Below are 59,160 nucleotides of genomic sequence, written 5' to 3'. Positions count from 1 at the left end.
CTATAAATATGCTAAATTTTCCATAACAGATATTCTTTATATGGAAGGTTAAGTTAATTTCCAAAACAATACCTAATTTATATTAAAAAAATAATTTTAAATACCAATCCAGCATCAGACTTGAGCATTACCATATTATATATTCTTGTCCGTACATTGAAAAAAAAATGAAAAAGGTTTCTGTAACCGTTGAGTTATATAAATATATTTAGAATATCCATTAAATATTATTATCTAACTAGATGGAAAATAAAAGTATTTATGTTCTCATATTCAAAGAATAGGTTTACAATATGAGTGTAAACTTAGATGAACAGAAAAGATTTTTCTTTTTTCTTATCTTTTTTTTTATCTGCTAGTAACGTCTAACGGTCTTTCTGCTACAGTGTCATTTGTCTCTGTCACTCAGATCTTTATGTACGGATGTATCAGATCCCTCTCCAAATTAGACGGCCATTTAATTTCTTCAGCTCGTATACGAATAGGGCTGCGAGGTGATTGGACCTGCCATCTTCCTTCATGTCACATCACCGGACTGAATTTTTTTTATTGATTTGGATTTGTGGGTGACTCTGTCTACCCCATTATCTGAGTCAGGACCTGAAATGTTGAATAGATCAGTTTGAAGGGTTTAATCAGCTTTTCTTTTTTGGGTCTGGTCTTATCAAGAATGGATAAGACCCGGGATCGTATAAATATAAAAAAGGGAGGGAAAATAATGGGATAGAAAAAATTATCCTAGGTTTCTTTTTATTATAGTTTTAAGAAAAAAATATATATATTAAAAAGTTATTGATTAATTTGTAAAATTAAAATGAATACAATAGCAAAAATTTAAAATAAAATGAGAATTTGTTTGCTTTATATAATTTATTAACTATTATACATTATAAAATAATATTTACGGAAATTTATAATTGTAATTTTATTAATAATGATGTTTGTATTAATTTTATATTATTTAATTTTATATTATAAGATAAATAATAACAAAAAGAATATTTTTAAAATGAAAAAATATTACATATAAAAAATATATATTTTAAAAAGATAACTATTGGATTTACCCATGTATTTAACTATTCAATTTAACGAAATGATATAAATAAATTTAAATAATTAATTTAGAATATATTAATAAATTTTTATAATTTAAAATAATTTATTAAATGCAAATATTTTAGAGCTTTTTTAACCATTATTTTAATTTTTAATAACATAAATACTTTGTTATAATATATTAGATAAGAAAGTTAATAATACAACTCATTGTTTTTAAAAAAGGCCTGGCCAGTTTGATTGTCAGGTGACATAGAGGGGCTATCTACAACACTTTTAGATTGGGCTCCAGATTTTCAATATTTTACCCTATAATTTTTTTTTTTTTTTTTTTTAAAAATAAATGAATTCGTGCAAAAAATTTTATGTAATTTCATTTTTTAAAAAAATAAAAAATTTATAAGGTAAAAAAAGTAAAATTTTCTATTTTAAATAAAAATATTAATAAAAAATTAAATTAAATTCTTATAAAATTTTTTATTATAAACAAAGGACTAACAAAATTTTTTATTATTAATTTTTATTTTAAAAAATTAATTATTTAGTTTTTATAGTATAATAAAATTTATTAATTGATGATTTTATTTTCTAACCTTTTAAAACTCTACTAATTAATATTTTTATTAATTTTTATTATTAAATATTATAAAAAAATTTTAAATACTCTTAATTTTGAGGGTATTAATTAGTTAAACATTCTAAAAATCTAAGTATTTAACTAATTAATTCTTTAAAACTATAAGAATTAAACAATAAAATATTTAACTAGTAAAATTAATAAAAAAATTAATTGATAAATTTTTTAAAAATTAATAATATTTTAATATATTTTTTAAAATAAAAAATTTAATTAATAAATTTTATCGTATAATAAAAATAAAATAATAATTTTTCTTAAATTTTAATATAAATTAAGAGAAAAATAAATGAAATGAAATGCTTAAAATATATTTCAATTATTTGATTTGACAGCATGCGACCCATCTTATTTATTTAGGGATACGCGGTATTCGGTTTAAACAGAAAAAATTAATTAAATCGAATCGATTTAAAAATTTAGTTTGATTTTTTATACATTTTAGTTCGGTTTGATTTTTAATTTTAGAAATTTCGGTTATTTCAGTTCAATTCGATTTTGATCAGAAAAAAATTGAAAAAATCAAACCGAACCGATTAGTGAAAATAATATATTTTTTCAATAATATAGAGAAATTAAATCATATTAAGATTAAAATATTTTAATTAAATTTTAAAATACTAAAAATAAAGTTTAAAAAAATAAAAAAAAAATTATTAAAAATCGAAACTGATTAAACCGAACCGAATCGTACTGAATCGGACCAATTTGATTCGATTCATTTTCTAATCAAAATCGATTCGATTCGATTTTTATAAACAATAAAATTTCAATTTTTAATTTATTCAGTTCGATTCGGTTTTGAACCGAACCGACCGAATACTCACCCTAACCTTATCACATTTAGACCCATATTTGAAACAAGAAGAATGGCCATATATAAACGCTACATAAACGTTTTATTTATTAAAATTGGATTTATATAAATTTATAATATAAATATATAAAATTTTATATAAATTTTACTATTATTTTCTTATATACCCTGTCCACAAATATAAGTACAAGTACAAAACCCAGGAACAACACATTTGCCTGAAGCTCCGCCTTCTTTACCAGGGTACTTTTGGATGCAAAGCTGATTGCATGTCGTTTCTGTGCAATTAGCCAGAGGTTCCGGCTTCACGCAAATGCGTTCTCCCATCATCTTACTTCCTGCATCACTCATCAAATTCTTGTTCAGAAAAAAAAAAAAAATTAAGCACTTGCCTTGTTATTATGAAAATTTTAAATAAATAATTTTACCTCTTAAAAATAGAAGAATTATGAGGACAACAGGAATTTGCAGGCTTTGGCTCCTCATCCTTTTCTTAATTTTCTTTTTCCTTTTGAAATATAATATGTGAATTTTGGATATGTTTTTGCTGTGTTTATATATTATTTGAAGCGAGATTTATTTCTATAGTTATGCTAAATTTTCCATAATAGATATTCTTGTATATGGAAGGTTAAATTAATTCAAAAAAATACCTAATATTGATATTTAAAAAATATCTTACAATCCAGCATCACCACTTATATGTGCTTGTCAATTTTAAAAAAATGAAAACGTTTCTTTAATTGTAGAGTTATACAAATATATTTTAGGTATTTCATTAAGGCTCCATTTGGAAAATATTTTTTTTAAAAAAAATTATGTTTCAATCTTTTGACATTTTGGCAATCGAAAATTTTAGTTAAAGAAATTTTTTTCTTAATTAAAAAAAAAATTAAGTTATTTTAAGAAAAATAACTTTTTCTTTTAAAAGAAAAAAAAGCCATCCTCTACACTTTAAAATTTTTATTAAAATATTTGTATGTAAATTTATTAATATATTTTATTTTTAAATTAAAATTAAATAATAAAAAATAAATTATTTTATTAAAAAATATTTTTCATGAAAAATATTTTCTAATATAAATTATTTTCTGTAAATAAATGAAACCTAAATATTTTTACCTCAATGGATGGAGAAAGTAAAGTATTTAATCCAATTAAAACTTGGACGACTTATAATATATGAATCAATTAAATTAACAATAAAAAAAAATTAAAGATGAAATTGTAATACATCCATTCATGTTTTTAGAGTAATTTATAATATAATTTCTAAAATTTAATAAAATTGATATCCTACAATAATCGTAATCATATACTGGTGCTCAAAGATAAAGTCACGTAATAAAATTTTAATTAGAGAATACTCATTCATCAAGACTCATTCTCAAGACTCATTCTCTGAACTACGGAGTGAGACTCCACGGAAAGTTATTATTAGAGAATATAATCCAGCAGATTTCCATTACGCTCATAATTATGGGATTTCGTATTAATTAGCTGAGACCAATAAGATTTTTGGGAGTTGCGATAATTAACTCTATATTTTTACAGTATAAAAGTTAATGATCTCACAGACTAATGTACGTATTTCTGACACAACTATTCTTGAGTTCTAAACAATTTCTTATATTAGCCATTTTCTTCAGTTTATTGACTTGAGCGTCAGAGTAGCTACCATAAGCGCCAACCACATCATTTTCTCTTCTTAGCGGCACAGTTTCTTTTCAACCACATCATTTAGTTCTGTCACTGGGAACATTCATTGAATTGTCTTTGTTCCTTTAGATTAAAACTGATCTCTTATATTTTTTTTTTTACTCTCTAGAATGGTTGACAATTCATGAGATGCTGTTAAAACTATTATCAACAAGAGCGTAATCATTTTCTCCACTCCTATTAGTGGACAAAACACTCCATCAATGGTCAATAAGGCTGATCTGAGTAACCTAAATAATGAGTAGATGGCTTCAATACATATAAAGGTTGTTGGCCACTCTCAAACAACTTGGGAGAATGCCTCATTTATGGCTCCTAGGGGAAGAAGGGAGGACGCCTCCATTGATATTCCAAGAACTCATACTGAAGCGATCCAAGCGTAGTTCAAAAGAAAGGCCAAACCGGAGAACGAAGAGTCTTTTCAATCATTCTTTGTTCTTTTCTTTTCTAATGCTATGTGAATTTTAGAAATTATTGTGGTGTTTCTATTTATAATTTAGGTGTTAGACTGAGATTTTTTTTCAATAATAATGCTAAATTGCAAACAATATACATTCTTGTATAAAATAATAAAATTTTAGATATTATTGACAATAATGTTATGAATCCATTTTTTCTTTATTAAAGATATCGAATTAAAAACTTGAATATAAAATACTTTTAAAATTTAGGAGAGAACGCTTTGCTCTCTTAATGAATCTGTTCGATATGAATTTAAATTAGCCAAGCTAATAAATTTCAGACACTAAATAATATACACCAAAAAATAATTTGTTTCAACAATGCCTAACATTGATAGTTAACCAACAAAAATTGTACACCAATTCCTCACCATAGTGATCAATTAATATTGCCATAATATAAATCTGATTTAATAATCACTTCAATTCGGGAAGGAAACTTGATGGTTTATTGGGAATTTGAATTCCAGGAATTACACGAGCACATTTTCTTTAACCAAACAGTAACTATCCATAGATGAACATGATCTTGAGTAGCAATTCTAATAAATTAAAATTATTTTAATTAATAAAAAATATTTTTAATCTCTCATTCCTCACTTTCTCTCGTTTGATTTTTTTCCATTTACAGCATAATTTTTCATTTCTTTCCTTCTTAATATTATCACCGATGATTAATTGATAAAAAATAAGCGAAACTGAATCATTTCTATTTTTAATTCAGTTCATTTAAATAATGATCTTTATATTTGAGAAATTACAATTTATAAAAATGTATTTCTCGTTTGGAATGCTTTTCTTACAATAAAAGAATTGAATTAAATTTATTTCCTGTTTGTCTATTATGGTCAATAGCATTTGGACATAATTCTGTGTTCATTATTTTATAATTCAGTCTATAAAATACTTCATAAATATGTGATCCTTTAAGTATATTGTAATTATGAGTTAAAATGTCTAATGTCAATATTTTCATTATATGGGGATCAGTTAATGAAATTGTAAAATTAGGAAAACAGTTTGAATAAATTGGTCCATTTGTTAAACTAGTTTCAAATAATCCTAACAAAGAGTCTTTGTAAGTCATATGTCTACAATCTCGTAAAGCCACATGCATACTTGTATTTAATCCTTCTACAGTTAATGGTTTAATAGCAATTTGTACTAATCCTATATGCATAAACCTGTATCCTTGATATATTTTAATATTGTCTTTTTACTTAATAGACTCATTGATTGATTTTCAGAGTATAATGGTACTACTTTCTCTTTGGTTTTAATAGCTCTAGCTGCTTTAAAATCTATTATTCTTTTCTTATATATACTAGATATTGGTGTTTTAGGTGGTTTCCAATTAGTTAATTGTTGATTATTCCAATTACTTTCTCTTGATAATATAGTTTTAGTATTATCTGTGTGAATATTTAAATCATTTATAAGTTCGTCATCTGGTTGTCTGGACCTAGAAGATCTAGTTCTTCTAAACATATTCATTGTAAAATCCTAGGGTTTTCACATACACTTCCTTCTCTACTCGTTCTGCAGGTCTTACCCCTTTTGCCTAACTTATGACTTTCGTGACACAGTTACAACCCTAAAATCTTAATTTGAATATGTTACAATAGCTAGATATAGGCTCTGATACCATTTTACGTTCCCAGGTATGATTCAAATTAACACAGACTATTTAACAGACTATACATACAACTTGTGCAAATTATTGATTTATATCATTTAATATGCAATTTATACACATGCATTTACTATTTTTATATTGTTTATCCATAATATGATTAATATTAAAAATTATTATTTCTTAATAATTGATCTAAATAGGCTATAATGCAATTAAATAAATCTAAAGTTCTTTGTGTTTCCCTACAATCACAAAAATTGTTATGGTTTGTTATATGTCATTCATACATATGAGTTCCTTGTCGTACTAAACAATGTCTAAAAATTTCTACTTCACCTTTATTTGTTAAATCGATTAAACTTAACTGTTCTAATGCAGATATGATAAATCTCATGGTGCTAATACTTTAATTAATATACTCATAAAAACAATATGCAATTATGTATTCTATTTCTGTTGAAATATAATATTTTAAAATATAACCATTGTCTAATTCAATAATATCAAATAAAACCATAAACATTATAAATTCAGATGAGCAACACACTTTCTGATGTGGAAGATCGGTATAAACCGCAACCACAGAGCATACTTATCATGAATGCAATTGATTTTTAATTGGTTAAGGTTCCTGCACTGTTAACCTGGATTCCCAGAATTAACTCAGATTGGTATACGTAGAGAGAGAGAATAGTTTGCCGTCAACACGGACTTACTTTGTAACAATTGTATATATTATTGAATACAAAATACAAATACAAAGGACTTACTGTGTAAATACAAAATACAACTTATACAATAACTGCTACGTCTTGGTTGTAGTAAACCATAGACTCCTTACAATTTGTTGAGAATAAAACGAAGCTAAGCATTGAATACATAAAGAGATTTGAGAGAGAATTTCTTGGTGAAATTTCGGTGTGTCCTTGAATGGTCTGGAGCTCTCCTTTTATAGGCCGCGGACGCCAAAATTTTCTTCAATGGAATTGAGCGGTCCGTTACTGTTTGGTAACTGTTTTTGTCGGCCACTTGTCTGCATGTTGCGTCATTGCTTACGTCATTGTTTTTGTCTTTGTCTGCCATTTGTCTGTAATGCGCCATGGGTCCCACCATTTATGTTTGTCGGTCATCTTGTCGGCTTTTGCTGTGTCTGTTTAGTGGGTCCTACATCTCTTGTGTAAAGAAATCATCATTGTCATCTGCTAAGTCTGCTGGGGATGGTGATACAGAAGAGCTTCTGGTTTCTTGTAATTCTTCAAGTAATTTTTCATATTCTTGTTCTGAGGTGCATGCTGCCATTTGGACCATAATTTGTTTTTTACGGGCTAAAAAGGTCTCTTGTTTGGTAATTGCAGATGGGTTTGGAATTTTGCAATATTGGGAGTAGTTTGTAAAAAATTGGTCTACTGCTTTTGGGCCACAGGCTTCTTGGTCAGTTTTAGCCCACCATTTGATTTTATATTTGCGGACTAATACAGGAACTTGAAAATTATCAAAGGTTTGATCCTTAATTTGGTATTCAATCATAAGGATCCATGGTATATGAAAGTAATGAGAATAGATAAGCCATTTTGGAGAACAAATGATAGGGTCTGGTAATTTATTGTTTTCAAAGAACTGAGTCTGTGCAAGCTTAATGTGGTCAGGAATAATGGTTTCAATGATTCCAAATTTATTCCACCATTGGTGAAACCAATATGGTATAGGATAGGTGAAAGTGTCAGATATATAGAAAAAGAATGAAATAGATAATTGGTCATTTTGCTTGAAAAAAGTTCTTTCCCAAGCTATCTGATAATCATAGTAATTATACTTAGCATTTTGTCCATTGGTCAAAGTAAAATCTTTGGTTCGATGGGGCTCTTGTCCCCATTCAATCAGAGTCCATACTTTTAAAAGTCTGACTTTGCAATATCTTAATTTGGTATGATTCTTTGGGTCATAGTTATTTTGAATGAGAATAGAATTGGTATGAACTAATAGGGCCTCATAATATGATTGAGATTTCTGAAAATTATCTGGGAGATAATAATGGGTTTTTGGGAAAATGGATTCACAAAGTTGGTAAATATTCAAATTGGGATTTTGGGCCCAATATTCTGGTTCTATTGTAATTACAAAATCTTCAGCATCTTTATATGTATATTGGGTTTGGACTACTTGGCTTAAATATGGTGAGCTTGCAGAAGCTATTGGACTTGGTGAAGCTGGTCTAGTTACTATTTGTTTGAAAGTGGATGGGGGAATTGGTTCGGCTTGTAAAGGGCTAAATTTATTTAATGAGGTAAAATATGGCCTTGGAGATCTGGGCCGAGGATAATTTGGTTGTGTAATTAAGGCACTAGAAATATGACCAATAGGTCTATTAATAATACTAGTAGTATTTGTATATAATGGTCTAGGAGCAGCAAGCTGTCCTGTGATATTTTGTCCAGATGTGAGACTTTGTATAGAGCTATGCCCTGAAGTAAATAGTTGCAATTTGGTCGAATTTGTTTTAGAAATATTGGTTTTGGATCTCAAAGAGATCTTTTCAACTTCCTTGCCTTTGTCTGTCATGGCCCTGCAAAAATTCTCTGGTTAAGAAATCAGCAATGGAATTATCAGTTCCTTTAATATGAATAATTTCAAAATAAAAAATAGATAAAAATGCTTGCCATCTTGCAAAAATATGTTTAGCTGCTAAATTTTTTACATCCTTTGTTAATACGTCTTTTGCAGCTTTACAATCAACCCGAATGGTAAATTTCTGATTTAAAAGATCACTTTGAAATTTGGTTACACATAAAACTATGGCTAAAATTTTCTTTTTTATTGTAGAATATTTTTCTTGAGTCGGATTCCAGACTCCTGAATAATATCTTATAATATGGTCTTTATTATTGATATTTTGTTTTAAAATGCCGCCATAACCGTGGTCAGAAGCATCTGTTTTTACAATTTTGGGAATGTTTGGATTACAGATGTTGAGACAGGGTAAAGTCTTCACATGTTTTTTGATTTCTTGTATTATTTTCGTATGTTCTTCTGTCCATGGTTTAGGATTCTTTTTCAATCTATTGTATAAAGGTTATACAAAGCACAAATATTTTCAAAATTTGACATGAAGTCAGGTTTCTGGCAAATTCAAATAGCTGAACAAGATAAATACAAAACTGCTTTTACAGTACCATTTGGACAATACGAATGAAATATTATACCTTTTGGACTCAAGAATGCACCAAGTGAGTTTCAAAAAATAATGAATGATATATTTAATCCATATGAATTTATAATTACATATATTGATAATGTCTTAATTTTTAGTCAAAATATAGATCAACATATTAGACATTTAAACATATTTTATAAAGCAGTAAAAAGGAATGGCTTAGTTTTATCAAAACCAAAAATGAAATTATTTCAAACAAAAATTAAATTCTTAGGACATGAAATATATCAGAATACCATAGTACCAATACAGAGAAGTATAGAGTTTGCCGACAAATTTCCAGACATCATTAAAGATAAAAACCAATTACAACGATTTTTAGGATCCTTAAATTATATTGCTGATTTCTTACCAAATTTAAGAATATTATGTAAACCTTTATACAATAGATTGAAAAAGAATCCTAAACCATGGACAGAAGAACATACGAAAATAATACAAGAAATCAAAAAACATGTGAAGACTTTACTCTGTCTCAACATCTGTAATCCAAACATTCCCAAAATTGTAGAAACAGATGCTTCTGACCACGGTTATGGCGGCATTTTAAAACAAAATATCAATAATAAAGACCATATTATAAGATATTATTCAGGAGTCTGGAATTCGACTCAAGAAAAATATTCTACAATAAAAAAGGAAATTTTAGCCATAGTTTTATGCGTAACCAAATTTCAAAGTGATCTTTTAAATCAGAAATTTACCATTCGGGTTGATTGTAAAGCTGCAAAAGACGTATTAACAAAGGATGTAAAAAATTTAGCAGCTAAACATATTTTTGCAAGATGGCAAGCATTTTTATCTATTTTTTATTTTGAAATTATTCATATTAAAGGAACTGATAATTCCATTGCTGATTTCTTAACCAGAGAATTTTTGCAGGGCCATGACAGACAAAGGCAAGGAAGTTGAAAATATCTCTTTGAGATCCAAAACCAATATTTCTAAAACAAATTCGACCAAATTGCAACTATTTACTTCAGGGCATAGCTCTATACAAAGTCTCACATCTGGACAAAATATCACAGGACAGCTTGCTGCTCCTAGACCATTATATACAAATACTATTAGTATTATTAATAGACCTATTGGTCATATTTCTAGTGCCTTAATTACACAACCAAATTATCCTCGGCCCAGATCTCCAAGGCCATATTTTACCTCATTAAATAAATTTAGCCCTTTACAAGCCGAACCAATTCCCCCATCCACTTTCAAACAAATAGTAACTAGACCAGCTTCACCAAGTCCAATAGCTTCTGCAAGCTCACCATATTTAAGCCAAGTAGTCCAAACCCAATATACATATAAAGATGCTGAAGACCTTGTAATTACAATAGAACCAGAATATTGGGCCCAAAATCCCAATTTGAATATTTACCAACTTTGTGAATCCATTTTCCCAAAAACCCATTATTATCTCTCAGATAATTTTCAGAAATCTCAATCATATTATGAGGCCCTATTAGTTCATACCAATTCTATTCTCATTCAAAATAACTATGACCCAAAGAATCATACCAAATTAAGATATTGCAAAGTCAGACTTTTAAAAGTATGGACTCTGACTGAATGGGGACAAGAGCCCCATCGAACCAAAGATTTTACTTTGACCAATGGACAAAATGCTAAGTATAATTACTATGATTATCAGATAGCTTGGGAAAGAACTTTTTTCAAGCAAAATGACCAATTATCTATTTCATTCTTTTTCTATATATCTGACACTTTCACCTATCCTATACCATATTGGTTTCACCAATGGTGGAATAAATTTGGAATCATTGAAACCATTATTCCTGACCACATTAAACTTGCACAGACTCAGTTCTTTGAAAACAATAAATTACCAGACCCTATCATTTGTTCTCCAAAATGGCTTATCTATTCTCATTACTTTCATATACCATGGATCCTTATGATTGAATACCAAATTAAGGATCAAACCTTTGATAATTTTCAAGTTCCTGTATTAGTCCGCAAATATAAAATCAAATGGTGGGCTAAAACTGACCAAGAAGCCTGTGGCCCAAAAGCAGTAGACCAATTTTTTACAAACTACCCCCAATATTGCAAAATTCCAAACCCATCTGCAATTTCCAAACAAGAGACCTTTTTAGCCCGTAAAAAACAAATTATGGTCCAAATGGCAGCATGCACCTCAGAACAAGAATATGAAAAATTACTTGAAGAATTACAAGAAACCAGAAGCTCTTCTGTATCACCATCCCCAGCAGACTTAGCAGATGACAATGATGATTTCTTTACACAAGAGATGTAGGACCCACTAAACAGACACAGCAAAAGCCGACAAGATGACCGACAAACATAAATGGTGGGACCTATTACAGACAAATGGCAGACAAAGACAAAAACAATGACGTAAGCAATGACGCAACATGCAGACAAGTGGCCGACAAAAACAGTTACCAAACAGTACCAAACAGTAACGGACCGCTCAATTCCATTGAAGAAAATTTTGGCGTCTGCGGCCTATAAAAGGAGAGCTCCAGACCATTCAAGGACACACCGAAATTTCACCAAGAAATTCTCTCTCAAATCTCTTTATGTATTCAATGCTTAGCTTCGTTTTATTCTCAACAAATTGTAAGGAGTCTATGGTTTACTACAACCAAGACGTAGCAGTTATTGTATAAGTTGTATTTTGTATTTACACAGTAAGTCCTTTGTATTTGTATTTTGTATTCAATAATATATACAATTGTTACAAAGTAAGTCCGTGTTGACGGCAAACTATTCTCTCTCTCTACGTATACTAATCTGAGTTAATTCTGGGAATCCAGGTTAACAGTGCAGGAACCTTAACCAATTAAAAATCAATTGCATTCATGATAAGTATGCTCTGTGGTTGCGGTTTATACCGATCTTCCACACAGAAAGTGTGTTGCTCATCTGAATTTATAATGTTTATGGTTTTATTTGATATTATTGAATTAGACAATGGTTATATTTTAAAATATTATATTTCAACAGAAATAGAATACATAATTGCATATTGTTTTTATGAGTATATTAATTAAAGTATTAGCACCATGAGATTTATCATATCTGCATTAGAACAGTTAAGTTTAATCGATTTAACAAATAAAGGTGAAGTAGAAATTTTTAGACATTGTTTAGTACGATAAGGAACTCATATGTATGAATGGCATATAACAAACCATAACAATTTTTGTGATTGTAGGGAAACACAAAGAACTTTAGATTTATTTAATTGCATTATAGCCTATTTAGATCAATTATTAAGAAATAATAATTTTTAATATTAATCATATTATGGATAAACAATATAAAAATAGTAAATGCATGTGTATAAATTGCATATTAAATGTTATAAATCATTAATTTGCACAAGTTGTATGTATAGTCTGTTAAATAGTCTGTGTTAATTTGAATCATACCTGGGAACGTAAAATGGTATCAGAGCCTATATCTAGCTATTGTAACATATTCAAATTAAGATTTTAGGGTTGTAACTGTGTCACGAAAGTCATAAGTCAGGCAAAAGGGGTAAGACCTGGAGAACGAGTAGAGAATGAAGTGTATGTGAAAACCCTAGGATTTTACAATGAATATGTTTAGAAGAACTAGATCTTCTAGGTCCAGACAACCAGATGACGAACTCATAAATGATTTAAATATTGACACAGATAATACTAAAACTATATTATCAAGAGAAAGTAATTGGAATAATCAACAATTAACTAATTGGAAACCACCTAAAACACCAATATCTAGTATATATAAGAAAGGAATAATAGATTTTAAAGCAGCTAGAGCTATTAAAACCAAAGAGAAAGTAGTACCATTATACTCTGAAAATCAATCAATGAGTCTATTAAGTAAAAAGACAATATTAAAATATATCAATCAAGGATACAGGTTTATGCATATAGGATTAGTACAAATTGCTATTAAACCATTAACTGTAGAAGGATTAAATACAAGTATGCATGTGGCTTTACGAGATTGTAGACATATGACTTACAAAGACTCTTTGTTAGGATTATTTGAAACTAGTTTAACAAATGGACCAATTTATTCAAACTGTTTTCCTAATTTTACAATTTCATTAACTGATCCCCATATAATGAAAATATTGACATTAGACATTTTAACTCATAATTACAATATGCTTAAAGAATCATATATTTATGAAGTATTTTATATACTGAATTATAAAATAATGAACACAGGATTATGTCCAAATGCTATTGACCATAATAGACAAACAGGAGAAACAATTTTTTGAGAAATTGACCAAACTAAAGCAAACATAAATATATCAAAAACTATACAATGGAAAGATATTAGTTTACCAGACAGCTGGAAATACCCAGTTAAAACAATACCAACATTACCTGCAAAAGAAAACAAGGAAATAGATTATATTATACAAAATGATGATGGTTCAATAGAATTGAAACATAAAAGATCAAACTCTTTTAGACAAACCAGTTCAACCATTTATCAACCATATAGACATTCATTAGGATCTTCCCAAAGAAGACCCAATGTTGAGATCAATACAGATACTAGTATTTCTGAAGAAACTACTATCCCACCATATACCAGACCTTTTGTTGGAGAAACCTCTGGAACTAAACCTGTAGAAGAAACATTTAATCATCAAACCATTCCACAACCTACCAAAGGTATCAAAATACAAGAAGGCGTCTTTAGATAAGGTCAATTTAGTCAACCATATGAAGATAGTGATTGTTCTATTAATACCTTAACCCAGACTTTCATACTCGACAGAGACCAAATTCAAGCTGACTATATGTCAGATAAAAACCGGGGGAAACGAGACATATTTTTACAAACCTATTCCAGAAAAGAACAAAGTTTAATAAAAAAACATTTTTTTACATTTTGTGAACAAGTAGAGAAAACTATTCCATTTTTTACATACTTAAAATATTTTCATGAAAATAAATTAAATATATTAGAAAAGAAAATACATAAATGGCACAAAATTAATGATAATGGTGAACCAAGTGAGATATGTCATGAATGTGAAAAACCACCCATAGATAGGGTATTCTTCAAAAAGAACCAAATTGCTTATGGAATGCAACCAATTGTAAATACTAAAAATATACAGAGTAATAACATAAGAGACGTTAATTTACAAAATAATTGGACAAATGTAGCATTACATATCATAGGAACTCAATTAGATAGAATGGAAGAAAAAATAGATAGAAACCATAATGTCATAACAGATATAGAACATATAGAAACACCTACAACACCATCACCCATTAATATTAAACCAAATACAACATATTTATCCCAACGCTATAGTAATCCAAAACCATATGACATAGATCCAGCTAAAAAACAAAGTAACAAACTTTTCACAAAAATGATACCACCCTCACAAAATCCAATTGATACAGTAACAATAAATCCGAAGACAGAATTAAATGATATGTCAAAATTATTACAACAAATAATAAATGAACAGAGTAAGTCTCCAAAAACTAGCACTTCAGGAGGAATAAAGATAGAAGAACCAAGAACTAATAAAGATAAGGGAAAAATAACCATTCTGACTGAATATAATGAAATTTCTTCTTCAGATGATAAAACCATATACAATCCCTTAGACATATCAGACTTTGACCAAGAAATTAATGTTCCCATAAATACTATAGAAAGGCAAAATAATAGACCAGATGATTTAAAAATCTTAGATTGAAAACAAAAACAATATAATGCAAAAAATATTTATGAATGGAATATAGATGATTTAGCAGAAATAGAAATAATACAAATAACCAAAGAAATGGTCATAGGAAATATTTATAAACAAAGGGTTGGTATTACTGGAAAAAAATGCAGCTGAAAATATAATATTAGGGTTCACCGGAGAACTAAGAACTTGGTGGGACAAATTACTAAGTAATGAAATAAAAACCAATATACTAACAGCAAGAAGAATTGATAGTATTACAGGAGAACCCGTTATTGACCCCACAACAGGACAACCACAATCTTTTACCTTAACATACCTAGTTTACAATATTATATCACATTTTATAGGAGACTTAGATTTATACACAGAAAAAATAGCGAAATATTACAAAATCTTAAATGTAGAAAACTAGAAAATTTTAGATGGTATAAAGACAATTTCTTGAAAAGAGTTTATGCACTAGCAGATCCAAATGCATAGCAATTCTAATAAATTAAAATTATTTTAATTAATAAAAAATATTTTTAATCTCTCATTCCTCACTTTCTCTCGTTTGATTTTTTTCCATTTACAGCATAATTTTTCATTTCTTTCCTTCTTAATATTATCACCGATGATTAATTGATAAAAAATAAGCGAAACTGAATCATTTCTATTTTTAATTCAGTTCATTTAAATAATGATCTTTATATTTGAGAAATTACAATTTATAAAAATGTATTTCTCGTTTGGAATGCTTTTCTTACAATAAAAGAATTTAATTAAATTTATTTTAATTCATAAATAAATTCTTTTATTTAGAATAAATCTTAAAATAATATTATTTAATTAAATTTATTTATTTATAAATAAACTAGTAATAAATTCAAAATTGATTTATTTTATTTATTATCCTTATTATTTCTAAACTTAAGTATAAATATTTATTTTATAAATAAAAATAATTTTTATCACATTAAAAATACTTTTTGAACTCCATTATTAATATTTGCATAATATTTATAAAAAAATACCATTAAAAATATAAATTAAGATGGAGACTATTTTTAGAAAAATTAACAAAATAATATAATAAATTTCTTAATATCAATTATAAATACATCAAATATTAATACTTAAACAAATTAAATTTCAAAAGAATGAGTTATTAATTAAGAAAAAAATAAACAAATTCAAAGTTAAAATAAATAAATAAAATAAGGATTAAAAAAATTGAAATTCTCAAAAGCTAAGTAATTTTGATATAAATAATTTTAAGTGAAATTATGTTTTATAAAATTTTAATAATTTTGATTATATTTACTTTTAATTTAAAATGAATTTCCACAAAAATTAAAAAAAGTTAACTCTTACATTTTTAATTTTACCGAACACAAAAATTAAGAAAAAATTTAATTCATTTTCTCTCAAAATTCGTCGTCCCTTATAACACAAGGAAACCAAGAGTTTAACAAAGAGGGTGAAGAATTAGAAAAACAAATTAATTTAATTAATTAAAATAATTTTAATTAATATTTATGTGTTGATAAAATTTATCTCTCATTTAATAATAAAAAGATAATGTGTTATGCTGTATATGTAAAATCATATCCTACCTTAATATAATTTTAAATTTGAATAAAATTTATACGAATATTTTAATTTTAAATTAAATTGTCAAAATTAAAAATTTAAATAAAATCACTAAAATGCATAAAATATTTAATTTTTTAATATCAATTATCTTTCACTTAAATATGATTTAAACACTGTCTATTTCTGTGTATTAGAAATTGTCATGGTTAGTTTCAATAGAGTTGTAATCTCTGGGCTTTGATTAAGCCTCCTTAATAAATCTCAGATCTTTGGCAAAAATAAAATCGTTTGTTTTCTCTCTATTAATTTTCAAGTCATGGATGAACCCAAAGATTATAGCAGCAACAACCATAGATAATAGAAGATGGTTGAATCCATTGAGAATGAAACCAAGAAGAAATCTGATCCTCCAGAATCCTTCTGCTACAATAGCAGAAATTTCGACAAAGAAATTTAAAAACTAGAAATTAATAATGAGTTTAAATCAGACAAATTTACTGATTAATCCCCAAAAATCAGAAATTAAAAAAAACAAAGGCCTCAGAGATCTTGGTGGAAAGGAATCATCAGCTGCGGATTCGATTTGAATCCCATCAAGAGTAGCAAATATTTTCTCACATCACCGGCCCAAACAAATCAAATTAGATCAAAATAAATAATAAATAACTACATAAATGAAGAGGATGATGATGAAGAGTCAGAAATAACTGTTAAGTAAAATCATATTTAGATAAATCAGTGGGAATCCGTCTGATTTTTTGCATCATCCATAATCATCATCATCCTCATGGATTTCATTGTATATAAAATAATTTTTTTAAAAAACTAATTAAAGAATGTATCTACCTTGTCACCGAAAATTCCCAGAAAAAGAAGAGGAAAATCGGAGCTAAAGGCAGAGTATACACAAAAACAAAATTTTATGTATACAGAGAATACCTGTCACTGTTGCCTAAGGATAGATCCATTGATCACCATCTTCCATGGAGCTGATCAAAGAATTGCAATATTAGGCTTCTGAATAACAAATTCTATTACTGCAAATGCAGACACCCAAAATTAATAGAAGATTACTCTCACCGTACATCCCTACCTTCTATCTTTCTCACCCCGGGCTCTGCTTCTGCTAGACTTACTTATATAGAGACCAGAGGAAGGCAGATAAAGAAAACCCTAGGTCCTTTTGTTAGCACTGCAGCTTGGTGATGGAGCTGTGGACTTAGATCAATTCTCAAAAACTCAAGGCTGGGCCTGATAGCCATCACGATACTCTAAGCCCAAGCCCTTGGTTCTTTTAGTATTTTGTAGAATTCAATTGAATCTACATAGGATTCATTTAAAATAAATTATATTGTTTAATTTAATATAATTTATAATAAAAAATTTATTTAAATTTTATTTAATTTATTAGTAATTTAATTTTAAAAAATTCATTTAAAATAAATTATATTGTTTAGTTTAATAATTTATAATAAAAAATTTAATTAAATTTTATTTAATTTATTAGTAATTTAATTTTAAAATAGAAATTTATTTATTCTCATTACCTTAAGGATATATATATATATATAATCACCAATAATAATAATAATTAATAAAAATATAAATTTTTCATAAATTTTTTAATTATTTATTGAATTTCAGTTATTTATTATTTAATTTATTAGTAATTTACTAAAAAAATCTACATAGGATTCATTTAAAATAAATTATATTGTTTAATTTAATATAATTTATAATAAAAAAATTTATTTAAATTTTATTTAATTTATTAGTAATTTAATTTTAAAAAATTCATTTAAAATAAATTATATTGTTTAATTTAATAATTTATAATAAAAAATTTAATTAAATTTTATTTAATTTATTAGTAATTTAATTTTAAAATAGAAATTTATTTATTCTCATTACCTTAAGGATATATATATATATATATATATATATAATCACCAATAATAATAATAATTAATAAAAATATAAATTTTTCATAAATTTTTTAATTATTTGTTGAATTTCAGTTATTTATTTAAATAACTAATAAAATAAAAGATAATAAAAAAATGTTATGGTCATTTTAATAAATAAATTATTATTACATAAATTTTTTAAAATTCATTTCAAATTATTTCAAATTGCATCAAAATTTAAAAAATTAGTTTTAGTTATAACTCATTCCATGGAATTGGATTTTAATTTCTCTTTAAACTAAGTATACAAAATATAAAATTCAATTAAATTTGATAAAATTTTAGAAATAGAATGGAAATAAAATTTTAGAAATTAGAATGAAAGCAAACGTAATGTTAATAGTTAAATATTTATTATTTCATTGGTTAAAAAAAATATTATATTATATTTTAATTATATTTTAAAATTAACTTATACATTAACGTATTTTCTTTATTATATATTTTTTAAAAAAAGTTGATTTTATATTATTTAATTATAATTTAAAATTAAAAAATATTAATAAATATATATATAAAAGTGTTAATAATATTATTAAAGTTTAAAAAATAAGTTTTTTTAATTATTTTTTTTAAATGACTTGATTTATTTTTTAATTAGAAAAATATTTTCTTTTAATTAATTTTTATGAGCGTCTCAAATATTAAAAAATAAAAATATATATAATTTATAAAAAAAATACTTTTTATAAAACAAATAAGGATTAATTACTATTTTTTTTATTAATCACTAGTTGTTATACCTTCAATTAAAAGTCTTATACAATAAGCTTAAATTAAATAATTAGTTATAGCTCAAATGACATTTAGTCGCATTTGAGACTGAAATTTTAAATTTAAATTTTATATTTAAATAATTATAAAAAAAAATAATTTTTGTATTTATTATATTTATCTTAACAATTTTATGTGATTTTTAATCTATGGAAATATGTTAAATGCACTCGTATTTTATTTTATTAATGATTAATGGTTTTGATAGGTATTAAAATTAATTAAAAAATTTATACGTATTAAAATTAATATGAGATAAAGTACGAGCAATTCTGTAATTTATTAGTAATGATAGAAATTAATTTATAAATTTATTTAATTATTAAAAATGTAACTGAAATATTTTAAAATATATATATATATATATATATATGAAATTTAAAATATTATTTTATTTTAATATATTAATTAAAAAAATTTATACATATTAAAATTAATATGAGGTAAAGTACGGTCAATTCTATAATTTATGAGTAATGATAGAAATTAATTTGTAAATTTATTTAATTATTAAAAATGTAATTGAAAGATTTTAATATATATATATATAAATTTAATTACATAAAAATAACAAAAATAGTGAAATTTAAAATATTATTTTATTTTAATATATTAATTAAAAAATTTATACATATTAAAATTAATATGAGGTAAAGTACAGATAATTTTATAATTTATTAGTAACGATAGAAATTAATTTATAGATTTATTTAATTATTAAAAATGTAACTGAAAGATTTTGAATATATATATATATATATATATATATATATATATAAAGATAAAAATTTAATCACATGAAAATAAGAAAAATAGTGAAATTTAAAATATTATTTTATTTTAATATATTAATTAAAAATTTTATACATATTAAAATTAGTATGAGGCAAAGTACGGGTAATTCTGTAATTTAGTAGTAACTATAGAAATTAATTTGTAGATTTATTTAATTATTAAAAATGTAACTGAAAATTTTTAAATATATATATATATATAATTTAAAATATTATTTTATTTTAATATATTAATTAAAAATTTTATATATATTAAAATTAATATGAGGAAAGTACGCTCAATTCTATAATTTATTAGTAATAATAGAAATTAATTTGTAAATTTATTTAATTATTAAAAATGTAATTGAAAGATTTAAATATATATATATATATTTAATCACATAAAAATAAGAAAAATAGTGAAATTTAAAATATTATTTTATTTTATTTAAAATTAACAAAATAATTAGGTCGAGAAACCAAGATGATGAACTAATAAATGATTTAAATATAAATGATAATACTAGAACAATTTTATCTAGAGAAAGTACTTGGAATAGTCAACAATTAACCAATTGAAAACCACCAAATACTCCGATCGATAATATATATAAAAAATGAATTTTGGATTTCAAATCATTAAGAGCTATTAAAACCAAAGAGAGAGTCGTCCCCTTATATTCAGAAAATCAATCTATGAGTTTATTGAGTAAAAAGACAATTTTAAAATATATTAACCAAGGATATAGATTTATGCATATAGGATTAGTACAAATAGCAATTAAACAATTAGACAGAATGGAAGAAAAGATAGAGAGAAATCACGAAGCAATTACAAATATAGAACATATAGAAACACCACAAGCACCATCACCAACAATACCTAGACCAAATACAATATATTTATCCCAAAGGTATAGTAATCCAAAACCATATGATATAGATCCAGCCATAAAACCCATTCATAAACCTTTCACAAAAATGATACCTCCATCACAAAACCCCATTGAAATAGTAACACTAAGTCCAAAAACAGAATTAACTGATATGTCAAAATTATTGCAGAAAATAATAAAAGAACAAAATATGTCTAAAGGAGGAATTAAACAAAGTACGTCTCCAAAAACCAATATGACAGGAAACATTAAAATAAATGAACCTATACAAACTCAAAGTAATATACCAAGTGAAAGTACCAGTAAAGATAAAAATAAACTAACTATTTTAACAGAATATAATGAGACTTCTTCTTCTGAAGATGACATTATCGACAATCCCTTGGAAGCATCAGACTCTGACCAAGAAGACAATATTCCTGTAAATACGATAGGAAGAAATTATGAAAGAAGACCAGATGATTTAAAAATATTAGACAGAAAACAAAAACAATATAATGCAAAAAATATTTATGAATGGAATATAGATGATATGTCTGAAATTGAAATTATACAAATAACCAAAGAAATGGTAATTGTAGGAAATATATATAAACAAAGAGTTGGAGTTACTGAACGAGAAGCAGCTGAAAATCTAATATTAGGTTTTACAGGAGAACTAAGAACTTGGTGGGACAAATTATTAAGTAATGAAATAAAAACAAATATATTAACAGCAAGAAGAATAGATAGTACCACAGGTGAACCAGTCATTGACCCAACAACAGGACAAGCACAATCCTTCACACTAGCTTATTTAGTCTATAATCTTATCTCACATTTTATAGGTGATTTAGATTTATATACAGAACGTAATAGTGAAATATTACAAAACTTTAAGTGTAGAAAGTTAGAAAATTTTAGATGGTATAAAGACAATTTTCTAAAAAGAGTTTATGCATTAGCAGAACCAAATGCCTATCACTGGAAAGAGAAATTTTTAACAGGACTACCAAGACTATTTTCTACAAAAGTAAAAGAAACAATTGAACAAAAATTTGGACACATATCATATGATGACTTAACTTATGGAGACCTAATCACATGTGTAAATTTAACCGGAATACGATTATGCAGAGATATGAAACTACAACAAAAATTAAAAATAGAAAATAGACAATCTAGAAAAGAATTAGGAAACTGGTGTGAACAATTTGGATTTGGAACAATAAATAAAAACAAGTATAAAAGAAATAAACCTTTTAAAGACAAAATCTATAGACAATATAGGTATCCTAGAAAAAGGTTTTATAAGAAACAATATGATAAACAGCCGATTAGAAAACCATTTATAAAAAGACCATTTAAAAGAAATACTTACAAGAAAAATAATTATAGAAGATCCAATAATAAAAATAACATAACATGTTATTTATGTAACCAAAAGGGGCATTATGCCAAAGAATGTCCTGCAAGAAAGAAAATACAAGAATTAGGTTTAGAATTAAAAATTGACAATATAGATCAATTATTAGATAAAATTGACCAAAGTAAATTATCTTCTTCAGAACTAGAAGATGACTATAGTAGTGACAATTCATCAGGGACAATAGATAGTACAGATAGTAATCATAATTGTCAAGGAGAAATTTGTCATTGTAACAATAAAATGAATGTCTTAACAGAATACCAACAAGTATTAGAACAAATAGAGCAGGTACAAGATTCCAATATAAAACGAAAAATGTTTAAAAAATTAACAAAATTAATTAATGAAGAAATAAAACAAGAAACTGCACCACCAACCAAATTTGAAGATATTGAACAAATGTTTAAAAATAAAAAATCAGTAACAACAATTTCTTCCATGGACTTACAATCTGAAATAAGACAATTAAAACTAGAAGTAAGACAATTAAAACTAAGGTGTGATTATTTAGAACAAAATCAACACATACAACAAAATCAAAGTATAGGACAGAGTTCAGAAAAAGATAAGACAAAAGTCGAAGAAATACTAGAAACAGACACAGAAGAAGAACAACCATTAAAGTTTAATGATATTACTAGAATTAAATATCAAAAATGGTATGTAAAAATTAATTTAACAATTAAAGATTTTACATTAGAAACCATAGCCATGTTAGACTCAGGGGCAGACATGAATTGTATAGACCAAGGCATAATACCAAGTAAATATTTTCATAAAACTAAACAAACTTTGTCCGCCGCAAATTCAACAAAGGTAAAAATAGATTACAAAATACCAAATGCACATATATGTAATAATGGAATTTGTTTTAAAACTACTTTTATATTGATAAAAAATCTTAATACACAAATTATATTAGGAAACCCATTCTTACAAATGCTGTATCCTTTTAAGGTCACCCAATTAGGCTTAGAAACCAATGTATTAGGACAAAATATTATGTTTCAATTTATAACACCAATTAATTATCATGACGTTAATCTATTTCAACAAACAAATGTAAGTAAAATTAATAATTTAGAAAACCAAATAAAATTTTTAAAGAAGGATTTACATTCTACTAGAATAGAAGAACAATTAGAAAATCCAAACATTAAACAACAAATAAAAGAAATTCAAGAAAAATTTGAAAAAGATTTATGTTCAGACTTACCAACAGCTTTTTGGGATCGAAAGCAACACATAGTAACTCTACCATACGAACCAGGCTTTAATGAACAAAATATCCCAACTAAAGCTAGACCTATACAGATGAACCAAGAAATGGTAGAATTTTGTAAAAAAGAAATTCAAGACTTATTAACTAAAAAACTAATTAGACCAAGTAAATCACCATGGTCATGTGCAGCTTTTTATGTAATGAAAAATGCAGAGATTGAAAGGGGAGCACCCCGATTAGTCATAAATTATAAACCTTTAAATACTGCTTTACAATGGATAAGATATCCTATACCAAATAAACAAGATTTATTAAATAGACTTTACAAAGCACAAATATTCTCAAAATTTGACATGAAATCAGGATTCTGGCAAATTCAAATAGCTGAACAAGATAAATACAAAACTGCTTTCACTGTACCTTTCGGACAATATGAATGGAATATTATGCCTTTTGGATTAAAAAATGCACCAAGTGAATTTCAAAAAATAATGAATGATATTTTTAATCCATATAAATTTATAATCACTTATATTGATGATGTTTTAATTTTTAGTGAAAACATAAACCAACACATTAAACATTTAAATGTTTTTTACAAAGCTGTAAAAAGAAATGGTTTAGTTTTATCAAAACCAAAAATGAAATTATTCCAAACAAAGATTAGGTTTTTAGGTCATGAGATTTATCAAAACACAATCGTACCAATCCAAAGGAGTATAGAATTTGCTAATAAGTTTCCCGATGAAATCAAAGATAAGAATCAACTACAAAGATTTTTAGGTTCATTAAATTATATTGCAGATTTTTTACCTAAATTACGAATCTTATGTAAACCATTATATAATAGATTAAAGAAAAATCCTAAACCATGGACTAATAACCATACTAAAATTATTCAGGAAATCAAAAAACATGTTAAAACTTTACCATGTTTAAATATTTGCAATCCTGATATACCAAAAATAGTAGAAACAGATGCGTCTGACCAAGGCTTCGGAGGCATATTAAAACAACGTATTAATAATAAAGAACATATTATAAGATACTACTCAGGAATTTGGAATCCAACCCAAGAAAAATATTCTACCATTAAAAAGGAAATTTTATCAATTGTTTTATGTGTAACAAAATTTCAAAGTGATTTATTAAACCAAAAATTTACTATTAGGGTTGACTGCAAAGCAGCCAAAGACGTTTTGACTAAAGATGTAAAAAACTTAGCAGCAAAACATATTTTTGCCAGATGGCAAGCTTTCTTATCTATATTTGAATTTGATATTGAATATATAAAAGGAACTGACAATTCCATTGCTGACTTTTTAACTCGTGAGTTTTTGCAGGGCAAAAATGGCTGACAAAGGGAAGGAAGTCGAAAAGAAAATTTCTTTAAGATCACCAATAATCAAACCATGTAATATAAGCCTATTACCATCAGGACAGCATAGTTCTAGACCAATTTATACCAGTACCTCTTCCATAATCACCCGACCAATGAACCCAATATCCAGTGCCTTGATTTCAAATTTAAGGCCTAGTTTTGCTTCAACCAATAGATTCAGCCCATTACAATCAACACCAATACCTCCATCTATTTTCAAACAAGCTGTTATTGGCCCAACTATCAGTAGCCCATCATCTTCCAATCCATTACTCACCCAGGAACCAACCCAAACAGAATACAGTTATAAACCCATAGATGAATACATCTTGACCATTGAACCAGAATATTGGGCTCAAAATCCCAATTTGAATATTTACCAATTATGTAGTACGATTTTCCCAAAAAATCATTACTACATACCAGACAATTTCCAGAAATCTCAACAATTCTATGAGACCATTCTTATCAATACCTGTTCTATAGTTATTCATAATAACTATGATCCACAAAATCCCAACAAATTAAGGTATTGTAAAGTCAGACTTCTGAAAATATGGACTCTGACAGATTGGGGTCTTGAACCTCACAAAATGAGAGAAATGATCATGACCATTGGACAAATGAAACAAAATATCAAGTATAATTATTATGATTATCAGATTGCTTGGGAAAGAGCTTTTTTCAAGCAAAATGAACAATTGTCTGTGTCATTCTTTTTCTTTTTTGATGACAATTTTACTTATCCTCTACCTTATTGGTTCTACCAATGGTGGAACAAATTTGGTCTTTGTGAAACCAATGTCCCAAACCAGATCGTTATAGCAAAAGAACAATTCTTTGAAAAACAACAGTTACTAGAGACTGTTACCATAGCCCCCTCTTGGCTAGTATATAGTCACCATTTCCATATCCCATGGATACTCATGATAGAATATCAAATAAAAGACCAAACCATAGGCATTTTTCAGGTACCCACTCTGGTCAGAAAATTCAAAACAAAATGGTGGAACAAAACTAATTTACATGGCTGTGACACTAAAGCCATTGAACAATTCTTTCAAGACCACCCACAATTTTGCAAAAAACCCAGTATTTCTATCATCACCAGACAAGAAACTTTCTTAGCCAGAAAACAACAAATTATGTCTCAAATGGCTGCATGTACGTCAGAGGAAGAATATGACCAATTGATCAATGAATTAAATGAAGTCAGAAGTTCAGCAGCATCCCCGTCACCAATCAGTTTGGATAATGACAATGATGATTTTTTCACCCAAGCAGAAATGTAAAGAAATCTAATTTACCAGAAGACAACAAAAACAATGACGAAAGCAATGACGTCACCTAGAAAACAACAAAAATAATGACGGAAGCAATGACGTCACCCAGACAAGTGGCAGACAAGTGGCAGACAAAGACAAAAACATTGGGACCCACAAAGCACTCAACTGACAAAGTGGCAGACAAAGACAAAAACATTGGGACCCACAGAGCACTTACCAGAAGATGACCGCTGAATTCCATTTGATAAAATTTGGCGTCCGAAGTCTATAAAAGCAAGAATCCAGACCAATTGAAGACACACCGAAATTTCACCAAGAAATTCTCTTTCAAATCTTTATGTATTCAATGCTTAGTTTAGTTTTATTCTCAACAAGTTGTAAGGAGTCTATGGTTTACCACAACCTAGACGTAGCAGTTATTGTATAAATATTTGTATTTCACAAAAGTAAGTTGTATTTTCTTTTCAATCTTTAATACAAAGAATTTTATACAACTGTTACTGTGTAAGACCGTGTTGACGGCAATCCTATTCTTTCTCTCTCCGCTCTTCACTCTGAGTTAATTCTGGGATTCCAGGTTAACGTTGCAGGAACCTTACCCAAATAAAATCAACATCATATGATAAGTATGCTCTGTAGTTGCGGCTTTCGCCGATCTTCTACATCAGAAAATGTGTTGCTCATTTTGACATAATAATGTTTATAGTTTTATTTGATATTATCGAAATAGACAATGGTTATATTCTAAAATATTATATTTCAAATGAAATAGAATATATAATTGCATATTACTTTTATGAATATATTAATTAAATAACCATGAGATTTATTAAATCAGCATTAGAAAATTTAAGTTTAGTAGATTTAACAAATAAAAGAGAAGTAGAGACATTTAAAAGAGATATAATTCAACAAGGAAGATTTATTAGTGATTACCATGCAACCAACCATAATGAATATTGCGATTGTAGAGAAGTAGAAAGGACATTAGAATTATTTAACTCAATGCTTATGTATCTTGAAATATTATTGAGTAATAATAATTTCTAATTTAATATACCATGACTATTGAATTGTATGTATTTTTGTATTTATCTGGTATGCTGTATATATGGACCATTGTATGTATATGTTATGCATTATGCTTCAATTATTGGTATTTTGCTGACAATAACATCTAGATATATATGATAATCATAAAAATTATTAAATCATACCTGGGTTTAGAAAATGGTATCAGAGCCTAGTTATTTTGTTAATTTTAAAACAAACTCATAATAAAAATTTAGGGTTTAAGCTGTGTCCTTGCTAGATCTGTAAATCAGGCAAAAAGAGTGTAAGACCTGTAGGTGTGCGAGAAGGAAGTGTATGAGTGGACCCTAAATAATAAAAATGAGTATGTTTAGAAGAAACAGATCTTCTAGGTCGAGAAACCAAGATGATGAACTAATAAATGATTTAAATATAAATGATAATACTAGAACAATTTTATCTAGAGAAAGTACTTGGAATAGTCAACAATTAACCAATTGGAAACCACCAAAGACTCCGATCGATAATATATATAAAAAAGGAATTTTGGATTTCAAATCATTAAGAGCTATTAAAACCAAAGAGAGAGTCGTCCCCTTATATTCAGAAAATCAATCTATGAGTTTATTGAGTAAAAAGACAATTTTAAAATATATTAACCAAGGATATAGATTTATGCATATAGGATTAGTACAAATAGCAATTAAACCATTGACAGTAGAAGGATTAAATACAAGTATGCATGTGGCATTAAGAGATACTAGACATAGAAATTATAAAGATTCATTATTAGGATTATTTGAAACAAGTCTAACAAATGGACCTATTTATTCAAACTGTTTCCCTAATTTCACTGTATCATTAACCGATCCACATATAATGAAAATTTTAACCTTAGACATATTGACTCATAATTACAATATGTTAGCAGGATCACATATATATGAAATATTTTATAGATTAAACTATAAAGTTATGAATACAGGGTTAAGTCCAAATGCCATAAACCATAATAGAATAGAAGGAGAAACAATTTTTTGGGAAATAGACCAAACAAAAGCAAATATTACCAAACCCAAGTCTACCATTTATCAACCAAGTAGACATAGTTTAGATACATCTTTACCAAGACCTAATATTGAAATACATACTGATACAAGTATTATTTTATTATGAAAACGTAATTTTAATGAATTTATTTTCCCCTATGTAGTCAGTATTTACAAACACTATTGTTTTTGAATTTATAATTAAATTTATTTATTTCACAATTTATGTTATACATATTCAAATTTTTTCTATTTTTAAATTTAAATTCCATACAAAATAACAAATTGTAAATTATGGGTATAAAAAATTAAAATTAAAATTTCTAATACTGATAATTTTTTTTAAGTATCAAATTTAAATTTATTAAAAATAATGAAAACATCAATTATTAAATAAAATACTCATTAAAGTTGATAACAAGTGAAAATTAGATGTTTTTTTTTTTTAAATTAACTTTTGGTGTGTTTTCTGAGTGCGTAATATTAAATTTATTTTTAATATGAAAATCATGATAAATTGATATAAATAAAAGTGTTGGATAAAATTAATAATTAATTTAAATATTTTGATTTTTATAATTCAGTCTTATTCAAAAATCTAATACTGTTAATATTAACTCATTGTATCCTAATTTATAAAAAAAAATCATTATGTACTTATTTTTTTATATTAACCTATTAAAATTTTTATTTTATGATCAATAAATATATTTTTATTTAACAATAATTAATTGATTCAAAAAAAATTAATAATAATTAATTAAAATTATTAAATCTAAATCATTGTAAACTAAAAAAAACTTATCAAAGGATACCTAATGTGTTTAATTCTTATACCTATAAATTTGTAAATTTATGTACATTATTTATAAAATAAAAATAAAAATAATAATATGAAATATGTTAAAAACATAATAATGCAATATATCAAAATAAATTTACAGTCTTTTTGATTTTTTATTTAAAATTTAATATATTCTTTTATTTTCAACTATCTAACGTTTAATTTATTTCCTTTTATTTTTAATTAACTATGTAATATAGGTTTCTATCGGGATATTTAGTAAACCCTACTATCCTATAATATAATCATTTTGCATATAATAAAATCCATTATATATATTTATAAGAGAATAATTGAGTGAACCCGACCATTCTATAATGATTTGAGTAACATGGAGTCTATTTTTTTCCGGTTCTCTTATTTACCTGTTAAAAACTCTAATCTTTCAATGTCCACAAACTTGTTTTTTAATAAATGCCTACAAATAATTGTTTGGGGTAAGTCATCTAAATTATATCCTTAAGCCATCTAAATTATATCCTTAAGACTAATGTTCAAGTTAGGGACTCTATTGATGGCAGCCACTAAATTATCTCTCATTTGAAAACTCATACTTTATCAGTTACAATTTAGTCTTAATTAGATTTACTTTTTTATTTTAAAATATTAAAAAATTAATTAAATATTAAAAAGGAAGAGAATATAATTTTTTCCATTTAATAAATATCATATCATTTATTGTTTAATCTATAAATGCACTAATAATATTTAGTCATGTGTTACTACAAGTTTAAGATTAGTTAGAGCACTCTTCAACACAATATCATTTTTTTTCCATCATATTAAGTCAAAACTTGCATTAGTTCAATAAAATTTTATAGATTTAATTAAATTTCATACTCATCATACTTTTGAACAACCAATTATTGCATACAAAAAATAATAAAAAATACATAATTAATGCATTTAAACAGACACATATTTCAAGTTTTCTAATTATTTCAAAATATACTAATTAATATATTGATTTTGGTTTATCAAATAGCTAACCTCTCTTATAATACTATTACATTCTTTTACATATTAGCTTTATCTTTTAATAAAATATTTATTTATTAAAATATCATGATCTCTTCCATTATGTCCATATATAAGAAATAATAATATAAATAACTCTTAATTTTTTTTTCTCCATAAAATTTGAATATTTATAAAAAATTAAATTATATATCAACCATGATATTAATCCCCAATAAATTTACATACAATCAACCCAATTAAACAAAAATAATAGGCACAACTCACCAAATAGTAGGTACAAACCAAAATACAAGCAATACCTTCCACAAGCGCCTATTTATATTTAGCAGCGGACCTCCTTCAAAGTATAGGCAAGGTACAAAAATATTGGGTCAATGGCACCTTCCTTGTAGTAAGTAAACACAAGACAACTATCAGCAGGCATGCTATCCCCTACAAAAAAATTGGATATCAATGAGCTTCGAGAGCAGGAACTCGGTTGCTCCCTCAATGTTTTTCTTAAAAGTCTCTTGCTTCTCCTCATCCAGATTAGCTGTCATCAACTTCATAAACCTCTTCATATATGTGACAAACAGCTTCTTGTCAAAAGTTGCTCCCTAAATGTATCAACAATGTCAACTACTTTAACTGCTTGATCTTCAACACCATCATCTGTCTGCACCCTTAGCAAGGATTTGCACCAATGTCTGCCTCAACCACTCCTTGATCAACCCACTTTCCCTCAACTTCCCACATCAATGTCTATCTCAACAGCTCCTTGAACAACCCACCTTCCCTCAACTTCCCACATCATGCCATTGTGAATTTCCTTGTATGGAAACGAATATGAGAGAAGGTAGTCACTGCTAATAGCAAATAAATAATAATTATTATAATTTAAAAAAATACATAATTAACAATATAGTTAAAAGTAAAACAAGCATGATTATCAATATAATTGTAATTACGTTTATACTAATTTAATTATAAATTAAATTATATTCTTTCAATGTTTTTTTAAATAGTATTTTTTTAACTTTCAATCGTATAGTTAATCGTGTAATTATTTTAACTAAAATAATGGTCACAATGAATTTAAAAAAAATTTTGAAAGTGAGTTAATTTGAAATTAAATTGAGATAAATTAGTACATCTAAATCATTGATAAAAATAAAAAAATAATGATATAAGTTATTTTTAATATTATAAAATTTAATTTTAAGTAAAATAATACAAAACATTATGAGTTTTTTTTAAATTACAATTTCCTCAAACTTTTAAATTTTTATTAAATACTCCCTGAATTTTTAAATTTTTATCAATTATATCATAAATTTTGCTAATATAACGGATCACCCGACAATTTCATTAGATTTTTATGATAAAAATAATAGTAGAGTGCAATTAAAAGAAAATATAAAATTTAAGGTCTAATTAGATATTAAATTAATATAAAATGTAAATACAAAAATTTATAAAAGATAGAGGTTTTTTTATGATTAAGACTTTAACTAATTAAATAAATTTTTATCGATTTTCAATTTTATTTAATTTATTTAATTTTAATCGTTGATTTTATTTTATCCCTTTCATTCTCTATTTTTTATAATTAAAATTTTTATTTTTTATTTTTAAAATTTTTATTTCAATATGAAATTTTAAAAAAAAAATTATTCATTTACAACGGAATTTAATTTTATACATTAATTTTATTATTAAAAAGTAATAATCTCACTTAATTAATTTCTAATCTATTTATATAATTAAATTATTTGTTAAACTATCTAAATTTAGAGGATAAAATTTAATTTTTTATAAGTAAAACTGTTTTATGAATAATATTTTATTAATTAATGAGTTTCATAAACTATTTAAATTTAAAAATAATTTAATTTTAAAAATATAAATTTAATGGTAATAAATTAGATAATTTAAATTTAAAAATATTTAAATATAAATTAAGAATTATTTTTATAGATAATAAATTAAATTATTTAAATTTAAGAAAATAAAATAAAAATATTATTTTTATAATTAATTGATTAGATAATTTAATTTAAAAATAAATTTTACAGTAAATATTATATTATATTATTTTTTATGAATTTGCATGTTTTAGTGGATGGAGTTTTTTTTATAATAAATATCATTAAAAATAGATCTTATAATAGAATAAAATATTTAAATATAATTAAGTATTATTTTTATAGATAATAAATTAAATTATTTAAATTTAAGAAAATGAAATAAAAATATTATTTTCATAATTAATTGATTAGATAATTTAATTGAAAAAATAAATTTTACAGTAAATATTATATTATATTATTTTTTTATGGATTTGCATGTTTGAGTAAAATGAGTTTTTTTATAATAAATATCATTAAAAATAGATTTTATAATAGAATAAAATATTTAAATATAAATTAAGTATTATTTTTATAGATAATAAATTGAATTATTTAAATTTAAGAAAATGAAATAAAAATATTATTTTTATAATTAATAAATTAGATAATTTAATTTAAAAAATTATTTTTTATGAATTTACATGTTTTGGTAAAAGGAGGATTTTTATAATAAATATAATTAAAAATAGATTTTATAATAGAGTAAAAGATAAACTATTAATGGATTCATTATTGGATTAATATATTTATAAACATTAAAAATAAAATATTATTAATATATTTCAATCAATAAAAAATAAGTAAATTATAATTTATTATAACATTTTATTAATTTTTTATAAATTTTTTAAATATATATTTATTTTATGTATTTTATTTTACATATTTTATTTTTATTCATCATTAATTAAAATTACCCCTAAATAAAATTTTTGAAGGTAGTGTTTTCTTAGCTTGGAAAATATACTTCTTGACAAATAAGTTCTAAACTTTTTTATTTTTACAATCGCACCCCAAAAATATCAATTGAATTAATAGCATCTATTATTATCAATGACAGTAACATTAAAATTTGTTGATAACACCGATAACTAGATGATAAAATTATTCAAAAAACAAAAGTTTATAGCATAATTGTCGAAGGTATAAGTTTTATATTTTTTTTATTTTTTAAAACTGTAATTTTTTTTTTGCTTTTTAAGTTTTCACTTTTTAAAGTATAAATAGTTTTTTCATTCCTCTTATAATATCATTATATCTTTTTCTACCCTCTTTATTTTCAATTTTTTTACAAAATTATTATAATATTTATTTTTTTATTCATTCACAAAAAATAAAAATAAGAGAATAACAAAGAAAATATATTTTTTATATTTTCTATTTATTTTTAAAGAAAAAATAAATAGAAAATATTTATTTTTAATGGAAAAAAATACATTTATTTTCTTCTCTCCAATATATGAAGAAAAAAAATTAAATATTTTAATTTAGATATTAATTTTTTACTTGTAAAAAATTAATAAATTTTTATATTATTAATGTTTTAAAAAACTTTCACTTACAAAAGAATATTATAACTAATTGTTATATTATTAGCTATTCTAAAATAGCTATTATTTATGAAATTATAAAAAATTTAATTTTATTTAAAAATTAAAATAAATTAAAAAATAACAAAAATAATGAAAGGAAAAATATTTTTATTTTATTATTTTCTATAATTTTTAAATAAAAAATGTAAAAATAGTAAAAAAGTTAATTTCTTATAAAAAAATTGAAAAAAGAGTAAAATTACGATAAATTTATAATTTAGAAAAATAACAAAAAAATTCCCTAAACTTTTCTCATTTTCACAATTATACCTCACTTTTATATTTTAACAATTGTATCAAACAGCCATTTATAACAGAGAGTATAATTAATTTAACAACCTTAGTGCAATTGTTGAAAAAAAAAAAAGCTATTGGCTCAAAAAGAGAATAATTTTGCAAATTTTTACATTTAACATTTTATAATTTCAACTTTTAATTTTAAATCAAAAAATTTAAAATTTAAAATTTATTATAATTATAGTAATTTTTTAAATTAATTTTAATAAAACATAAATTAACTTACACGATATACTATATATTATTATTTTTATTACATAAATAATTTAATTATTGAAATTAAATCAAAATTTTAAATTTTTATTTATATGAAATTTATAAATTATATAACTGAAATATTAATTCTGTGGTACTTAAATAATAATTTTAATTAAAAATTTTAAATAATAAAAGATTTAAAGTGTTAATCAAAGTTTAATTAAAAATTAGTTTTATTTTTTTTTACTATTTTTACTCTTAAAATATTTCCAATCCATTATTTAAAAAAAAAATTTCACACCCTTTATATTAAAACCCCAATATTCAACCCGAGTGAAGGAGAATCAAACTAAACTCTGTTTTAAAAGTGTTCCCATGTAATTAGGAAGAAGAGCTCTCCTTCTCACATGCATTAGTGCAAACAAAGATTTGAAGAAGAGATTGAAGTTGAAGGAAGAGAGATTTTGAATTTAAATATTGGAATCTAAGAAAATATCTCTTAAATTAGTTTATCTAAATTTTATTTGATTGAAAAAAAAAAAAAGAAAAAGGCAAAGCTCACTTTAGGTGTGAAGAGTCTTTATTTTTGAGTTTAAACTATTTATAGATAATACAGGTTAGTTGCCAAACAAGTTATATTGAGCTGCAAAATATCAATTTATTTAAAACTCTTTTTTTTTTTAATTTTTATTTTATATAATACAGTTGAAAACAAAATATGTGTTATTTTATTACGTTATGACGAGTGGATTACCGCGGAATTTGAAAATTGAGTTTTTATCTTTAAAAAAGAAAATTATTTGTTTGTTAATTTTTTTTTGTTAATTAATTTTTTTAAATGGTTCAAACATAAAAAAAATTATTTCTTTTTATAAAACACACTAAGTTTAGTATTAGATTAGATATGCAATAGTTAGCAATAAAGGGGAAATTTAATTAAGAGAGTTTTATATAGGAAATAAAGCTTCTCTTGGGTTGAAGGACACTGGGCTTATATTAGTGTTATCCAACTGAAAATCAAAATTCTGAAAAATAAATAATTAAACCAAATAGAATAGTCCTATTGAATTTTGTTCACTTTTTTTTTTACTATTATAGTATTATTTTTAAATTTTAAAAAATAAAATTCATCCTATTAAATTAAATAAACTAAATTATTATAAAAAATTAAATTATTATATTCTAACTATAAATTTTAATAAAATAAAATTTTAAAAACTAAATTATTTTCTAATAAAATGATACAAATTAACGTGTCATTTTTGTTAAATGTGGGAATTGTGTAGTAAATTATCCAAAATTAAATTGTTTATTTTGATATTTGACTTAAATTTAAAAGTGCCCGGTCTATTCCTATAATTTTTTTAACCAAAATACAAAATGCAGTTTTAATAAACAACATCGTTTTGATCCTGAAAATTGCCTGTCAGGCGAGCGTCGCTGCGTCAAAGGCAGTTTTCACCGTCCACGCTCTTGAGATTCGTGAACGACTCCCTGTACCTCTGTTTTTATTTCAATCAGTGGTTTAGTTCGGTAGGTAGCTGAGAATTTTGGTATTAGAGAGTGATGAGCTATAAGATACTGTAATTGATTGTATTCTTGAGCATTTTCAACTGATTGAGCAGAAAATTAAAATGGATGCTTCCACATTTATGTATGGTCTTGTGTTGGGAGTATTGTGTATATCTTCCATTGCTAAATCTGCCGTCCCTAAAGACCCATTTATTGGAATCTCTCCTCAAGGTCATTTACTATCCATTTTCGCCAATTGAAATTAGCTATTTCTTGTTTCTGATTTATTTACTAACTAGATGTTTTTTGCTGGTTATTTTAATTATTTTTTATTTTATTTTTCGTTTTCCTCCGGTTGGTGGGATTTTTTGGATACCCAGACGAGAATTACTATAAGGTATCATCAGAGTCGATAAAATGTAAAGATGGATTCAAGAAATTTACCAAAGCTCAGCTCAACGATGACTTCTGTGATTGCCCAGATGGTACCGACGAGCCAGGTTGGTTTCAGACTCATTGCTTTTATTAATTATTTTTATTTGTATATATCCTTTCGTTGAGCGGTCCATTTGGGGTACTGGTTTTTATTTGATTTTATTTTTTCAATTGGGTTGCTGGATCTCTTGATTGTTTTTGGAGCTATGACTATTGCAGTATATCATTCACTCTATAAAAATGGTTGTACCTAATGCTTTGGAGGCTGATTGGTTAGTTTCCTCAGGGTATGAAGAGGGGTGGTGGTGGGTGGCTTCGTTAGATTTTAGTTTGTTATCCAATAACACTGGAACTAGGGCACCTTGTTATTGCCCTTTTTTTGAAAAAAAAAAAAAAAAGAGTCCTCCCCGCAAAACATTTTAACTCTTTTCGTATTGACTCTGTATCTTGTTAAATTGCAGGTACATCAGCTTGCCCAGAGGGAAAATTCTATTGTCAAAATTCAGGACATATTCCTGTTTTGTTATTTTCTTCAAGAGTCAATGATGGGATCTGTGGTAAGTGCATTATTTGTTCAATGAGTTGCAGAATTTATAATTCTTTCTCTTTTTTTTAGCCCTTGTTATATGGTTTCTGCATACTTTTGATTCAGAAGGCGGATAAGGAACAAAAGGCACATAACTATTAGTAGTTGAAGCTACTCAAAATGATGTTATCATCACATATTACATTTGCAAGGCAATTATATCCATAAAAGTTGTGTATACGTCGAAGGAGCAATCATCTTCAGAAACTAGTGTGATGCATCTAAGTGACAATGATAAATTGGTCTATGTTTTACTTTTCATGGGTAGAAATGCTGTTAGAAGCCAAAGCACAACATATATATTTGTTGTACTTGTAGTCTAGTTCTTTAGAGGGAATTTTACTGTTCCTTGCTGGCAAATCTTCATAAGCATGGCTGACATATATTGTTATTCTGTGAGCATCATCAGAATGTGGTGCTTCTGATTAGTTCTTTTTATTTACCTTGCAAGACTAGGCCAAAAGCTTAAATTTACCGGGCAAATATGGGCAATGATAAAGATATTTAGGAGCCCAGCAGATACAGGAAGTACTCACGCTGCCATTCTATATCACATAGAAGTTAACTTCAAATGTTATCTTCTGTTGACCATAAATTATTGAATGAGAATAGGAAAAAAAAATAGAGATTTGTTATGTGATTTGATTACCTTGATTACCATAAGCAGGTGGGTAATTGAGATACCTCAAATGTCTTTTTTGAGTTATTGCTTTATGGATAGATCTTAATTTCTCTGGTCTGCCTCCTTTTATCTTTTTATTTTCGTGTAAAACAAAGGATTCATTTTCTTCTTTGTATGTATCTTACTGGCTCACAATGCAGACTGCTGCGATGGGAGTGATGAATATGATGGGCAAGTTAAATGTGAAAATACCTGCTGGGAGGCTGGAAAAGTGGCCAGAGACAAGTTAAGGAAAAAGATTGCAACATATAAGGAGGGAGTTGCTCTGAGAAAACAAGAAGTTGAAAAGGCAAAAGTAGCAATTACCAAAGATGAGGCAGAATTATCGAAGCTAAGAAATGAGGAAAACATACTCGAAGCACTGGTTCAGCAGCTTAAAGGTATAATTTTGGTCCATGTTCTGCCTTTCAACAGATTATTTGTTTCCTGGCATTATGTTCATCCCAAGTTTGTAAGCCACTGACTTGGGTTGCATTTATTGAATGTTTTTTAATCTACCATATTAAGTGCAAGTGAATTGGAACAGCACTCAAAATATATTATGTATTTAATAAAGAAGACATGAACATATTGAAGTTGGATTGATATATAAAAACAGCAGGTTATTTTGTTGTTGTTTAGTATTTGGTAATATAGAGTTAACTGCTATGATTATGCTTCACTCTCACATAGAGCATAAAGAACGGATAGAGAAAGCAGAAGAGAATGAACGCTTGCAGAAAGAAAAAGAAGAAAAAGAAAAAATTGAAGCTGAAGAAAAAGCTGAGAGGGAGAAAAGAAAAGTTGAAGAGGAGGCTCAACAAGAAAAAGGAGAGGCCATGGGGAAAAATAATGGTGGAGAAAATCCTATAGAAAGTGTTGCTCATGATAAAATCGGTGCTTTGGATGATTCTTCTTTGGATCAGGTTAGTCCTGTAATTTTGATGCTTAAATTTTGCCAACTATACGAATTTGCTCATGCATGCATAATCTCTTTAGATTTATGTTTTTTTATGTAGTTTATTGGGGTTTTCAAGTATTGCCAACTTTTAATATGTTCTGATAGCATGGGTTCATAAAGTCAAAATTTGAATATTTTAAGTAGAGACGAAGATTCTATTCATACCCAACAAGATGTTATCATGGAATTCATATAGATGGTTTGATTGGGTAGATTTTGCAATGCTATAATTGGTCTGGATGACATAAGCTTTTGTTTTTAGGACACTATTGCAAAAAGGATGAAGTCTGTCTACATGAAACCGATATTTTGCAACTTCTCTTCTAAGTTGCTACTCAACACAAGCAAGGTAGTGTTTGATAAAACTAAAATTAAGATCTGAAAATTTAAAGGTTAAATGATTGTAGCATCATCAGGATGATTTAGTGCTAAAATATCATGTCAGGCTCTTGGCTGATGAACCTTATTCAGCAACCAGCTCCCAATCGGGAAGTGGCAGTTCAGATGAGCAATTGAATAACATAATAGAGAGAGAAGAGAAGAGGGAGAGAGGGAAAGACAGAGAGAGAGAGAGAGAAGAAAGGAGAATTGAGAGGGAATAGAATTGATTTTTATTTCTTGAATGCAGGAATCGTCTTCTCTACAAGATGGTATTTATACACTTGAAAACTGTTGAGCAATTCTATTCAGTGTAACAACTCAAACTGATTTATAACTAGCTGAATAAGGAGTCCAATAAACTCTTGATAGCTCATTCCCCACTAACTGTAGTCACAACGTTACCCTGACCTTCAAGATCTTTCTTGTCCTCAAGAAGCAACTGAAGAAATTGTTGTTGCATGAAGTCCTTATCTTCTCATGTGGCATCCTCAACTGAAAGTGAATCCCATTGGACCTAGATCTGCTATACTGACTTGCCCTCCTTCTGGATGCACCTGGTAACACAGTAAAAGTTATCACCACACAAGAGTCTTTATCAGCAAAATCTCGAAGGGAGTGTTGAATCAACTGATCAGAGCCTACTTTTTTCTTGAACAGACTGGCATGAAACACATTATGTATCCTTGCCTCATCTGGAAGCTGTAACTTGTATGCAATAGTCCCTATCCTCTCCAAAATTAAAAATGGCCCATCAAACTTTGGAGAGAGCTTCAAATTCCTCTTAGCCCCGCCTGTGTGGTTGTAACTTGATAGTCACCAACATCAAAATTCCTCTTAGTTCTTCTGGAATCAGCAAATTGTTTCATTTTCTTCTGGGCTTTCAACAATTGATCTCTCAATATTTTGGAGAGCTTTTGCCTTTCCACTAAAAATTTCTCCACTTTGTCTACGTGTTGAGGAGTGAGGACACACCTCAGTGTTCAAGAAAATTTGGGGGGGGGGGGGGTTGGGACTTGGGTGACCATACAGAGCTTCAAATAGACTGACTTTTAAAATAGTATGGAAGGTAGAATTATACTACCACCCAACCAAGATGCCACTTACCAGGGTGATGGAAAGTCATTTATTGCAAGTAATTCTCTAAACACCTATTTAACCTTTCAATTTGGCCATGGGATTGGGGATGGTAAGTTGAACTCAAGTAGAGTTTGGTGCCTGCAGTTTTGAACAGGTGCTTCCAGAATAGACATGTGAAGATTTTATCTCTATCTGAGACAATACTCTTTGGCATGCCATGCAATTTGAATACAAAGTCAAAGAAAAGCTTGACAATCTTCTCAGCTATCAAGGGGTGGGAATCCCAATATACAACTTTCCTTTATATTTCAATAACCCCTTCACATGACTGTAGTTAGGTTTAGCTCCAGAATCTATAGAAAATGCAGCAAGTAACTCCTAAGCAACTAAATCTTGCAAGTAACTTTGGGCCACTTCTTGTTGCCATAATGGGATCATAATAGACATGGCTGCCCACTCTCCATTCTCAGGTGAGCAAGCATATCTTGAAAGTGCATCTGCTGCCTTGTTCTCCAAGCCTTTTCTGTAATGGATTGTATAGCTCAAGCCCAAAAACTTTATCATGCATTTCTGCTGGACAGCTGTATGTAACCTCTGCTGCAATAGGTGTTTCAAGCTTTCATGGTCTGTTTTGATAATAAAGGTGGAATTTGTTATGAGTAAATAATAAAGAAGTATTGGATTAGTCTCTGCATTCAGTTGTAACGGTAGAAAGTAATTGTGGCACCCAAAGTAGTATAAATAGGAATTTACTTGTAAAGATAAAGATATCCAAGATCATTAGCAATCAAGATAAACTCTTTCTCTCTGCTTCTTCTCTTTCCTCTTCTCTAATTCTCTCTATTACTTCTCCTCTTTCTATTTCTTTTCTCAGCCCATTCTACTTCTCTCTCTTTCTCTCCCTATTTCTCTGTTTCAAAGGGAATTGCAAGTCTGCCATGTAACAAATGGTATCAGAGCCAACAATTTGGAGTCCTAAATTCCAGGTTCTTTCCTATACTATTTCTCTATTCTTCTTTCTTCTTCCCCTCTTTCCTCTGTTTCTCTTCTTTCTTTCCTTCTTTTACCTGAAATTTCTCCATTTTTTTTCTTTTCCCTCTTGCCTTCTCTCCTTCTTGACAGATCCTGTTTCACCTCCTCCTTTCTTTCTTTCTTTTTCTTACTTTCTTGAACCAGATGTTCTTCCTTTGCTAGTTTCTGGGTATTCGTTTTGTTCTTTTCTTGAAGTTTCACTTTGTTCATTTCAAGAAACCCATTTCTTGAAGTTCTAGAAATTTCAATCTAGCGTTTCCTTGAGTTCCCATTTTCTTTCCCGAAAATCATTTTACTCTTTCTTGATTTTCTTTGTTTTCTTGAAATTCTTGAATCATGGAAGTGCAATATTTGGCACAAAATTTTCTCGATAGAGTCAAGAAATTCTATTAGAAGAACAAAAGGAGCAATTGGAACAAAAATTTGAAAAATTGATTCAGAAAATAGAAAGTTTGGATGAGAAAGTGGAAAGATTTGAGCAATCAATTCAGGTGACAAGGGAAAAGATTGCAGTCTTGATTAATGAAGATCAAATTGTTGAAAAGCCTAGTGAAGAACAAGATGTCTCATGTGAAACTTCTAAGAAAGACAAGGCCATTGAGGTGGAGCAGAGCAGGAGCTTTTTGTTGACATATCTAATGTAAGTGAGATCAATGAGGAGAAGAATGATGAAGATGGTGATAATGGGCAACTAGAGTCTGAAATGAGGACAATATTAGTTGAATATGAAATGTTTGCACAATTCAGTCCCAAAACTGAGTTTTTTGCTACTGAAATTCTTGAAAATGTTCTTGGAGAAAAGAATGACAAAGGTGTTACAAAAGGTGTGGGTGTTGGAAACATGTGGCAGTATTTTTGAATCCAAGATGGTGAGTACAACGATTGTCATCATGGAACTCTTATGGAAGATAAATGGGAAATAGCAAGAAGAGAAAGGAAGAAGGTTATGACATCAAATTCTATTGTGATCTTGAAGGAACAAGCCTGGGAAATTTGGAGAAGGAAAAGGAAGAAAGTTTAGCATCTTCAGCTAAGCTTTATGGGTCATTTCAGCTGAAGAAGAAAAAGGCAAAAAAAAAAAAAAAAATCCCTCGTCAATAAAGAGTCCATAAAATCACCCACAACTTTAGCCTTACTTTCTGGAACATTTTCAGCTGAAGCACGTGCTGGAAGTTAACATTTGGGGTTCTAAATTCAGGGGAGTTGACCAGCAAAAGCTGCTATGTGGGATTTTCACATCTTCTGACCAAGTTTTAGGAAAGAAGCAACAGAAATTCATTTCAATTTTCAGCATTTTCTTCATTCTTAAAGACAAGAATGATTTCAAGGGGTGAAAAATGTTATGAGTAAGGAATAAAGAAGTATTGAATTAGTCTCTGCATTCCTGCATTTAGTTGTAACTGTAGAATGTAGTTGTGGCACCCAAAGTAGTATAAATAGAAACTTACTTGTAAAGATAAAAATATCCAAGATCATTAGCAATCAAAGATAAGCTCTTTCTCTCTACTTCTCTTTCCTCTTCTCTAATTCTCTCTATTACTTCTCCCCTTTCTATTTCTTTTCTCAGTCCATTCTACTTCTCTCTCTTTCTCTCCCTGTTTCGCTGTTTCAAAGGGAATTGCAAGTCTGCCATGTAACAGAATTCTCTAGATAGTGCCTCCATTTAATTACTGCCAATATAAATGCCAACAAATCTTTTTCATAATGGACATGCCTTGAGCTTTAATTCCCAAGGTTTTACTGAGGAAGGCTATAGGTTGCCATGCTGCATCAAGATTGCTCCCAAACCTTGCTACTTGCATCTGTCTCCGGTTCAAAGGGTTGAGAAAAATAAGGTAGGCTCAACCCAGGTGCTACGCTCATCCTTTTCTTCAATTCCTGGAATGCTACTTCTGCTTCTTGGTTCCACATAAAGCTTTTCTTTTTCAATAACTCTGTTAAAGGCTTTGCAATCACCCCATACCACTGAACAAACTTCCTATGATAGCCAGTCAACCCTAGGAACCCTCTGAGAGCCTCAACAATCTTAGGTCTAGGCCAATTCAGCATAGCATCCACTTTCTTAGGGTCAGTTTGCACCCCTAGTCCAGTAATAATATTGTAACGACCCGGAAACCGGATCGCTATCGGCGCTAGGATTCAAATCGACTTAAGGTCGCCGGAACCCGTAGCAAGCCTAACATACATCCTGTACATCTGATAAAATCCCATACATGATCATACATTTTCATAAAAACTTTAAACTTTTCATATACCAAGCTTGACCTGTGCATGTATCATAACTGTATACATAAAACCCCTTACTGGAGCCCTCATCAAATGCTCCAGTTGGGTCAATATTTCATATGTCAAGCCTGGTTCAACATATCTCATCATTAAAACATTTACATAAAGATCATGTACAACAGGGATTTACAATAAACATTAGGGCCAAGCACAATACTAATCCTCATTACATTACTTTACATTACATTACATGTCCACTACAACTCTATTACATGACATAGCCATTACCCTTGTTGACTTCCTGCTATCTCTGACCCTGCAAACCTGGGGGTCAGGGGAAAGGGGTGAGCTACAAAAGCTCAGTGAGCAGAACAGTAAAAACGGTTCATTAAAACATATGCTTTCATGAAATGCATCACATCACAAACAATTCAGATCAAGGATAGACTTATCACCAATGGCCCTCTACATAATCCAATGTGCTCGGCCCACAACAGGAGCTCCTCAGGACTTTCGCTTAACATATCATAACATAACATATCCATCTGTGCCAGGGGTGTAGAATGGGTCTCGACCTGGACTTCCATACCATATCATATCATATCATATCATATCAAGGGCCAATGGGTCATCCAATATCCATCCACATCAACATCATATTATGCAATGCATGAACATGCTTAAAAGTTTAATTGCTTTGAAATAAAAAAAGTTGTGTTCTACTCACCTCTAGCTGATACTCAACTGACTCTGGAGCAGCTAACTCACTGCTGATCACCTCGGTTCCTCAGGTCCGATCCTACACAGGTGGACTCAAATGAGGGACCAAACATACTCTATAAGGACTCTAAACATCTCCCCAAAAACCCCCTAAAACACCATAAAACATGCATGCAAAACATGCTTAAAAGTTTAATTGCTTTGAAATAAAAAAAGTTGTGTTCTACTCACCTCTGGCTGATACTCAACTGACTCTGGAGCAGCTAACTCAATGCATGAACATGCTTAAAAGTTTAATTGCTTTGAAATAAAAAAAGTTGTGTTCTACTCACCTCTGGCTGATACTCAACTGACTCTGGAGCAGCTAACTCACTGCTGATCACCTCGGTTCCTCAGGTCCGATCCTACACAGGTGGACTCAAATGAGGGACCAAACATACTCTATAAGGACTCTAAACATCTCCCCAAAAACCCCCTAAAACACCATAAAACATGCATGCAAAACAGGCAAGGGAAGGCTGGGCAGGGGACTTTCGGCGGCAGGTTCGGCGGCCGAAGGTCCCTACAGATCCGAAAGTCAGGCACTTTCGGGGGCAAGGTTCGGCGGCCGAAAGCCTTCACAGACCCGAAAGTCACTAACCTTCGGGGGCAGGTTCGGCGGCCGAAACTCCCCTCCAGATCTGAAAGTCTAACTTTCCGGGGCGAGTTTAGGCGGCCAAAACTGCCTCCTCTGGCAGGTTCGGCGGCCGAACCTTGCTTCGGCTGCCGAACCTTGCTTCGGCTACCGAACCTTGCTTCGGCTGCCGAACCTGGGCCCTCCTGGGTGGCAGAACCCAGTAATAATATGGCCTAAATATTCTACTTCAGTACTTGCAAAAGAACACTTGGACTGCTTTGCTTATAGCTGCTCTTTTCTCATAACTTCAAATACCAGTGAGAGATGCTGCAAATGTTCTGCAATGTCCCTGCCATAGACCAATATGTCATAAAAAAAAAACAGTACACTCCCTCCTTTCTTTAGGTCATTGTAGGTTGTTTTAGTGGGCGGTTTCTCAAGTTCTTTTGTAGGTAAGGTTTTAATGGAAGTTTTGTTTTGTTTTAGTGAAGAGAAGGATCTTGATTGTACTGGTGAATAGGGTTTGAAATAAGTTCTCTGCTTTTTAAGTATGGCTTGGACAAATTGTTTTTGTAACTTTGCTTGTTCAAAGGCTTGGTCAAGAGATGTAGGTTTGAAGATCTTAATTAAGGGCCTAATCTCCTCTTTCAATCCACTCACAAAGCTGGAAATGAAATAACTTTCAGTCAATCCAGGATTAAATTTGATCATCAATGACTTCAATTCCTCAAATTTTTGTTGATATTCTACTACTAAACCTTCTTTTGCAATTTATTGAATTCCTGAATTACCTCAGGCTCGTTCAATTCCCCAAATCTTTTGAAAGATATTTCTTAACACTTTAATTAAGCTTGGTGTAGACTTTAGTGGAATGGATATGGTCATACTCATAACTATAAAAGGTATAGCTAATATTTCTTAGTGTTCATTCTCTTCTAATAGGATGAGCCAGGAGAGCATGCAGATCATGTAGCTGAAGCTGAAATAGATAATGACAGATCCCCTGTAAATGAATTGAATCAGGTAAAAACAGACAATGCATTTGTTTATGTAATAGGTCTTTTCCATTAAAGCGGTGCTGTCACAACTCAGACATTTGGGACTATGACACAATATTCCTACTTATCATAGCATGCAGCACACAAGGAGGATACATCCATCTCATCAGAAAGCAAGGGTGACACTGCAGTTGTGAGTGAAACTGGTCGTGATGCTGGGACTGAGGAATCTCATGATCAAGCTTTGAAAGTGGTAACTATTTTCATACCTGTGGAAGGAAAAGAGAGCAATAAACTGCATTTCTTTTTGTTTTTCTATTTCTCAATACTTATTGGAATTTCAAGTTTAAGGTTCTGCTCTTATTTGAATTTATAATCTAATGTTTCAACAGTTATAAACCATTTATGATCCATTTCTCGAATGGATTTCCAAGGACTCTGGATCTATTTGCTTAATTTTCATATCACTCTATTTCTTTGTTTATCTTCTTCTAGTTTTCCTAGAGGAAATATTTCATATCAACATGAGCCAGTAATGTAGCTTGTTATAGAAATATTCATTCAGTGGGTACACCTACTGAAGCAGGGGGGAACCATATTGATGACATGGTACCTGTACTGCGTGCAATTTGAAGCCAGAATTTTAACCCGGGGGGGTCACAGTTTGTTCTGTTATATTTTTGGTGATTCCAACGTTCTTTAATTAATATTGTTGAATCCCACATCGGTTGTGGAAAGGGGTAATGTGCCCCTTATATGGGCCATAGGCACTCCTCCCCCTTGAGCTAGCTTTTGGGGTGAGTTAGGCCTGGCCCAAATTTAATATGGTATCAGAGCCTCCCATCCGATGTTGGACGCCCCATAAATGTGCCGCGCACCAGTAAAAATTCTGGGCGTGAGGGGGTGTTTTGAATCTCACATCGGTTGTAGAAAGGGGTAATGTGCCCCTTATATGGGCCATAGGCACTCCTCCCCCTTGAGCTAGCTTTTGGGGTGAGTTAGGCCTGGCCCAAATTTAACAAATATATATGTTATAAATAGAATTTAATAGTTTTAGAGATAGAAAGTATGTAAATGAGAAAAAGGCAAGTTAATGAATTATGGACATGCTCCACAATGATATGAAGTTAGAACTCCATCATTAAATTTGTCCATTTTTTCCTTTGTTCTGCTTTCTTCTCTATCTATTTTCTCCTTTTTCACCTCTTTACAATGTCTTAGTCCTTTCATGCAATTTGATAATTTGATCTTTGTCTTGTACTAATAATTTTCATACAAGTGAACAAATAAGGTGTTCAAATTCAATCAAAATGTTGTACTATACATACATACATGCATACATATATATATATAAACCATAAAGTAAAGGGACAACTGGTTCCTTTTTATTCAATGTAGCTTTCTCACCTCATAACTTGCCTAAATTTTTTTCCCTTAACATGGCTTAATAATAAATAACTTTGATGGTCTTTGAAATTACTATTGTAGAGAAGTTGGTTTTGCATTAAATTTTAGCAAAAAATGAAAAGAAAAAAAAGATCTCAATGTATTGCAGAGATATTTTTTTAGATCTCTTGCTACTATCTTAAGAGAATCTAAATCCCTTCCTAAGCTTGTTTGTTATGCATTTCATTTTGAGGTAGGTCTTGCCATCGGCAGAAATAGTTCTTGTATTTGGGATCTCTTGAAGTTGCTCGATGTCCAAATATTAAGAAAAAAAGTCTTTTTTTTCTTTTTCTTACCTACAGGTTAATGATGTATCAGAAGATACTGAAGGTTTGTCAAAGGAAGAACTGGGTCGCCTTGTTGCTTCTCGTTGGACAGGAAGTTCTGAGAGTAAAACTGAGGGAGTTGATGTTGCAAAGGATGACCATGGGCATCATGAAGACCATGAAGAGATGCCAGACATGCATGATGAAGAAGAGGAATATGATGGCTATGCTTCAGAAACTGATGATGACAGTGGGAAGTATGACGATGTTGATACAGAAGATGATACAGATGAAGCTTATGAAGAGGATACCCATGATGATACTGGTTCTTCATATAAGCCTGACCCTGAGGATGACTTAGACTTGTCAGGTTTGTGACCGTTTTGGGTCAACATTGTGTTTACAAGTCAAGCTGTTTTCTAATTAGGCTGATGTAGTCTGGATTTCTTTTAATAAATATAATTTTAGACACAACCTCGCCAAGCAACTCATCTTGGTTGGAGAAGATACAACAAACTGTTCGTAATATTTTGCAAGCTGTTAATATCTTCGGAACTCCAGTGGACAAATCAGGTATGTTTCAGAATTTATGTCATTGTGTAGTAACTTAAATGTGAGAAAAGAGTATGCAGGCACTTGTTCATCTGTTAGTTTTTGGTTGCTTTAGAGGCTGATAAAGTACGCAAGGAATATGAAGAATCCAGCAGCAAGTTGTCTAAAATACAGTCAAGGATATCAAGTTTGACACAGAAGCTAAAACATGATTTTGGTTAGTACATGATAAAATAGTATCTGTGCATCTTTCAGCATTACCTTCCTGCTTTCATAAGCTGACCACAAAGTTTAATATTGCAGGAACACAGAAAGAATTCTATTCGTTCTATGATGACTGTTTTGAAAGCAAGCAGAGCAAGTAACAAACACAAACTTCTTTTAACATGGTCTTGCTTGTTTGGAAGCTGTCTTAATATTTATCATCAGTTTCTTTTATTTTTGACGAATCAAATGCTTGCTTCAGATATGTTTACAAAGTATGCCCATTCAAAAAAGCTTCACAGGTCGAGGGCCGTACAACTACTACTATGGGGTAGGCACTTATGTGATTTATTATCTAGCTCCAAAAATTTGTGGCTTCTCCACTTCTCCTCCATTTAGGATAATTGGAACAACTAAAATGTAACGATTTGTTTGATATCTGTTTATGGTTATTCTAATTGTTCAGCAACAGTACTTGACAATTTGTTTGTTTCTTAAGCTATCCATTTGTTTAAGGACTGTATCGACTGGTATCAGTAGAATGGTGTGGTCATTGGACCATCTCTAGACTCTAGAGCAGCTGCTAATCCTGATGATGCAATTCTTCTCCTGAAAATTCTCTTCTGAAAATATTTAATGATGTTATATTTTTCATCCACTCCTTTCTTTAAGCCCCTTTCTCTATTTTTTTTTTCCCTCTAAGTCTGTGTGTGTATTTTTGTCAAATTCATTTATTTTATATTCATTAACTAATTGACGTGATATTTTTTTCTGCTTTTTTTTTTCTAATGTTAATAGTCGCTGGGACAAATTCGAGGATTCGTACCAGTCCATGATTTTTTCAAATGGTGACAGGTGCTGGAATGGGCCTAATAGAAGTTTAAAGGTATTATGCATTTTTTTTTCATGAAACATGCCATGATAGAAACATTTGTCTTTCTACTTTATCCTGTGCATAGCCTATGTTTGATAGTTGACATCCATTCTACTTTAATCATGTGCATAACCTTTGCTTGACATCCATTCTACTTTAATCCAATAGCGAACATCCTTCCCTTTTCCCCATCTACATGTAGGGGTGGGCAATCAGTCGGTTTGGTTCAAAACCGAACTAAAAATTGAAATTTTAGTATTTGTAAAAGCCGAATTGATTTTGAACAGAAATTGATTTGAATCAAACCGATTTGATTCAGTTTGATTTGATTCTATAGAAGAATAATATTTGTTGTGTATATTACAATAGAGATTACAACATATTTATACACGAAGCCTTTTAGTCTGTGATCATACAATCCCTAAGATTAAGCAACTAATAAATCTATCAATATTTACTTTCTATATCAACATATTTATTTCTCATAACACTCCTCTTCAAGTTGGAGCATAGACGCTAATCATGCTCAACTTGTTATATATGTAATCAACTCAAGTTCCATTTAGAGGTTTAGTGAATATATCAACATATTTACTTCTCATAACACTCCTCTTCAAGTTGGAGCATAGACGCTAATCATGCTCAACTTGTTATATATGTAATCAACTCGAGTTCCATTTAGAGGTTTAGTGAAGATATATTCCGATTGTTCTGATATATCCTATTGAGATTACCTTTTGTTGGACCTTTTCACGAACAAAGTGACAGTCAATCTCAATATGTTTGGTCCTCACATGAAATATTGGATTAGAGGCAATGTAGATAGCTGCTTGATTATCACACCACAATTTAGCAGGTACCGAATTTGTGAATCCAACCTCTTCCAACAGCTGACGCACTCACAAGACTTTACGTATGGCTTGTGTCATGACTCAATATTTAGATTCAACACTAAATTGAGAGACCACATTTTGCTTCTTCTCCATGAAATCAAGTTACCTCCCATAAAAACACAATATCCAGTGGTTGACCTCCTATCAACTTTTGAATCTGCCCAATCAGCATCAGAAAAATATTCAATGTTTGAGTGTTTATGATTACCATAGAAGAGACCACATCTTGGAGCCCTTTTCGAGTAGCAAAGAATCTGTCCTAGAGCATCCCACTGAGCAACGGGAGAAGACATAAACCTGACTCACCACACTCGGTGAATATGCAAAGTCATCGTCAAATAATTCAGCTTGCTAACTAATTTTCTATACATTTCAGGATCTGCAAACGGCTCACTGTCTTCTGTGATAAGTTGAAGATTAAAGATCATTGGTACACTACAAGACTTAGCACCTAATTTTTCTGTTTCCGTCAACAAATCAAGAACATATTTTTTTTGAGATAAGAAAATGCCTTTCTTACATTGCACAACTTCAATGCCCAAAAAATATTTCAAGGAGTCCAAATTCTTTGTATGAATCTATGTTTTAAGAAATTTTTTTAAGAATATAATGTCAGCAGCATGACTTTCTGTGATAACAATATCAACCACATATACTACAAGTATAATTACCCCATTATCAGACTTTCTATAAAATTTACTCATCTGCATTCCAAACTGTTGGACCACCTCACTAAATCTTTCAAATCATGCCCGAGGACTCTGTTTCAAGCCATAGAGGGATTTTTAAAGTTTAAAAATCTTGCCTAACTCCCCCTGAACAACAAAACCAGGTGGCTGTCCAATATAAACTTCTTCCTGAAGGTCACTGTTGAATCCCACATCGGTTGTGGAAAGGGGTAATGTGCCCCTTATATGGACCATAGACACTCCTCCCTCTTAAGCTAGCTTTTGGGGTGAGCTAGGCCTAACCCAAATTTAACATGGTATCAAAGCCTCCTCGTCCGATATTGGACCTCCCATAAATATGTCATGCACCAGTAAAATTCTGAGCGTGACGGGGGTGTGTTGAATCCCACATCGGTTGTGGAAAGGGGTAATATGCCCCTTATATGGGCCATAGGCACTCCTCCTCGAGCTAGCTTTTGGGATGAGTTAGGCCTGGTCCAAATTTAATAGTCACCATGGAGAAAAACATTTTTAATATCCAGTTGATATAAAGGCCAATCACGTGTAGCTGCCAAGGAAATAAACAATTGAACAGATGCGAACTTGGCAACCGGAAAGAAGGTATCGGAATAGTCAACTCTATAAGTTTGAGCATAACCTTTGTCATTAAACGGGCCTTGAGGCGAGCAACAAATAGGGTTTACTTTCACTGCAAACATCCATTTACACCCAATATCCCCTAGGGACACCAACTCCCAAGTACCATTAGTGTCTATGGCCATTATTTTTTCTTCCATCGCAACACGCCAACCAAAATGGGATAAAGCTTCAATAATAGTTTTGGGGACTAAAATAGAATCTAAAACAGTGACAAAACAACGAGAGGATTGAAATAGAATCTAAAGCAGTGGCAAAATAACAACAAGAAGAGGATAATTGATCATAAGAAACAAAAGATAAAATAGGATGAGTCCAAGTATGTCTATCTTTGCGAAGGGCAATGGGTAGATCTAAGTCGGACGATGAAGGATCGGTGCGGTAGAGTCCGCTGACGAAGAAGCTGATAGCGGAGCGGAGTCAAAGTCCTCTAGGCGTCTAGAATAAACATGAATAATGGGAGGGCAACTTGGCATATGAGTGGAAGGTGCAGGAAGACTCTGAGAATGAGACAGAGCAAATAGTGTATACCAAGAGTTTATCTTCCTCCCCGTGTGTTATAAACAGATAATGGTGGAAAGAACGGATTGGACTCAGAATATACTACATCAGCAAACACAAGGTACCGATTAAGATCAGGAGAAAAACAATGATACCCTTTTCGAAGCCGAGAGTAGCTAAGAAAGACACATTTGAGTAATTTGGGGTCTAATTTAGTAACCTGTGGATGAACATCACAAACAAAACAAGTATAATGAAAGATATGTGATTCAATATGAAACAAAGATTTAGTGAGAAATAAAATTTATAAAGGATATCATCATGAAGAATGGAAGAGGGCATGCAATTGATAAAAAAACGAACAGTGGACACATCGTCAGCGCAAAAACATTTAGGGACTTTCATTTGGAATAAGAGAGTTCTGGCTACTTCAAGAAGATGTCGATTTTTTCATTCGGCAATCCCATGCTGTGAAGGTGTGTCAACATGGGAAGACTGATGAAGAATTCTTTTTTGTGACATAAGATTGAAATTTCTCAAAAAGATATTCTTTAGCATTATCACTTTGCAATATTCGAATAGAAATATTGAAATGAGTTTGGATTTCAGCATAGAAAGCACAAAAAATAGAGAATAATTCTGAACGACTCTTCATTAAAAATAACCAAGTAGTGGGAGAGAAATAATCAATAAAAGTAACAAATTACTTAAAAGCCAGACTTAGACACAATAGGACAAGAACCCTAAACATCTAAATGTACTAATTCAAAAGAGGACCAAACCCGTCTATTGACTCGAGACACTGTAGGTGATGATGTTTGGCAAATTGACACGACTCACAATCTAAAACAGATAAAGAGTGAGACTGTGGACATAACTTCTTCAAAGTAGAGAGAGAAGGATGCCCCAACCGATAATGAACATCAAAAGGAGTTACACTCGTAGAACATGCAAGAGATCTAAGTAGTTTTTGATTCAAGATATAAAGACCCTCTGACTCACGCTTTCTACTAATAATCAGCTTCATTGAAAGATCCTGAAATACACAATGATCAGGAAAGAATAAGACACAACAATTTAGTGTACAAGTAAGTTTACTAACAGAAAGCAAATTAAAGGAGAACTTAGAAAGGCATGACACAGAGGATATAGAAAAAAGTGTTAAGTTGACATGCTCAGAATCCATGACAGAAGATTTAGAGCCATTAGCAACAGTAGTATAAGAAGATGATATATGAGATTTAAGATTAGACAAAAGGGTAGAATTACCTAATATATGATCGGTAACACCATAATCAATAACCCATTTTGAGGATGAAGACACAAGGTATGCAATAGAGTTATCTGACTAAGCAATTGCAGTGATAGAAAAATTAGAAGATTTCAAATATGCTTAGTATTGAATAAATTGTGCATACGTATCTGCAGATATCAAAATTCCCTTATCAAAAGAAGCCTCAATTGCCATGTGCGCTATTTGTGACCGCTGATTCTTATTTTGAAGTTTCAGGCATGTTTTCTTAGTGTGTCTAGGTTCACGGCAGTAATAACAAATAATTCTACCAGAGTCATAGGTAGGAATTGCTTCTCTAGAATGTTGAGATCCTCTACTGCCATTAAAACCTCCTCTGTTCCCACCTCTGTTATTATGTCTGCCACTGTCATTGCAGCTAACAAAGGTACTAATGGTGTGTGAAGGAACTGGAGAGGAAGATTCTATACGCAACACTCTAGTGAAAATATCATGTAACGATGATATTTCAGAGTAAAAAGAAAATATGAGATTTAGCCATCTCAAACTCTGGAGGGAGCCTGCGCATAACAACCATTTGCTCTTGTTGATCTTGTTCACATCTGTGCTAAAATGCATCTAGATATTAAGTTCCTCATCAACTCTTTCAAAATCCATAAAATATGAGGTCAGAGTTCTACCTTGTTTATTGGCTCGATAAAACGCCTTACACACATTATAAATGCGAGAAATATTCTTTTTGGCAGAGTATAAAAAATATCAAATAATCCTTTAATTTTTTAACAAATTCACAATGATTAATAAGATAGATTACCTTACTATGAATGGATTTTCGAATTTGTAAAAATAATCAAGTATCATCTCTCATCTAATTTTTCCTAGTGTCATCAGTTGAAGGATCATTGGTAAGATGATCGTCCATTTCGATACTTTATAAATAAATACGGATAGTCTTACTCCAATCCAGAAAATTAGATCCATTTAATTTGTGTTTTATGATTTTAGTTATCACAGGAATCACATTAGTTACAGTATTTTTAATTTCAGCCATGAAAACAACCCACCCAAATCAATGGCAACATAAGGCACATAGAAAAAAGGGGGGGGGGGGAGGGGGGGCGTAAACAGTACCATAATGACGTGAACAGTACCAGAATGACGTGAATAGTACCCAAAATGCAATCCAAATAAAAAACACATCCACAAAACACCCAAACGGCAAACCGACCACAGAACTTAAAGAGAGTACTTTGAGGTGACACTAGCGATAGTGACCGGAGCACAATCAGACACGCGACGCAAAGCGCAAGCGAGTGGGACGACATCAGAATCGTGCTGCGGCGCGTGAAGGCCACTTGTCAATCAAACAATCGTCGGCTCTTCTCTTCAGGGCATCATTATCGGCTCTCTAGCGTCTTTCCTAGGTGAGCTGTGAGAGACAAATGTCACCTTATATGGATGACATAAAAGAACAATACAAATGGAGTCCTAGAAAAAATTTAAATCTTTTATATAGAAGGCTCTGATACTATCTAGAAGAGTAATATTTATTGTGTATATTACAATAGAAATTATACCATATTTATAAATGAAAACCTTATCTAGAAAGAAAAGAGAATTTTTTTTATCAAGCCTATGATCATGCAATTAAGCAATTAACAAATCCATCAATATTTACTTCGTATATCAACATATTTACTTCCTATAACAGATTCAATTTGATTGTTTGGGTTTTTCAATGGACTTTTTATTTTTTACCCATTATTTTTAATATTTTAAAATTTAATTGAAGTATTTCAACTTTGGTTATGATCTAATCTCCCTATATTAAAAATTATATACTATTGTCATTAATTAGTTCGGTTTAGTTTTATTGATTTTTTTTACCAAAATCGTATCGAACGAAAATAATTAAAATTTTTTAAAATAAAAATTAAATCGAATTTTTAAATTAATTTTGTTCGGTCGATTTTTTCGGTTTAAACCGAATACTGCTTACCTATCTATATGTGTGATATCTCCTAGGTACTAGAAACATGTGCATAGTTACTTTATGTCCAAATTTTCATGCCCCATGGTTTTTAAGTCATGGTCGCGAGTAATAAAAACTATCCTATAATGGCCATGACATAATGGTAATGATATGGCGCTACACAAATTTTTATGAAAAAATTGCTAAGTTCATGAAATGAATAGATTTTGGTGATATAAGTAAAATTAAGTAATACAAGCATAAATATCAAATAAAAACTAACAAATTTATAATTCTTAAACATCATTATCATTACTTAGTTTATAGCTAAAATAATTATGTAGACAATAAAATTTAGAAGAGAAAATTTTTTAGTAATGGCCGTCGCACCTACAAATTGTGGGGAGCCTGTAAATAACAGTGAAATGGATAACAGCCCCTCCGAAATCCCATTACATAACGACCATTACGATACTTAATAGCCATAATTTGATTCCATGATGCCCCTTCTGTTTCCAATGCTAAAATTGCAACATATAGTTAGATCTACTTAGCCAATTGTTTCCAAAGTGCTGCTTTTTGAGGGTAGTTTACTTAATATCATGCAATGAGCGACAACAATAATCTGAATTATCAGTTTATTCATAAGGGCTTACGAGACAAAAAGATAAGAGCTGAAGGTTTTTCTTCAGGTTAACCTAGCCAAGGCTGAGCATTTGGTATGATATCTTATCTTCATTTCTTTTTCTCTTTTTTGACGATGGGTGCAAGAGCATTTGAATCCCAGCTTTAGGGAAGTGTACAGTGTAGACCCAGTTATGGGCCAGTTTCAACCGTGGACCAAGTCAAACCCGGAATAGGATTAGGTCAATGGTTCTGGTTTATGAACCAACCTAGAACGGGGTCACTTCTGGCCCCACTCCTTCAACTTGAACGGGAGTGGCCAGATTCAGAAAACTATTATTATTATTCTAAAGAAGTTTATTGAGTCCATTTAATGTTTTACATCAGAAACTAAATAAATGATGTTTAGATTTATTATAATTCGATCAAACTTGGGCCAGGTTCATTTTGATTCAATTCAAAAACATAGTAGGCAAGTCATTAGAATTAATTTTACCAATAAAGCATAGAGTTATTCAAAAAAAAAATGAAAGAAGTTATGATGAATTTGCATATTTGTAAAATTGCAAACTATGATAAATGAAAAACCTAATTTTTATTATTTTAATTAAATGTTTACCACTTTTCACATTTATATCCTAACTTTAAAATTTTGGACAATAAAGCCAATCCTTTCACATTTGCTTCAATTTTAGCCATTTGCCTTAATCAATTTTGACAAAAAAAATTTTATTTCACATGTCATGTTAGGTAGGATTATTTCTCAAAGACTTATTGGATAAGAATATTCACATTAATTTATATTTATATTCAAAACTTTAAATTTTGGATAATAAAACTTTTTTTTTTTCATTTTGTCTCAATTGTAACCAAGAACACTAAATTAAATCTGAAAAATTATTAAAAAATTATAATATAGTCCCTAAAGTTTTATTTGACTAATAAAATAATTCTTAAAATACACATTTTATTTCAACAATATCCCTTTTTGTTAATCCCATTATTTACTTATCATTCTCATTTTTATACACATATTGTAGTTTAATAAAAATTTAAAATATAAAAAAATTATAATATAAAATATATGATATTTTATTTTATTTAATATTAATGATATGAAATACAAGTTTTTGTCGGATCAACCAATAAATTAATATACATCATAAGCTTGTTATATTGGTGAGCAAAATAACAATATTGAATATCACAAATAATTTACAAGGGTCGTGGTTAACATATCTAAACGTTTATAAAAATCATAAAGGGGTGATTTTATATGCTAAAACATGTAATATTTCATTTTATTTAATATTATTAATATAAAATACAAATTTTCATATGTTAAAAATATATAGATAATTTATAATAGTGAGTATAAACCTTCATTGAAATATTTTAATATATAATATTTATATATGATATTTTATATAGTGAAAAATTTATTTGTAATAAATATTTATTTAATATTATATATGATAAATAAAATAAATATACTTTCAATATAAAATTTAAATTAAAGGACTATATTATAATTTACTATTAACTTTTTAGATTCAATTTAATTCTTTTGGTTATAATTGTGACAAATTGAAAAGGATTTAGTTTTATTATCTAAAATTTAAAGTTTTGGATATAAATATGAATTAACATAAATGTTTGGACTTTTTTTATCAAATAGGTCTTTTGAGAAATAATCCTACATGGCATGACACGTGGATTAAAAATTTTTTGATCAAAATTGATTAAGGCAAATGGCTAAAATTGAAACAAATATGAAAGGATTGATTTTATTGTCCCAGATTTTAAGATTAGGATATAAATGTGAAAAATAGTAAACGTTTGGATTTTCTTTGTCCTATTGGCCAATAAATTATAATATGTAATATATCTTGTAACTATTTAGTTAGCCCAATTATATTTTGAATAATTGTATCTTATAGACTTGTAGTTTGTCATTAATTATGTATTTTGAATAGTGAAATTATTCATTAGCATAATCTTTTTGCATAAATAATATATCAAATACTTATAATTTTAATTTTTAAGAATTTTGAACCGGGGTCAAACCAAAACCGCATTGAATTGTTGACAAATTGCAACAGTTTTAAATAAATATTGTTGTGAACCAAAACCGTTTCTAAACTGTGAGGCAAGTCATCGGTTCTGGCCCAGCAGTGGATGGAACGAATCTGTGGGCAGATCTAGTCTGGCATTACTTTTGGCAAAAATTAGAAAGTTGAAAGCACTCGTTGAAATGAGTGTTGAAAAATAACAGGTTTGGTGGCTTTTCTAATATCTACAGTTCTGCTTATTCTGTTATAGGTCAAGCTGAGATGTGGATTGAAAAATGAGCTTACAGATGTAGATGAACCAAGCCGATGCGAGTAAGAAAATCACTCCTATACATGTTTGCATATGCGTAAACGCATTCTTGCTCTTGCTGTCTCAAACTCTAATTTTGTCACTGCAGATATGTAGCATTCTTATCTACCCCAGTTCTTTGCCTGGAAGAAAAGCTTAAGGTACAATTCAGTTATAAAAGAAATTTAGTCTTTGCACTTTTGCCTTGAATCCCAAAAGATTGAGTGAATTCTGATTGAATATTCCAGGAAATGGAGGATAAACTAGACCTGATGAACAAAGAAAAACCACAGGGCCATGATGAACTCTAAAATGCCACCATCAATCACAGCAAATGGTTCTTTAGAGGATGTTGACGTCAACTAATACTGGGACTAGTAGTTCATTTGATCTTGAAATTTTAAGAGGTGCAAAAAGCTTTCTGTTTGGGCAGGTATTTTGAAACTGTGAGCAATATTTCAATTGGGCTACTGTTTTTTTTTTTTTTTAAGATGAGTCCATTTACGTAACGGTTTAGATTGAGACATGAGAGTAATTAGGAAGAAATCCGGCTCATTTAAACAGATTTTGAAATCATTGATTCTCTAACACATACCATGTTGTTAGAATAATATGGATAATAGTATAAAACTTTTATCATTCCTTTTAGCTGTAGTTTTTTGAGTTACTTCTTAGTAGTCGTGCATGCTGCTGCTTCTATGTGGTTTCCAACATTTTTCTTGTGGGTCACAACTCACCAACGCAAGAAACAAAGATATGATAAAAGCAAATGCTGGTATTAATGTAGCTTTGCCATATAAGTGCCTATCTAATCCTCTCATTACAGCGAGGAAGACTCCTTGGGTTTTATAACGGGCAGTTTTTAAAATGGTTGTATGCGAAATGGAGCCATTAATGCTCTATAAAAATGATAAGGATATCCGAGTTTTTCTTGCTATGATAAGGAAAATATCATAGTGACAGCTCGCGATTTTTTTTTCCTAGGCTGATATTATGTAACATTCAAATACCTAAGTTTTCGACATGCTAAATAAGAATTGCGCAAATGAAATTAATCCATATTTATAAATTATAAACTCAAACATGGTTGGCCAAATCCTATGTGTGTATAAAATATATTTTCCTTATACTAAAGCTACATGAGGTTAGATGGGTTATAAATTTCGAAATAATAGTTAATTTCATTTTTGTATATTTTTCTTTTTTTTACATTATAATTTATTTATAAATTGATTATTATAAACCTATATAAT

The 59,160-nt window shown here is 29.0% G+C and overlaps 2 protein-coding genes, 2 non-coding genes and 1 pseudogene across 15 annotated transcripts; 1 reads left to right on the top strand and 4 right to left on the bottom strand.

The window, feature by feature from the left end:
- Positions 1-4,999: 4,999 nt before the first annotated feature.
- On the bottom strand, positions 5,000-18,033 carry LOC122722121. 11 transcript variants are annotated; one of them, XM_043951991.1, is made up of 4 exons: positions 17,934-18,033; positions 17,780-17,829; positions 14,296-14,388; positions 5,000-14,168 (listed from the first exon to the last, which is right to left on the bottom strand). In XM_043951991.1, exon 4 carries the CDS (start codon positions 8,886-8,888, stop codon positions 7,494-7,496), a length of 1,395 nt encoding a protein of 464 aa, XP_043807926.1. In that variant the 5' UTR covers positions 8,889-14,168; positions 14,296-14,388; positions 17,780-17,829; positions 17,934-18,033; the 3' UTR covers positions 5,000-7,493. The 11 variants fall into 11 exon arrangements, with proteins under 11 accessions (XP_043807926.1, XP_043807930.1, XP_043807929.1 ...); XM_043951995.1 differs by lacking the exon at positions 14,296-14,388 and having other exon boundaries at positions 5,000-13,922; positions 14,139-14,168; XM_043951994.1 differs by having other exon boundaries at positions 5,000-13,922; positions 14,139-14,168; positions 17,780-18,017.
- Positions 17,377-17,468, bottom strand: LOC122722161. Its single transcript, XR_006349085.1, has one exon. It is a non-coding gene; the product is annotated as a small nucleolar RNA SNORD24 (small nucleolar RNA).
- LOC122722157 lies at positions 17,533-17,613 on the bottom strand. The gene has a single exon (XR_006349081.1). It is a non-coding gene; the product is annotated as a small nucleolar RNA R12 (small nucleolar RNA).
- Positions 18,034-30,778: 12,745 nt separating the features above from the next.
- LOC110603986 lies at positions 30,779-31,804 on the bottom strand (annotated as a pseudogene).
- A 4,009-nt stretch (positions 31,805-35,813) lies between these two features.
- Positions 35,814-58,555, top strand: LOC110603789 (glucosidase 2 subunit beta). Of its 2 annotated transcripts, XM_021741701.2 has the most exons (17): positions 35,817-35,965; positions 36,058-36,175; positions 36,325-36,444; positions 36,841-36,936; positions 37,788-38,027; positions 38,320-38,552; positions 45,582-45,662; positions 45,771-45,890; positions 47,386-47,719; positions 47,818-47,922; positions 48,017-48,118; positions 48,205-48,262; positions 48,368-48,436; positions 48,904-48,991; positions 57,869-57,930; positions 58,017-58,068; positions 58,156-58,555. In XM_021741701.2, the coding sequence occupies exons 2-17, from the start codon at positions 36,067-36,069 to the stop codon at positions 58,216-58,218; spliced, it is 1,932 nt and encodes a 643-aa protein (XP_021597393.1). In that variant the 5' UTR covers positions 35,817-35,965; positions 36,058-36,066; the 3' UTR covers positions 58,219-58,555. The 2 variants fall into 2 exon arrangements, with proteins under 2 accessions (XP_021597394.1, XP_021597393.1); XM_021741702.2 differs by lacking the exons at positions 45,582-45,662; positions 45,771-45,890 and having other exon boundaries at positions 35,814-36,175.
- The last annotated feature ends 605 nt before the right edge of the window (positions 58,556-59,160 follow it).

The sequence above is a fragment of the Manihot esculenta genome, chromosome 16 (genome assembly GCF_001659605.2).
Source record: "Manihot esculenta cultivar AM560-2 chromosome 16, M.esculenta_v8, whole genome shotgun sequence".
In the NCBI taxonomy this organism is placed as follows: domain Eukaryota; kingdom Viridiplantae; phylum Streptophyta; class Magnoliopsida; order Malpighiales; family Euphorbiaceae; genus Manihot; species Manihot esculenta.
Note: the sequence above shows the minus strand (reverse complement) of the source record. Positions and strands in the feature narration are given on the sequence as shown.

Excerpts from the sequence above, each read along its gene's own strand:
- LOC122722121 (XM_043951991.1), bottom strand. The coding sequence starts at position 8,888 with ATGACAGACAAAGGCAAGGAAGTTGAAAAGATCTCTTTGAGATCCAAA.
- LOC110603789 (XM_021741701.2), top strand. The coding sequence starts at position 36,067 with ATGGATGCTTCCACATTTATGTATGGTCTTGTGTTGGGAGTATTGTGT. Across the intron at positions 47,720-47,817 it reads GGATGACTTAGACTTGTCAG|ACACAACCTCGCCAAGCAAC; the intron begins GTTTGTGACCGT and ends ATATAATTTTAG. Across the intron at positions 58,069-58,155 it reads GCCTGGAAGAAAAGCTTAAG|GAAATGGAGGATAAACTAGA; the intron begins GTACAATTCAGT and ends TGAATATTCCAG.